The 71340-nt window shown below is 43.2% G+C and overlaps 2 protein-coding genes across 5 annotated transcripts in view; both read left to right on the forward strand.

The window, feature by feature from the left end:
* The first annotated feature begins 10681 nt into the window (after positions 1-10681).
* On the forward strand, positions 10682-53580 carry PELI1 (pellino E3 ubiquitin protein ligase 1). Of its 4 annotated transcripts, none has more exons than XM_066546348.1 (7): positions 10682-10945; positions 45604-45745; positions 45988-46117; positions 47627-47728; positions 49710-49907; positions 50024-50212; positions 51165-53580. In XM_066546348.1, the coding sequence occupies exons 2-7, from the start codon at positions 45675-45677 to the stop codon at positions 51729-51731; spliced, it is 1257 nt and encodes a 418-aa protein (XP_066402445.1). In that variant the 5' UTR covers positions 10682-10945; positions 45604-45674; the 3' UTR covers positions 51732-53580. The 4 variants fall into 4 exon arrangements, with proteins under 4 accessions (XP_066402445.1, XP_066402449.1, XP_066402444.1 ...); XM_066546352.1 differs by having other exon boundaries at positions 10724-10799; XM_066546347.1 differs by lacking the exon at positions 10682-10945 and adding an exon at positions 23096-23192.
* Positions 53581-67262: 13682 nt separating this feature from the next.
* Positions 67263-71340, forward strand: part of VPS54 (VPS54 subunit of GARP complex) — a 48417-nt gene continuing 44339 nt past the window's right edge. Inside the window, exons 1-2 of the mRNA XM_066546353.1 lie at positions 67263-67352; positions 67698-67781. The gene's annotated coding sequence lies outside the window, so the exon portion shown is untranslated. The remainder of the gene's footprint in view (positions 67353-67697; positions 67782-71340) is intronic.

Genomic DNA, 71340 nt, shown 5'->3' on the forward strand with positions numbered 1-71340 from the left:
AATCCAGCATCCCGGCAATGGTTTCAGGAGGGATGCAGGCACAGAGAGCATTACTCCTGTCTCTTATCTCAAACAGCTCTACTCATACTAAAACGATGCTGCTTTTACAACATAAGAGTTTTATGCATTTTATTTTTTCTGAATTACAAACAGGTGCCTTCCTGTGTTTTGGACACGTTGCATGCTGCAGCAGTTAATGAGTGGCGGGTCCCTGCTAATAAAATCTGCACAAGTGGATTTATTGTGGGTATTAGTTTGCAAAATTATACCTTCATAAAGAAACATTGCAGGGTCAGTATTGGGGAAATTGCTTGCTAGCAGGTTGAAATCATCATCCTGTTCAGTTTTTTGGGGCTGATAATTGAGATCTCTCAGATAAAAGTGACAAATGGCATTTAGCATGGCTGCAGCATCTTTAACTACAAAGCAATAGTATCTCACCTCTCTCTCTGTTTTTGTTCTGCAGAGCTCAAATTCCTCTGTTTTGACAAATGGCATCACTGAAAGTTCTGTCTGTGTTCCCTGAGCAATGTTCCTAGTAAAATGATAATCACAGGCTGGAAACAGCACAACAAACCATAAGGAAGGAAAACCGAAGCAGCTGCATCACAACACCTAATTGTCTTTGTGATCTGCCTGGGACTTTGTGATTTTCCTACATTTCCTCTGGTTTAAGGCAAGCAAAGAACACAGCTAGCAAGGGCAGCGTGCCCACAACAAGGGCCTCAGAGCTGTGGGACAGGATCCAGCTGCTCTCTGGCTGTGCAGCCCTGTGCTTTGAACGATGGCTGTGGCACCACATGTCCTCCTGCCTTTTGCTTTGTCCTTCCAGCTGTCCTGTCCCCTGCCTTTAGGATATGACTACCCTCAGTGTGACCAGAACTGCTGTTTGTTTGGGGACAATGGGCACTGGGGCAAAAAACCCCTTGGGCTGAAGCCTGGCTATGGCATGAGCTATTTGTTTATGCAACAGAAGGTGTAGCGCTGACACCATTCCCAAGGCAACTGGGAAGATGGTGCCACGGTCTGGACCTCTTGACTTCACTTAGTCTTTCCTTGCACATCACCCCCACTCTCCCCTTCCACTCTGCCATTGCTCTCAGTGCCAAAGAGGAAAGGTCTCCCCAACCCAAGTTATCAAGAGAAGGATCATGCCTATGCTCAGCCAGAGTTAAACTGCAGTTTTGGTTTCAGTCTTGCATTCCCAACCACCTCCATGTAAGCTATGCCAGAGGAGAGCCCAGACACACTGTCTCCCAGCTGATTTTACTCATGGGTTATTTAAAGCAGACATTGATAGCTCTGAAGTCGCAGCAGCTGAGCGTGGCTGCCAGTGGCTAATGAAGGTGAATGTCAGGAGTCATCATCAAAGTGATTAGTATAATTAAACTGAGCTGTGAAATGCCAGTGCCAGCAGCAGAGAAGTCCCTCTGAGGTTTACTTCACTGGATTGAAAACTTGGTGCTTCCTTTGCATCCCCTGATGCACTATCTGGTTTTCCTTTGGTTTTCCTTTGCATCAGCTCTCCTGTTCTGAGGCAGTTGCTGAGCACTACTCTCATGTTGGCAGCTGCTTGTGCTGTGACTACAGACAAAATGCTGCTTTTTTTTTTCTTGTGGTCTCACTTCTCAAGCTGTAAAGCACAGGTGAAAATATTTAGCTGCCTACCTGACAAGGCTGATGTGCAGATTAATTAGTATTTCTCAAGTGCCCTGAAATTTGCCAAGTATTATTGCTACATAACAACTGTTGCTAAGTAGTGAAAATTGCTGCCACCAGAACCAGGCGTGGACACCGCACCTACATTTCCTGGCCTCACAGGGGTCAAAGCCCAGCATTGCTATGAGTCTGTATCCAAAAAAAAATCCTTCTTTTCACCTCCCTGATGCTTCGCTCATGTTGCTTCTGCAGTTTTTGTCATTCCCTTTGGTTTGTTGGACAGTACAGGACAACACCAGCGGGTGCCTCTGGGTGCCCCATCCCGGAGCAGCACAAGGGATGGGATGTACCAAGGCCAGGGGTGGGCAGCAGCTGGTCCTGGCATGGCTGGGCTGCTGTACCCAGGAGCAGTGTCAACACCCAGCCCTGAGAAACTGCTTGGCTGCAGCCATGGAGGCAGCAAGGCAAGGGTGGATCTGTCAAGCTCTGTGATACCACACCTTAGTGTCTGAGTGACTCACGAGGCATTCCATGACTGCTCCATTTCTCTTCCCCTTTTGCTCAACTGGGGGATGAGGTTTTAAAAAAACAACATGTTTGCCCTTCCACTTTCTAGTTTTCCTCCTGGGAAAGCCTTGTTTCCAATGGCTATGAACCTTGGCTTGGTGAGCATCACATTGGTCACTCCTCCCGAGGAGCATCAGTGTTGCCAGCACTGAGGAGGAGCATGAGCTTGGGTTACACCAGTGGCTTTTGGGCCATCATCAAGCCCCAAAGACAACAAATATAATAAATAATAAAAAATCATAATAATAAATCAAGTGTGTTGTGCGTGGCTTCTCAGTCCTGAGTCCAGCTGGCAATGTCTTGCTGCTGTCAAAGCTGCTGCAGCCCCAGACGAGGTAACCCCATCCAAAGTGCTGCCTCTGAGTGGTCTCCAGCTCACACCACTTCCTACCCATGTCTGGTCAGTACCTGAGGTCACCAGCCTGCTCAAAGTGGTGCTGAGGCACTGGAATGGGTTATTTCATTGTCATAGACACAGCCAATATGAATTAGGGGCCATTCATCACTAAGCCATTAGAGGCCATTTGGTCGTGGTGGGGTTCTGGCAAAGACCACCAGGAGTGGGTTGAATGCTGTTGCATCTTCCTCAGGATGATGCTGGACACAGTGGAGCCCCCAGAGTCGTGGCTGGTGGGTAGGCAGAGCTGAGCACTTGCTAGGAAGGTGGGATGCTGGCTCCTGCTAGCGAGCCTGTGCTTTCACAGCTCTGATTCATTCTGGGTTGCAGCAGGCTGCCATACCCCAAGCCTGCAGGCATCTTCAGAACAGGGCTTTTTCCTCTACAGCACCCCAGTGATTTCCTTCAGGAGAGCCCAAGTAAAACTGAGGGGCTGAAGGGGGGAAGCTTTCCCAGCTGAAAGGACAAGATCATGCCAAATGAAGTTCAGTGACTGTAAATACAAATTAAAGAGCATTGCCAGGAAATGTTTTGATCCTTCTGCTGAGAGCAAAGGGTTTTGATATCAGTCATGTTAGTCCAGGAAACATGGCTACGAATGGCCAAATACCAACTCTAAATTCCAGCAGTATCCTTAAAAGCAAAGAGAAACCCCAAACCATTTGGTAGGATCCAGATGCAGGCCCCAGAGGAGGAGCAAACACAGTGGACACTGGCAGGTCTAGAGAAGAAACATCAAGAGCTGCTTGTAGCCCTGTCCCATAGGACCCCCAGTTAAATGGGGAACATGAGAGATTTGAAATGCTCAGAATACAACACTGGAAGCTCATTGCCCAGCACCTCTGTAGTTGGTAGGAGCCTTTCAGTTCCTCCCCCAAAAATGTTACCCATGTCCCCAGTGGTGTCCAAGCCTCCCTTTGGGTGCTGCTGGAGCTGCCCAGGAAAGACCAGGTGAGCCCAGCCACAGCCAGGCCACTGTGGGACTTGCTGTAGGCATCTCACAACCCTCAAAAAGAAGGGTTGAAGGTGGCTGTGCCAGCCTGGCCTCAGGGGGACTTTCAATCAGGTCCTGGCTGCGAATCTCCCTGTAGCAATCATTAAACAAGCCTTGTTTTGACAGAGCCCATGGTGGCCTCCTTCCCTTTGACTTTTTCCTTGGATTGACAGACTTAAGCCATCCAGAAAGCACTGTGTTAATCATATTGTTTGAGTGAGAAAGCCGAAGGAAAAGTATTACTCTGTTACCACGCAGCCAGCTCATGTGGCTTAAATCATAGCTACAACAAGCAGGCCTTCTGGCAGATGAGTTCTCAGGCAGAAAGCAGAGGATTTTTCCCATGACATGCAGAGGGGGAGAAAAAAAAGACAAAAAAAAAAGAAAAAAGAAAAAAAGATAGCATTGGCTGGGTAAACTGGATGCAAGCAAAAACTTATATACATCTGTGGTTTTGTGAACTTTCAAGGACTCGAAATGTGTTTTGTTTCTTCAACCAGCCTATAAACTGGACACATCCTGTGGGTGCTGGGAGCACTCACATGCTGATTATGTACTGATTTTCTTACTACTTCACCCCCCAGACTGATACAGCAGCTGTAGCGAGCGACGCGTGGTGTTTTCATTTCGCCTCATTAAAGGCATTTCAATGTGCCTTGCTCAAGTAACACCTGCCTCCTATATTTTTCAGGCTGTGCTGTGGGTTGGGTGAGGGGGAGATGCTGCCATGTCCCCCTCCCTGGGAAAATGCATGTGTCCTTCCACACGACAGCTTCAGAGATCGTGTTTTAGAGAACAACAAAAGAAAAAGAAGGTGGGGGGAAAGACTTTAATTTTGAGACTGGCTATCTGGAAAAGCTGGGATGTGTGTTCACATGATCCATGGGAGGATAGCTGTGATGCTGAGCAGCAGCCAAGCACCTTCTCTCACCTGAGCAACCCAAGAGATGCACCTGGGAGCTGCTGGTGGAGGTCTTGCTTACTGCACCAAGTAGGGCACAGCTGGTGGAGAAATCACTGCCAATGCTGAACAAACTTTCCCTCTAGATCCACATTCAAGGACAAGCAATGAAATATATCCCAGAGCCCATGGGGTGCAATCCTGTCCTCAGTAAAGGGACAGCAGGAGGCTTCATGTTCTGCTTAAGCCTCCTCTTTTGCAGTTGTATTCAAAGGGAGGTCCTCTGAAAGGTCTACAATTTTTGTTCCACATAATTAATTCATTCACTTATGTCAGGGAGATTGACACATATATCCATCCAGGTGGCCGACTCCTGTGACATTCCAGCAGCATCCTGACTAAACACTGTGCTGGTACCACAGCTCCTTCCATCCCTCCCTCCCTCCTCGCTGCCGTTGTGAAGTGCCCCTTGATTTTACAGCTCTGTAAATACACTTTGAGAGGGTAGATGTTTGCTTATTAACTTAAGGCAAATTGCATTTCTAAGAACTGGTGGAAGAACATAATTTAATTGGTGCGCACGATCGGCCTGATTGATTGTGGATGATTGCACAGCCCCCCTTACTCTGCCTGAGTGCAGTGCAGGTGCCAGTGCCCACCTCTGGGCATGGAAAAGGAAGAATCACCTGGAGGCTCAGGGTGCTTCAATTTTTCTACAACAGCTTGATGATTAACCCCTAATGAATCCAAGGCTGAGTTTGTGACAAGGAATTAGCACGCTCCTTTGGAAAAGCCCAGCACCTGATGATCAGGTCTGCGCTCGGGGTGACAGCATAATGTCTTGTGTTTGACAAGCTCTGATCTCGTGTCCACCAGAGCTAAATATTAATTTCCTCAACCCTTCCAAGAAGGAATTCAGCATCAACTTGTAATCTCAAATATTTTCACGCAACTGACTAATGACTTAATCACAGCTCGTGGCACTGAGCCGCGCTGATTACCCACGCAGGCAGGAATTGCAGCATGTTGTGGCACCAGCAGCTGCCCAGCACCCTGTCATCATGCTCAGTCCCAGCAGCATCAGTCCCCAATGAAATTTGCTTGGGTTTGAATCCCTTGGAATCCCTTGGAATGCTACAGGCTGGATGAGCTTCACTTTGGTAACCCAGGGAGGCAGCTGGTTTAGAAGTGGAAGGACACCCCTTGGAGACACCCATTCTCCCCCAGGAATGAGGGGCCTCTCCAAGGTTTTGGAGAGTGCTTGGTGAAGTATCCTGGCCAGTTGAACTTGGCAGCCCATGTCTGGAAAACGATCTGGGCATGGCCAGGAGATGCACTGAAGAGTCGTGGCCTGGTCATGGTGCTTTAGCTCATGGATACAGCGTTTAGCAGCATGGCCCTGAGCCCAGCCCAGCCACTCTGGCTGGGGATCATTTTATTTAATGATATAGACGGGGCAGTGAGGTGTGAATGAACTGTTGCTGTTGGGGCCATATGCAGTTAAGAGCAGCACAGAAACCTGGGCAAGAGCCTTCGCTGTTTCCTCTCTGCTGCAGTGAGATCACAGGACGAGACGTGCTCTGATGGGAACATTAGAGGGGACCATGTGTCACTCTATTTTGCATCTGACTCAGAGAGCCTGTTCACACGAACACTGGAACAGTGTGTGGCTGTCAGAAAACAGAAAATAGCTGTTTAAATATCAAAGATTATTTCAGAGCTCCAATTGTCTGAGTCGCAGCTCCAAGTTTCAGTGCTGGGAGGGGAAAACCGGTGTGAAATGAGATGGGACAGCAAAGGTGATGCTCTACCTACCTACCATTCCTTCTCCAATGAATTATCCATGGTACTGGGTCACCTCAGTCCAGCTTGACTTCTCCAAAATATTGAGTATTTTATGTTTCAGTTTCCTGCTGTCTCTCCATGTAGTGGTACAAGCTTATGGTACAAGGGTACATGGCAAGATCAGAGGAAAAAGCAGCCCCCAGGCTTCCTGCCAGCAAGGAGCTGAGTTCTGAAGCCCAGTTTTTAGCACCAGCTTCTCCAGAGGAGAACTTTAAGCCATCAGTGGTGATTGCCCTTTTTCCATAACAAGGAACATGTGTTAAATATAAGGAAATACCAAAAAGAGTCGCCAAACTCAGCTGTTTCCTTTTTAGGTTTTTTTATAGTAAGGAGAGAAAAGCTTTCTGAAATTTTTTCTCCTACAAGAGGAATGCTTTGTAATGCTGATTTGTCTCTTAAGCTTCCTCTGAAATGTCTTTGAGAAAGAAATGAACCCTGAGGCAGGATCGACATGAAAAGGGAACCGGGAGCAGTGCTGAGCCAGGGGGTTGTGCAAAGGATAAATGCTTGCATGGATATTAGAAGAGATTGGGCCAATTCATGAAACAGAAATCCATCATGGAGGTGCTAATTTAGAGTTAAATAAAAGATGGTCCCTCAGCAATGGGACACAAGCCCTGGTCCGGCTGCAGGTGCTCTCCCAAGACAGGGCCAGGCTCAACACTGGCATTGCTGGCACCCGGGACTCATCCTGGAGGCAGCTGGGACAAGGCTGCAGCAGGGATCCTGGGATGCTGGAAATCTCTCACTGTTATTTCATCTTCTGCAGAGGGGTGGTATGGCCAGGCAAAATCAGGAAAAAGCCTCCCAAGGGGCAAAGTGATAAACAGATGCTACAGAAGAGCACAGCATGTGACAGCAACCTGGAGCAGCTCTTGGGAGCTGAAGGGGACCCCATTCAATACAGCAAGAGGGATTATTTATTGTGGCAGGACACAAATGCTAGGGGCAAGGCTCTATACTGTGAATACCAAGCTCATCCTGTCCCCCCAGGCTTTCCTCAGCATATTCCATGTCTGCTTCTGCCATCTGCACCTAATTCCTATACAGCTTAGTAAAGTGAGCATGGGATGGCAGCGTGAGGCCCTCTGTAATCTGGTCTCAGTACGCCCCAGGCATAATATTCACCTCTCCACACCCCAGTTTTCCCATTAAATTGGATGATGATGAGATCTGTTGCCACTGCCGTGTTACATCACACGTGTGGCGAGTGATTCATTGCACACAGAGCTCCGAGCGCGTCGGGCAGCAACGCAGGGCCCCGGCAGCAGCCGCTCATTCCAGCACCATGCCTGGCCATGACTGCAGCCTTTCTCCACCTATCCCTCGCCTTCTTCCCCATCCCATTTCCTTCAGCTTTTGCCCACCATCTCTGGAAAGGAAGCACCTAGTCCCTGGCCCCTTGAGACCGTGACTTCCTGGCAGGCGGGACTCCAGGCAGGATTTCCATGTCAGAGTTGGAGCCTGGAGCTTCTCCGCCCATGCCTCTGCACTGCTGTCACCTGCCACCCATCTGCCACATGCCTGCATGTGTGTTCCGTTCTCCCTGTGCCTGAGTCCCGTGGGAACCTCCAGCAGCTATGGGGAGATGCAGGACACGCTCCTGCTCAGGGGTGAGGGTCTGACTCGCTCCATAGCGAAGGATGCTGGGATCCAGGAACTCAGCAAAGAGGGACTAAAGTGCACCCCGATCAGAGGGCTGGAAATACCTGGGTTGGAAATATGGCAGGGAATAACGAGCTGCTGAGCACGGAGCACAGAGTTACAGCAAATCCAAAGGCAAACCAATAAATGCTCTGAGGAGAGCTCAGTTTTAACACTGGGCTTTGTTTACAGCAGCCACCAAAAGCCGGGGTGTGGTGAATTTACCATCAGGACTATTTTGATCTCAGGTGTTTTAAAAGAATACTGCCTTTGAGGAAAAAGCTGTTTCTGGGATGTGCAGGGTTACACCAGAGATCATGAGGGATGATCATCCAGGCGCCTTTTGTTCTTATAATCTAGGAGCTTCAAGTTACATCTCTTAATCTCTTAGAAACCCCAGGGCCAGTGAAACTCAGGTTAATGACTGGTAGACTTTACACACCCTGGCACCACAAATATTTCTGACTCTGGATAATTCTTCAGCAGCTCATGATGGAATGACTATGAAAGCATCTCCATTGATTTTGTGTGTTGTGCCAGGGCAGGACCATGTTGTTTTCTGAATGATGTGGTGGTAAAAATTCCCATTTCCCTTAAAAATCTGTTTCTCACCATGTATTAGAAAAAAATTGAAGACCACATCAAGGATGTGGTTTCTCGTAAGCTATGGAAAATGTAGAGCAAAATCAATTAGTACAGTCTTTATGTGGCTAGAAGGGTCTTTCAGTTGAAATATATATATATACGCATATATATATATGGGCATATATACATACATACGTTTTTCTATAACCGTATGTTGTATACATACACACATGTGCACACATGGAATTGTAGAATTGAAGAATGGTAAAGATTTGGAAAGGACCTAGAAGATCATCTAGTTCCAACACCCTGCCCTGGGCAGGGACACCTTCCATTAGACCAGGTGGCTCAAGGTCTTGTCCAGCCTGTCTTTGGACACTGCCAAGGTTGGGGCATCCATAACCTCCCTGGGCAGCCTGTTCCAGTGTCTCACCACTCTCACACTAAAAAAATTCTTCCTAATATCCAACCTAAACTTCCTCTCTTTCAGTTTGTACCCATTACTCTTTGTCCTGTTGCTACTCTCTGGCTCCTCTGAAGGTTCCCCTTCAGGTACTGGAAGGTTGCTGTGAGCTCTCCACACAATCTTCTCTGGGCTGAACAGCCCCAACTTTCTCAGCCTGTCTTCATGTGAGAGGCACTCCAGTTCTCTTATCAGCTTCACAGACCTTCCCTCGGCTTGGTCTGACAGTTCCATGTCCTTCTTATGCTGGGGACACCAGAGCCATAGGCAGTATTCCAGGTGGGGTCACACAAGAGCAGAATAGCTGGAGGGAGCCTGCTGGCAACACTCCTTTAGAGGCAGCCAGGGACTCTGTGGGCCTTCAGTGCTGAGCAGCGCACAAAGAGCAGGAAAGTGGACACACACCTGCACACACACACACACACACACACACACACACACACACACACCTGCACACACACAAACACACACACAGACACACACACCTACACACACACACACAACTGCACACACACACACACCTGCACACACACACACACACCCCTACATACACACACACCTGCACACACACACACACACCTGCACACACACAAACACACAAACACACACACGGACACACACACCTACACACCTGCACACACAAACACACACACCTGCACGCACAGACACAGACACACACACCTACACACACACACACCTGCACACACACACACACACACACACACCTGCACACCTACACACACACACCTGCACACACACACACAGACACACAAACACACAAACTGCACACACACACACACCTGCGCACACACACACAAACACACACACACACCTGCACACACACACACACACACCTACATACACACACACCTGCACACACACACACACACAGACACACACACCTACACACACACACACCTGCACACACACAAACACACAAACACACACACGGACACACACACCTACACACCTGCACACACAAACACACACACCTGCACACACAGACACAGACACACACACCTACACACACACACACCTGCACACACACACCTGCACACACTCAAACACACACACACAGACACACACACCTACCCACCTGCACGCGCACACACACACCTGCACACACACACACACCTGCACACACACACAAACACACACACACCTGCACACACACAAACACACACACAGACAAACACACCTACACACACACACACAACTGCACACACACACACACCTGCATACACACACACACACCTGCACACACACACACCTGCACACACACACAAACACACACACACACCTGCACACACACAAACACACACAGACACACACACCTACACACACACACACAACTGCACACACACACACACACACACACACCTGCATACACACACACACACACCTGCGCACACACACACCTGCACACACACACACCTGCATACACACACACACACCTGCACACACACCCCTGCACACAGGTGAGCGGGCACGCAGGGACGGGACTACAACTCCCGCCATGCCCCGCGGCGGGTAGGGGGCGTGGCCCGGCTCGGCCCCGCCTCGCCAGTGTGGCGCGCGGTGAGGCGGGGCGGGGGGCGGCGCGCGGCAGTCGGTGTGAGGGCGGCGGAGCCGGCGGCGTCCATCAGCATCGCCTGCAGCTCCGCGGCCGCTTCTCGGCAGCTGCTCCCGCTGCTCCCCGCCTGTGGCTCGCAGCACCGACCCGCCGGAGCCCTGCCGGTCGGAGGTGAGCGCTCTGAGGCTTCTCCCCTTGTCGCCCAGTGGGAACTATCGCCCTCCGCGCGGCCGTGAGGAGGCTGAGGCTGCCCCTTCCCCCCGCTCCCGGCCTGCCGGCGTGGGGTGCCTCTTCTGCGCGTTTCCTTCCTCCCCGCGGTGAGTATCGCGCCTGTCGCGACACAGCCCTATCCGCGCGCCGCTGCCGAAGGGGTGGGGGGCCTGCCCGGGGCCTGCCCCTTCCCTTTCCCTGCCTCCCCTCCCGCCGCCCTGCGCGCTTTGTACTGCGCCTCGCAGGGCTCCCTTGTTGTGGTTGGTCCTAAAATAATTCTCCGTTCATTTCTTTTTTTTTTTTTTCCCCCACCGGGGTTTGGGAAGTTTTTGTCTTCTTTTGTTTTATTTTGCCTTTTTTTTTTTTTGGTCTTTTTTTGTTTAATTTTTTTTTTTTGCTTCCCACCCACCCGGAGTTCGCCCCGCTCTGGGGCTGAATGTGCTGGGGAAGCTCTTTGTCATGAGCGGCTGCCGAGCCGTCTGCCCTCGGGAAAAACATCACTTAAAAAAATAGGAAAAAAAAAGTCGCTCCATACTTGAACACGAGGGTTCTGTTGAATTCGGGGGTGGATGGGGTTTTTTTTGGCGGGGGCGGTGGTATGTGTGTATTTTTTGGGGGTAAGAATGAGTTCTCCCCCCGCCTCCCCCGCCAAGTCCATTGATCGCAGGCTCCCGTGCCGGAGCGCGGAATGGGAGCAGCACGCAGGCGGGTGACAACAAAACAAAGGGGGATTTTGTTTGGCTGCTGTTAACCTGAAAGATCTTTCTGGGAAAGCCTGCTTCTTTTTCTTTGGATTTTTTTTTTTTTTAATCCCTAGCTCTTCCAAATTTGATGATGTTTTACTCTGGAAAAATCTAGCTGGGCGGTGGGTAAGTTATGTCTTTAATTTTAAGATTCTTGGGGGAATTGCAGGGTTTCTCTCCCATCTCTTCAGCCTTGGCTCTTTTGTGAGCAGCCCGCCGTCCAGCGCAACTTGTGTCCGGTTTTTCTTTTCACTCTTGTTTTCACCTAGTTAAATAATATGTTTTCACGATCTAGTACGAGGGGGACATTTCTGCCTGCAACAGCTATAGAGAAGATATTCAAAAGGAAGGGAGAGAAGGAACAGTTGTGTTTTTAGCTGAATAATTTTCCTCTGATAAAGGGTATATTTTAAAGCAGTTACGTTTTTATACCGGAAGCATTTTTCTTACCCCCACCCCTCTTGTTTTTGTTTTAAATGCCACCTCGAAAACTGCAGCTACTTCACCTCTGCAAAATGCAGCTTCTGGAATACATGCGAGCAAAAAGCAGTCTGGCTGTAATGCTGGTGTTTCTGGCCTTACAGGCCACCCCTTTTTGGTATTTTTTTCTGGGACTCCTCTGTCTTGAAAACACTCTACTTAGTAAGGAAAATTACAAAGCCTTTCAGCTAGCTAGAAGCTGGCGCTTCTACATCTGAAGGACGATAGGTTTTTTTTGGTTTTTTTTTTTCATTTTGAACGCATATGGGAGGCGGGGGGGAGACCCGGGAAAAAAAAAGGCCGTTTCCGGTTTCTGTTCAGCAGCGTTTCGAATTTTTTTTTCCCACAAAGAAGCAGCCAGATGACCTGTTGATGACACATCTTCAGTTGCTTTTTGTTCGAGAAGGCGCCTGTAGGTTAGTGGAGATGGACAGGCTGCCCACATCTTCGTTTGCATGTGTTGTTGTGTGGTCTGTGCGGCTTTGTAATGTTTTAGGCCGACAATTTTGGAGTGAGTAATGTGGAGCCAAAGTTTAGACGTCTGCCCAGGACATTTCCCCCTTTCCTCTCCAGCACAGTCCTTTCCCCCATGAAAAAGCATGGCTTGCTGAAAATTGAGCATTGGTAGTTGGAAAATTAGGCGCTCTTGGTGCTGTGCAAGAGAAGTGTCCTAACTCTTTGAAGTCGTGTGAATGGCCTGGCAGAAAGCTTTAGGAATGCATTTTGGTTGTATGTAGGTTGCTACTGGGTACCTTAAGCTTCAACATCTCCTATTTCAAATGAATTAAACATGTAGGAGCACCTACTGTTACGCGCTGAGTAAAGTGCTGAGTAAAGTCGTGTGTGTGCCTCATGAATGTTTCCATTCTTACTAAACACTGGAATGTATTTCTCAACACAGCAGGTCACCGTGCTAGTGTTCATCTTAGAAATTAACATTTTGAGTAACTACTAGGGTAATTCCAGTTAAAGAAAAATTTAATATACTACCTTTGCTACAACCGTTTTGTATTTTGGAGGCAATATTGGTTTCTTAATAAAAACCAGGCGTGGAAAACAGGATCCTTTCACTTCAGCATTTACAGCTAGTGGCTGAGTTTGTAGTTACAAAATAGAGGATCATGTGCTTGGAGCCAGTGGTATTTTAAACTCTTATTCATTTGAAAGGAGCTAATTACAAGTATTTTTTGATATAAAATGTCTTTTCAGACAGGAACTCTGGAATACAGGAAAGTGGAAAACCCAAAGCTGTTTGTAGATGCTAATCCATGCCCTGAGCAAAAAAAGGGAGAATGAGGGTATTTCATAAGAAATCAGTCACCTTTAAGTGCATACTTGTAAGTGAAATTACACAGCTGATTAGCAATTCCTGCTGGATGGCAGTAATTGGAGGTACTTGTTGCTGGCTGGTCACCGTGCTCCTTGCTGGTTAGATTGTAAAAGTTTTGACTGAACATCAGGATGAAAAAGTCCAGCTCCTTTGCCTCCCAGACATTCATTCCTTAATCTCCAGATTCGCAAGCGTGCTGACAAACTGTCAGAGGAAGTGACAGCAAAGACATGGGATAGGAAGTAGGTCGAGCACTGCTGAACGCTGCTGAGTTTCAGTGGAAAAAAAGTGAGCATGTTTCCATCTGATCTTGTTTCTGTTTCCTTTCAATCTACCGGTTAGCAGGATGCACCAAGAAGTGTCACTCTGCTATTGTGGTTCCCCAGTCCTACTGAAATTAATATTGCACCTCCAGTCAGGCCCAGTTAGTCTACCTGGGTGAAAAGATTCATGGGGAACAAAGTCAAATAGCAATTTAGTTATGAAAAATCGTGTCAGGCAAAACTGTAGTGGCTCTGTGCTCCTCAGGAGGTGGTGGGCAGGTTGTGGGATGCATTTCCCTGTCCCTGTGCTGCTGTAGGCTCTCCAGTGGTTGCTCGGGGTGGGCTGGGGCAGTAGGGTAGCATCATGGCACATTTGTTGTGGCCTTAACATTTTGTAATGGCAATTAGTAGTTACAAGTGATTGTGATTCTTCTTTAAAATGTTTGAATGTATGTATTAAAAAGCCTGCCTTTCAATTTAAAAAAGATGGAAGCTTTTTCCTGCTAGAATTCCTCCTGAAACTTAAAAAAAAAAGAAAGCACTACTTGTTTCTGCCTTCTGCTAAAAGCAGTAAAAACTCTTTGACAATAACTTGATTTGCAGAAAAATGAGTCTTGCACGCTATGAGTATGTTGTCTCACATCTCACAAGTATCCTGTATTTTTATTGGTTTGAAAATAAGCTTTTTCTTCAGGTAGGCAGAGGTTCTTGAGTGCTTTGCACGAGTGAGTGCACAGCTTTTGGCTGCCTAGGTGAGCCCTGTGGCATGGCCTTCTTTTGCCGACCCATGTGACGTGATTTGGAGCACCAAATGTTCCTAGCTGCTCAAAGTGACCTTTCTGGAATAACCCGGTAGTGATGAGGGATTGTGAAATAGTTGACTGGAAACTACAGGGTTTGCAGGAGAAAGCTGTTGTCCCCTGCTGGCACCCTGTGCTGTAGGTAGGTGCTCATGAGTACCAGTCCTGCTCCAGCGATGTCTCCTGGCTGGCGTGTGAGGTGGCATTTGGGGACGTGGGCTCAAGTGTGAACGAGTCAGCAGCTTGTTTGGTTGAGGCTGAATGCAGTGCCTGGGTGGGAGTGTTTGGTTAAGGATTGATGGTATCCTCTGGAGCCTGCCATGCAGGAGCACGGCTCAGTACAGGAACAGGTAATAAAAGTTAATCTGCTGACCTTGGTTTTAATCCATGCTGCTGGATTTAATCACAGTGACTTGAATGCCACCCATGGTACTTATGTAAATGCTGAATTTTGGGCTTGAATCTCATACTCGAGAGCAGAGTGGACTAAACCTTGCAGTGAGTTTCTGGCTGTGGTTTCAGGAGTGGGAGTACCCTATAATTTTACTCTTCTAATTAAAGCTATATTGCAGTTTTTAGATTAGATGCGGTCAAAACCTCTTTCTCTGGTCCAGTAATTATATTCCTGTCAGGAAGAGGATTTGTTCAATTCACACTCACTTTCCTTGTTCACCTGTATATGTTGTAAAAGACTTGGGATATGTGTCAATGCTGGCTCAAAATGCTCTTGGTCTACCTTGATGTTGGCTAGACAGCCATGCCAACCAGATGGTTTTCTGTGCCAACCTTGTTTGTAGAAGTTAATTGCATAAATGTGTTTTTAAAAGGGAGAAAAGCATTCCTTGTGAGAAGTTATTTTTAATAATACAGAGATATTTGGGGCAGGGAGATGCTGGTCTGGCTACATCAGGGTGTGTGCATATGTGTGAACAGCAAGGAGGGTATTGAAAGACTGTGGTTAAAAAGGCCCAAACCTGGAATTTTTTTTTGTTATTATTAAGGGTGGTTGATAATATGAATAGCTACTAGATAATATTTTGTGGATTTATTGAGGTTTTGTGTGACTGGGATATATGAATGTGTAGGTACTTGCAGGTTATGGGTTTGGAGTAAGTTAGTAAAGTAGGATTCTGTAGGGGATAGTTTGTTGGAGCTAGGACTTGAAGATACAAAACCAGAAAAATACCCCAAAGCAACCAAAACCCAGAAAAGTAATAAAGCACAAATCCCTGCCTAGCCAAAATTTTCTTTTAAGTAGACCACCATCAATGGGCTTTTTCCTTCCATTGCCAATTGATTCATCTGTCTGGATGTACTTAGCTGCTTGTATTTCAAGTTTGTAATGTTTCTGTAACTATACAAGCCTTTGTGTTTTCTACAAATGCTTAAAAATGCTCTTTTCTGAGCTGGGGTACCTCTGTTCCTTGCTTTACAGACAAGGTAGGGAATAGAATGTGAATTTGAGGGCACTGATTTAGTTTTTGTTGAGAAGACTTGAGATTTGACATTGGTGGAGCTCAAGGCCTGCAAGAATTTGTGAAGGCATAGTAAGAAGAAACTTGGTGATGTGATTTGTACATCTCACACTGTCCTGCTTGTCTCTTCAGTGTTTCTGCTTAATTATCTGATCCATGCAGTGAACAACTGCAAAGTTGCAGCTGTTGGGTTAGTTTGTCCCTTCCAGCTTATCCCCATGGACAGTAACCCCTTGATCTGGGCCAAAACCACGAATGGCTTCATTGTTCTTTGGGTCAGGGCAGTCAAACTGGCATCTCTGGGTTAGGTCTAGCTGAAAACATTTCACTCAGCTGGTCATCTTTGCCCAGGAATTCATCAGTGATGTCTGGAACAGCTTGCAAGGCACCTGGGTAGAACTGTGGGCTTTAGGAAAGGCAGCTCCTGTGCCTGTGCAGCCTGCACATAGCCTTAAACATCACATCCTTTGGGACACTGTAAGGCAAGGTTTAACTAGTCTCAAAGTTAGGCTTAGGCTTCCATATGTTTGTAGTTCCTTTCCTTGTGTTGAGATCTTGCCTTTCTGAAATGCCCACTCTCTCTGTTCCCACATCCTTCTGCTTTTAATAGTCTAGCAGTATTAAACAGTAAGGACTTGATTTGTAAAATCATACAAGCTTGGGTACTGCATCTGTATTTTCTTTGTCCTAAGACAAATTGTTCTTGTTAAATGATAAAGGTGGCCCCTGAAGAATTTCTGCTAAGAAATCTCAAGGCTCCTCTTCTCTTTAAGTGTTAATAGGTATACTTAGATTTTTGTCTTACGCTACCTTAATATCCTTTCCACTTATCTAAAGCAGTTGTAGTTCCATGCAATATTTTTACAAGAATAATTATTGTCTTAGTCATGATTTAACACAAGTTTCAACAGGGAAAATAAGGAATGATCCTTATGTCAGATCATGGAGCTGAACTGTTTATTTGGTATGAGCTTAGAGGTAAAAATGCACAATTCATCATATATGGAGGCTTACTATAAGTAATTTACTTTTAAAGAACTTGTTGCTCATTTTGCTTTTTTAATGCACCTCTTGGGATAAACTGCTATATTCTAAAAATGTCAGCTCTGTCATTTCCCACTAGTTTTTTTTCCTTTGTTTGGTTTGATTTACTTTTTTCCTGAGCCACTTCCAATACTCTGAGGAGTGCTCAATGTGGAAGAAAGTAAATGCAGGTAGATATTTGAGTTGCTTTGTTTAGATTACTGCTGTACTTTAAGGTTAGCAGAAGATGACTTTAAACTTCTGTGCTGCAGCACAAGAGAGTAAAGTGGCTTTGGCCCTTACTAATATTGGAGGTAGGGTATGTGCTCCCTCTTGGATTTGGATCTGACTCCTTTTTGCTGGACAACTGCCATCTTTTGAATTTAGGAACATGCTACAAAATCTTCTGATAGAAGCTGGGAGAGTTCCTCCTTGTGTCAGAAACTAGAGTAGTTGACTTAATATTTGAGAAGTCAGAGTTATGGACTGTTCAACCGATACTGCTATTTTAATCTTCATGATCAAGCTTTTGTGGTAATTAGGTTTCAGATTTAGGATGCTACTTTCAGTAGTCCACAAAAAACTGTATCATGCCCACAAGAGGCATGAGCACACTGTGTGTGCAGTTGAATAGTTACAAGGGGAGAAGATAATACTCTAGTTGTAAATCAAGCCATTGTGGTAATACCTAATTTCAGCACCCACTAATTGTTGGGGTATTTATTTAATGTACTTTCAATAAAGAGCTGGGAGACAACCAGCTTGAATGGCCTGAAACTTAGAGACAGTCAGTTAAAAAACTGCTTTTTAACAGGCAAAGGTGTGACAGTTCTGCAGTAGGTAATGCAGAGAACCAGAAGGCCCAAGAACAGACACTTAATGTTTCATTTGTTCTTTTTCTCATGTGATAATGTTGAGGCAGATTTGTGATGGTAGTGCTGACACTTCAGATAAACACTGCTTCCTGCTCCAGTCTGCTGTCCTTGTGTCTCTTAAAGTTCAAAGATTGTGTTTTAATACGTACATATATATATACACACACATATCATATCATATTTTTTATAACTGCACTTCATACCCTGGGATTAGCAGACCAAGCCTTAGACAAATTACATTGTAATGCATATTAGTCTGAAGACAGGTGATCACCCCTTTGTGCTTAGATGACTTTCATGGTCAAGTCATCATCTCTTGATTCCTGTGGTAGGTGGATCCATCATACTGGGTTTTTGGTTTTGTTTTTGTTTTTTCTTTAATAATAAGGTAATTGCTATGCTGCTGGTAGCCCACATCAGTTGTTTTAGTACTTATTAGGTGCTGCATTTGGTGGATGTGAAATATCATTCCAGTTGAGCTTTCCCTTTTGGTGCAGCGTGAGCTGTTGCCTATTGGGTGAGGTTTCTGTAAGCTGCTCAAGGTTGTTCCTGAGGGCTGGAGTGTACCATGGTGAGAGAAACAGCTTTGTGGGGGTTTTTCTCTTGTCTATTTTGAAAGAAGTGATGTATTAATGTATTAAGGCTGTCAGCCACCTGCTGAAGTTGAGGAACTGAACTTGATCATGCAGGCAAATAACTGCAGAAATAGCTTTTATTTTTATTCTTTTTTTTCCTTGCACGTGTGCATATTTATGCAGTCAGTATTGTGGCCAGTATTTTAGCTTTGTTAGAGAGTTTCTGAGCAGCAGATGTGAACATAGGGTAGGTTCTTGTACCTCTCACTGCTGGCTGAGAAAGGTCAGGGTGCTCTAGTAGAAAGTGTGGGCTTACAAAGCATTTGTGACTTAGATACAGCCACTACTTTTGAATTCCTGTGCCAATATATATATGGGCTATTTAATTTTTTCCTCACTGAAATAAGTATTCATATATCACTCTTCTGAGATGTGCATAGACAGCAGGAGGAACCTCTGCCTCGAGAGGAGAAGCATTACAAAAAGTTTTGTTGCCCTTCTCTTACTCCCCCAACTTTGGGGAGGGACTCATTCAAGTTGCCAAGTATAAACAGGAGCAGAGAGAGGAGCCTGATCCAAAAGGTGAGGGAAGAGTTAATGCTTAGGTTAAAGCCAAGAGAGATCAGGCATGGGGAGGAGTGAATATATCATGTAAATAATCATGTGTCCGATGTCTTTCAGTCTCTTGAGTCTTACAGTCTCCACAATAGCAAGTATTGTAGAAATTCTGCTATTATTTTACAGCTGTTAATGAGGAGGAGTAAAAGTCACATTTATCTGGCTGCTTTATATAGTTCATAACCTCAATCACCAAGAAATAACAGCTTTAAAGATTCAGATAGCGCTTGGCTAACATGTAGAGTGAGATGGCATGAGTTTCTTGCCTCACTTTGGGCTGGTGTCAAGTGTAGCATTGCCTATTTCTTCTTCTCTTGCTGCTCCAGTTTCCCAAGGCAGGGCTGTGGCTGAGCCATAACAAAGCTGGAATTGTGCTCCACTCTCCTGTTCAGTTAGCAAAGAACACAGGACATGGGAGATGGCAGGGAGAGGAACCTGTGTGCTGAGATGTTGCAGGATGTCTCCAGAGCCCCAGATGGATGTCAGGCTTGTCTCTTTTTTGTCCTTATTTTAAGAAAGGTAAGGAACTCACAGGTGTGTTGATTCTTAATTTGTTAATGTTTGGAGTCTGCTACAGAAATGCAAGTAACTCTTCAGCTACTAAAGCTACAAACCTTGCTCTGCTTTGAGGCATGTAAACTAATGAAGTACCAACAAATGGGAAGGTGGGTGAAAAAATGATAGTGCAGCCTGAGTTCCCTCAGTTCAGACTTCCCGTTTTTCTTCTGCTTTCACTGTGTCACATGTTCAGAAGTGTCACCATGACTGAGGACCAGGCTGAAAGCTTACGTGAGGCACAAACCTGATGCTGAGCAGGAAAGCACAGTGTTTTGGAATGTGGGGAGGTCTAACATCTGTTGGTAACCTTTTGTCACAAGTGGAAGGGATTATAGAATGACAAATAGTGATTCTTTGCCAATGGGCATGAGTTCCATTCAGCATTGCACAAAGCATGCCAATTAGATTTAATGCAAGTGTTCCCTCAGAAAGATCACCTTGATTTAATTTTTTTTCAGATGCATAAAGTAGAAATGAACTGAGGCTCTCTGTTTGTTCTTTAAAGACTAAGTACTGTATTTCTGGCTCTTGGCAGACATTGTCCACAAGTACTTCATGTTCCATTGGGCTTATGCCAAATTTAATGTACCGTGTGTACTGAAAGCATCAAAACCAGACTTACTTTAATTTTAGATTTTACAGTTACTGTTATTGATTTTTCTTAGAGCTGTTCCATCCAATCTGCTATCATCTTAATTTTTGTCCCTGCAGGACTTTGGGGAAGAACCATGACAGTCATTATTTGTGTGGCTGGAGAGTGTTCATGTCAGTGAGAGCTGTAGATCAGACATCTCTGCAGTGGTCAGACTATTTGTAGAAGCTAAATCAGCACACTGCTTTATTTGTGAGCTCTTTCCTTCAATACTGACTGATATGTTGTGACTGAGGACAGTGTTAAAAGCAGAGTCTGTCAACCGTCTTTCAAGAAACTTGATTTTAATAAAATCCTGAGACAGGAAGCTGAACATGCCAAAAATTGTAAACTTTGGTTTTTCAGCACTTCCATGCTGTATGAATAGAAAGAAGCCTCAGAGAAAGACCTTGAATTCCAAAGAGACAAAAAAGGATGAGGTAGGGGAGAGAAGCAGAGCACAAGTAGGAATTGTGGCAGGTAGACAAAGAAAGGAAGGAAATAACTGAGGGAAAGAATAGAATAAAGTGCAAAACTTCCAACCAGTATGGGCTGGAGCATTTGTAATGCTACAGTCCTTAGGTCTGCCTATCCCTGCCTGACAGCTGTGTCTGCTGGCCGCAAATTTTGGCTCTTCATCTTTTTATTTTCAACCCTCGAGGCCAAGTAGCTATGCATAAGCATGGCTTCTGGCCAGGTGGCTCATAGCACTCAGAGTGGAACAGGATTCCCCTCCATTGTGTTGATGTGGAGCAGCATGGCATTCAGTGAAGCCTGGGTTTTCCCTTTCACTCCTCCTGCTGAGGCTGCTTTTATTAAGTGGCAGTCTGGTTTCTGCTTTGCAACTTTAACAACTCTAGCAGCGGGTAAAAGTTGCTCAGTGCTTCAGAGACCTACATCTGAGTGGGGAGTCTCTCTTGATAGAGACTTAAAATCACAGTGTTCTACATTCCCTGTTAATAATAATCCTTGTAGTTAAAGTATGTGGGAATTCCAAGTTAGTTTGTATTGTAAGCTTAACCATGGCAGTTGGTGGTTTTTCTTAGACCTCACTCTTAGGCTGAAGTACTAAGCATGGGTTTAAGTCAGGTGTCTAGTTCTCAGCCATAGTTAATATTTCAGACTTTACTTCATCTCAGAGATACTGATTAGTCTTTGGGAATGTTACTTAAGCTTTGACAATCTTCAGATATTATCTCACAATCTTCAGAGACTGTATTTTGTGACCTACACCTGTCTTCTCATTCCACTTCCAACAGTGTACTGGAGTCTCTGTTGGGGGCTGTTCAGTTTCTGCAGGTTATCTTTGCCAGGCAGTGTCAGAAGATGCTTTCCCATCACGCAACCAAGTGACCAGTTCAGAAGAATTGTTGGTGGAAGAGTTTTCCAACTGGACCATAACCTGTGTTAATGTTGGTGTATCCCAGGTTTTATTGTAGCAACTGATTATGGAGATACCTTGCATTAATGTGAGCAGACAAAATACTGCCATGGGAAGAAAAAAGTGTACAGGAAATGACTAAGCCTTGATGAAGACAGAACTATAGATTGTTCCAAGTGTGTTTTTGTAGCTGAGACAGAATTTTAATTTTTTTCATTTGTTGCTGTTACCATGCTTGTTTTCAAGCTTAATTTTACAACATCCTTCATAAAAGCTTAGTTTTAACTCTATATGCATGCTAATAAGATTATTGCTGTACTAAGCAGTCTTTTACTGATGAATATAGATTCTGCTACTTAAAAGAACAAAAGTTGAGTAGAAGAATGAGTATACAGAAAACAAAGTTAGCTCTAGTTAAAAATGGGAGTAAACTTTCTTTGTTTTTCAAGATTTAACATAGCTTTTAAGTACTGTTCAGAATAAATTATTTCCTGTTATCTCACTATTAATTAGTCCATGCATTTTAAAATGCACAATTTTACTATTTTTCTGAAAATGAGCACACTTATGTGGAAGGTGGTCCCAACTCTTGGTTCCTGTCATCTGTTGAGGTGCACTCATCAATGAGTAAATCTAGTTGAGAAACAGTCTGAAGGGTGGGTCTGTGGAAATCATGGTTGAGCAGAACCTTGTGCCACGTAGCTGCTGGGCCACAGGCAGGCCTGCTGCTTTTGCAGGCAGCAGTGCTTTGTGCCACCTTAAAATTGTTTAACTGCAGAATGTGTTCCTGCTATACGTTAGCAACTAAGGTCAGGCATTCCTGCAGTCATGGAAATAGGTGATAAATAATAGCTCTGTGATGCAGGTCTTCTGTCTTTGCATGCAAAGCTCATGCCTCTGTGGTAGTGGCCAGGTTTGTCAATGAAGAGAAGAATTTAGAAGGGAACTCTGGAGTTCATCTGGTCCAACTCCCCTTACTCTAAGTAGTTTGAAGTTAAAGCCAGCCCTTTCATCCCTTTATTTTGCATGGTTTTGAATAACATACAGCTGGGGTGTCTGCTGACAGCACTTGTCTAATGCTTACCTGCAACTGGCAGTCGACTGTAAAACTATAACTTACCCAGTATCATTCCAGAACACATTCTTAAATTTCAGTAAATTCTGAGCACGCCAACTGGCAACTGAATTCCCTCAATAATGTTGAAGAACTGAGCATTTGAGTTGCTTGGCACTAGGAGTACTGATGTAGAAGGGTGTACACTGTGTTCAAAGACGTGTTTATTCTGGGAGACACTGAGCCAACCTCTAGCAAATCATTCTTTACAGTGGCTGTGAGTGACAGGTGGATCTCCTACCTGTGCCTCTGCCAGCTGACAGTTCTCAATTGCTGATGTGGATGGGGCTTAACCATATGGTCTCACTCTGGCTTTCTCTCGCAGTGTTGAAAATCGTTGTCCTGTCTGCACTAGCAGCTAGCTGAGCTCAGCTCATTCTGACAGCACCATCAGCAGCAGGTCCCCCTCCCTCTGCGCATCGGGCTTTTGGTTATGTATCGTAAATCCAAGTGGAAGCGCGGGTACAATCTCGAGGGGCTTGGACACGGTGAGTTTGCATCTGCACAATTGTTCTACAAGAATCAGCTTTTTTAATTGCACATGAACTTCTTTTCAAATTTTTCATCTAGAGAATTTGGTAACTACTTCTAGAGTTCCTTTCAAATAGAGCTTTTATTTACCTCTGGGAGATTTTGATTGAGATAAGCTGCTAAAAGTACAAGTGTGGAACAATACAAACTACTTCTATTGTCTTGCTTTAACTATCTGTAAAGGTATTTGTTCTCTAATCACTATATTTTTTAAAAGAAGTGGAAGAGAATGCTTTAATTAGTTCATTGGATAATATCTCTCTACCACAACCATAGCTTTTATAAAATGCAGGTTATTAGTGACATGCCTTCTAAACTGTGCCAAATTTACTTTCTCATCCCCTCATGTTGGATTTCTACCTGAGGTTATTTCCAGAGGCTCTGATACAACATTTAGTGCCTGATGAGAGTGATGCCTTCTCCATCTCATCTCTCTGGACTGTGCACACACGTAGCTCCCCCTCCCCAGATATGAGCTATGCAGTCCTTGGCCTGTCTTTACTCCAGACCTGCTGACCAGAGTTTCTCCATGACCTGAGTTTTCTCACTAACTCAAGAGAAGCAAATTAATTGTGGGAGTTTCCTTAGAGGTTCAGGGAGCTGTGCTTCAAGTTTTGTTATTAGACTGACTGTATATCCTTCTGATGTGGTAGGCTTAAAATTCTTGCATTGCTTTCTGTAGCTTTGCCTGTGAATGTATCTGTGGCTTGTTCTCTTTCCTTGGCCCTCTGGTTTGAGGACAACAGCTGCTGCCTTCTCTCAGTATTGCTTGAACCAAAGTAGTAATGTGTTGTGAGAACATCAACTTTACCTTGCTTAGACCAGTTTGCAAGTGGAGTTGATGTTAGTGAATTTGAGAGTACAAAGGCTGTGATTAATAGTGAGAGGACTTTTGGCATATAACTTTGAAAATGTTTATAGTTTTATTTTACATCTCAGGGGATTGGAGCAAATAGGCATGAGATGCTAATCATAATAATGTTTTTCATGATCAAAGCTATCAGTACTTCAATTGCTGCTATTTCTGTTTCAACTGCCAAAGTCCTGAAACTAGTTATGAGCAGTCAGTATTGGTGGTTAACAGCCTGAAACATTTTAGGTATGGGAAATACCACTTCATTATTCAACATGAATTTGCTGACTTGAATTCATGCTGCATATTTATTTTAGTTTCTGATCAGCCCTGTATTTCACTGTGCCTCTTGATTTTCTGTCAAGTTTCTATCATGAGTGAGTTCTTAGTCCAAAATTCCTTAACTCTGTCAGTATGTTTCAAAGGGAAGCTCAAGAGGTAGTGCAGTATGGTCTAGACCTTTGAAAGTAATGTAGGTGTTACAGCTTTGTTTTATAAACTTGAGAGTCTCATTGGAAAATGCATTAGGAAGAAGTTTCTGCCTAATGAAACATGGTGGTCAGAGAGGACTTGCTGTGTTCAAGTACTTGTACATAGGCCAAAAACACTTGGAAAAACTCTAGGAAGAGCTGTGAAACAGTGTTGAAGCTGGTGGCTTCAGAAGCTGGAGAGTACCTGGCATTTATGTGCTTCATCTCTTCAGAGAAGTGGTACACAACTTAAATACTGTACCTGACAGTGAACATTGTCTCTGACAGCAGTGTAATTATTTTGAAGGTCTGAGGCTTATCCAGAATCAGAGGGGTGAATTAAATTACATGTCCAGCCAAGATTTGCTCTAGTAGAGTCTTGCATAGGTAGGCTGATAGTGATCTTGCTTATGCTGCTGAATTCAGTTGCCTTCAGTGCAGCTGAATCCTTACTTAGCTGCATAATTGGGCCCAAGTATCAGATTTGGTGAAGCGACCTGGTAGATGATGAAAAACAGAATATGGGCTTCAATTTCTTAATTTCTTTTCCTTACTTAGCATGCCTTTTCTAGGGTTTTTTGGGGTTTTTTTTGGAACAGTATACTTAGAAACAAAGTCAGTCAGTACAATTGATCATCTGCTAATTAGATGAGGTACAAATCTCAGTTTTATTTTTGTGAAACATTGGGAAGGTTTAATATAGTAATAAAAAGAGAGAGAGAGAGAACTAAGCCTGTTGCTATGACAGGCAATAATCCTTTCCTTGCTGACCAGTACCTTAGCTGTTCCAGCCATGGCATGATGTAGTTTTATTTTTTTAATAATGGCTTTATTTAGATTATCCTTTTAACTAATGGCTTTGGCACGCTTTAAAAAGACACTAAAGGAAGAGTATCTTATTGCAGAATTCCAATCTGGGCTAAACTTACAGGCTGAAAGTATTTTTACTTTTTAAAATTTAATTAGAGAATCTTCATTTGTGACATGGCAAATCTTTGGAGCATGATGAGTTTGCAGGCAGTTACCTGAAAGGCTGAAATTCTGTCAAAGAATTTGGTCTTCTGTATGCTGGAGCTGGTTTGGATTACTCTGTGCATCTGTGGTCGAACAGAGATTTCATGTTGCTTTCAATTAACAAGAAAGATTTTCTTATGATCTTTAATTTCAGTTGCCTGCTACTTCTCTGGGAGTTGCGACTATAATATTTCAATGCCCCTTTGTATTAGGCCTTCTGTTATCTCTGCTTAACTTTTGTGTTCTGGACCTTTTTTTTTTTGCCAGTAAAGATAAATCTTGCTGCTTCAGTGTATACAATCACAGTGGTATTGTTTTGGGGGTGAATTGCAGCCTTTCTTTTTCTTATACAATTGTTATGGTTTAGGTAGATTTGTATATTAAAAGTTAAGGAATAAGCACCATGCTGTGTCTTTGGGAAACAAAGACATTTATTTAAATGTATTAATAAAATAATTAGTAAGTAACGTGTAAGGATTTTCATATTGCTGAATGAGGGAGAATGACTGGAAGAGACAGGACTAGCTGTGAAAAGAAATCCAGTTATTCCTGTACTCATAACCCCTTCATGTTAGGCTCAGTCCTCTTTTTAAAAAGAAGGACCTAGAACTAGCCCTGTAGCTGGGCTTTGGCAAATCCTAGTACAGCAAATGTGAGGATGCTTAGTTGTAAGTTTTACTAGCAGAAGCAGTAAAATTCAGGTCTCTGACACAAAACTGGGAATGTGCAGCTGTTCCCAAAAGTGGTGCTTTGCTCCATGGGCACCAAGCTCTAACTCACAGTTCTTCTTGGGCAAGTTTAAGGGCTGAAACTTTGTGTCAACAGTTACGTTTCTGCATTTTGTCCATAATATTTACATCACTCTTTTGAGTAAATGAAAAAAGTGTATCTTATTTCTGATATGAGAGAGCTACTTTAACTGTTAGATTTTAAGCTTAGGCCACAAATTGGTTTTAAAGTGAAGACTTTTATAGAAAATAGGGTTTTTGTGCTTACCTGTTTTTATTGGTTTTGGGTTTTTGAACATTTTTCTGCAATTTAAGTGCCTCCCGTCTAACAAGGAAAAAAAAGCCTCAGCTTGGAAGTGATTACTAAAATAAAAATACTTCACCTCAGAAACTAATAAAATTATTGGAGCCGATATACTCCTCATGTTGGTTTTGTAACATCCTATAGTGTTGATAACATGTCAGAGTGGCTGACCTTGCATCTTTTTGTCCTAGCAGTCATGTTTGTACACAAGGAAAACTATTATAAAATTGAGGAGAGCAGGCTTCTGACAGTGCTCTAGTTATTTGTATGGTTCAAGGTTTATTTTGGGGACATTTAATCCACACACTTCCATAAATGAAATGCTAAAAGTGCAGAATGACTTCAGTGTTTTAGGAAGTTGAGGTACAACAGTGGCTGGCTGCTAAGCCAGAAAAACTGTTTTCTTTCCTTTATGTTTAGAGAATATCTGTTCTACAGCTGGAGTTGATGTTGGTGGAGTGAGACTGAGCATGCTTGAAAATTTGTTCTGACACTAAGTTGCATTGAGGCAACCCAGGGTGAGTGCTAAAGGCAGCTCTGATGATCAGCCTGACAAACTTGTAGTTTTCATCAAAACTCACCTGACACTTCATAAAGTCATGCTGGGTGTCTAGGGTTGAATTGGCTCCAATGACTTTGCCATATTTGAATATTTATAGTTTGAAGTTCTTCAGGTTTTATTAGTATTTCTGTTGAATAGTTAATTACATAGATGATATTCCTTAAATGGTTGAGGGTTTTTTTAGTTGTTTTATTTTATTTTGAATTGGCATTGGTCCGGAAGATTGAATGTATCAGACATCATTGACGAATCTGCGTAGTGTCTTCTTAACTTGTTCTAAGGTTGCCCATGGCAGTTCATTACCTCTGAGCCTTCTGCTCTCCAAAGGGATTGCAGGAGGCATCGCTAAGCACAAGAGTAACAGATGACAAACAGCAAATTGAATGTGAGCAGCGTTTCTACAAACCTCTCTGAATAGGTGTGAACGAGGCACCGCCGCTGAGCTGTGAGTTGCTATTAGCAATTTGTAACAATGTTCACAAACAGTATCAGTCCAGATAGGGCCAATCTACCCCGAAAAGCTTGCAAAGATCACTTCTGAAAAGCCGGATTTCTTGGAATGTATCGGTCTGCACGGAATGGCTGAATGAAAAGGGGCAAGTGAAATGGCTCCTCCAGACTAGACTGTTACTGTTAACTTTCTGTGCTAGAAAAACAGGGCCTAAGATTTCTGTGGAAGATACACTGCCTGTGTGGGTATGGGTTAAAGTGGAGGCTTCTCTTAATCTCTTTCCCAAGGTTCAGAAAGGAAGAAATCTGTACTATATTAACCAGTCAATGTGTTTAATAAATAAGTGGTGCTGTAAATCATGTGAAATTTATTTCCAAACTCTTTAAAGTACTGCTGTGTTCTGAATCGTCTGGTACTGTTCAAAAATCACTTGGTTGTGGTGCTGTCAAAACTGCTGGGTTTTGTGGCTGTATGCACTTTTCAGTGTATTTGCCCAACAATGTTTCTTATTTCCTGAATGGAGAAATCCTTCTTTGAGAGAAAACAAGTAATTCTTTGCACAAAGCCTGCCTCTCAAGGCGTACAGGTACAAAGTGCAGAGCAGAGGTCATTACTGGAAGCGAGCTTGCAAGTGTGAGGATACTTCTGCATGTCAGAAAAATGCCTGAAAGAGAAAGAAATGAAGATTTTATTTCATGCTTGCATTAGTTCAAATCTAGCTCCATCTTCAAGTGTTCAACCTTTTTTTTTGTGCTTTGGAGGCTTCTCCAGGTAGCTTTGAAATAAGAGCTGGTAAGTACAGAAAGCCAGAGTCCTGACCAACATAGAGCTTTCAGCATGGGTTTTTGTTTAGTGTTTTGGGGTGGTTTTTTTTTGGTTTTTTTTTTTTTTCAGAATAAATTGTTCGGCTGTTTTGCTTGAACATTTTATGTCAAATAAATAAACTGTCATTAGTTGATGAGAAATATGCTGAACTTGTGTTCTCAAACCTCAATTTTAAGAGTCTTAATTTCTAGGCCAAATTTTGAACGTTCATATTCACACAAAATTCTGCTGTGGAATTCTTTTGGATCAAGGAAGAACATTTTTTGTCTTCAGGAGCACTTTCTTTGGTGGTAGAATGACAGAGTCAAAGTGCTGCCTTGCTGATGTAATTGCATTAGAGTTTGCAATGTGACATAGCATCATTGAAAATGCTGGAGCAGTCCATGAAACTACAGCTGAACTTTCTAACACTGCCTCACAATGGGTGCATCACTTTGGCAGTTGCTGGAAAAATGTTCTGCCACAGTGCCTGTCACTATCCCTGTACTCGACCAATCTAAAATTACTTTTGTCTTCATCTGCTAAATTTTGTCTGACATATGCTGAGTAGACAAGAAGCAATACAGATTTCAAATGCCTGGCTCTTTTGAAAACAAACAAACCACTCTCTTAGTACCAAAATGCCTTTGCTTATCTTTTATGGCCCACACTCTTGGGAAAATTTCTTCTTCCAGTTGTAACTGAAGGCTGTACTAACTTAAAGTTCTCATATTGGGCTAGATACCTTCCATTATGAAAAAGTAACATTTTTCTTTGGACATAAAAAATTGAAAATTTGAAACTAGTGATAACCTTGAAAACCTGCAACTGAAAATCAAATGTGAAACATAATGATTTCCTTAGCTGTTAATTAAAACCTGACCATACAGTCAGACCAAAGTCGTTTGGGTCCCTATAGAAATTGTACATCTCCATGGTTGAGGTATTCTCTCCTGGGCTTTTTTTGCTGGGTATATATTTGGCACATTAATACCAAACATTGCAAGTGACAGGAGCCAAGAGTAGCTACCAGTTCTCCCTCGTACTTCTAAAGAAGTAACTGTATTTCTGTCTCAGCCAAGGAGTAGAATTTAGGGATGGCATCTCTAGCACTGAACTGCTACTATTTGGGAATGACCTTTTTTTTTTTTTTGTTAGGTGTTAGTGCCTGCATAGAGGTAAAGTGCAACTGCCTGTTTATTTTTATAAGCAATAAACCTCTTAACCAAATTGGATTAGAAGTGTAGGAAGTATTGTGCCTGTATATGCTAAATCATGCATTGCCTATGAGATTAAAAAGGAAAGAAAAAGACCTGATCAACTGGCATGGGATTTTTTTTTCATTGAGCAGTAACAAACTGTGAAAAGGCAGGAGGTCCAATACCAGAATGTATTGGAACTGTATGGTTGAATTCCTGGTTGTAGGAGGTGATGCACATGAGAACTAAAGTGTGCAAAAAGTTAGTTTTGTGTTTATGTCTAAATGCAAGTTGTATTAGCATTTCACCTTAGTTTTTAAGGGACAGCTTTTAATGTATCAGGACATATTTCATTATTTCTCTATTAGAAACCTGTTGCATGTGACAAGTAATCAATTCTTGTTCTCTTGGGTTACTGCCTAAAGTAACATTTGTTCTGTGTCTGAGCTCATAAAACGGTATTTAATGTATTCCTGAAAAGATGTCCTTGACAGTCAGAAGTACAGGAAGCAGAGGTGCTGACCCCCGTGTGTTGGTACAGGGCTCTGACAGCTCCAGCAGGCCTCTGTGCAAAGCTGACCCTCGGCTTGCAGGGAGGAGGCAGCCCTCCCACAGCTCTCAGAGGAATAGAGGTCATATGCTTTCATGTGCAAATGCTGGAGGTGATATGTTTAGAAAGGACCAAGTTTTGTACCTTGTGTAAGGACTGTCTAAAGTTTGAAGTGAGGGGGAAGAATATAGTAAGATGGCTGTTTAATAGCAGTGATTTGCAGAATATTCAGGTATGAATTACAGACTTGAGACGCTGTTGTAAGGAAGTGAGAGGAGCTGTTTTGAAGTTATCCAGCCCTTTTTTTACCAGAACTGCAGAGGGACTACAGTCAAAATGGTGAGTGTCAAGACTTTAGTAAGTGTGGTTAGGAATTTAGGATAAAGCAGAGGGCTGTTGGATAGCTTTGACTTTTTTCTTCATGATCTCTTTGAGGGTAAATATATTTGCCTTCTTGTAAGATATCCATTTGTGTAATGTGGAAGTTGATTAGAAACTGTACTGAATAGTTTTTAAACTTTGTCCCTCTTAATAATTTTTCTCTAGAATGTGAGTGTGGGGAGATAGCCAGTTATAGCTGAATTTCTATAATTGAATACTTTTCCTATCTTTTTTTTGCTAATCTGAATCTAAGGTGAAATATTTTTCATCACTGAGATAAATATATTTTTCAGAACTGAAAGTGTTACTACTTCTAGCAACTATCTTAGAATTCTCTGTACAAATCCATGGTCAAATGATCTGGCTTTGTGGGAATGAAAAATTTCAGGTAATGCAGGTTCAGCTAGTTCTGCTATAACCTTAAAGGCTTTGCAAGTACAAAAATCATGTCTTGGAAATGAATTCAAATTGGGCCTCCCTTTTTGTATTTAGGGGAAACCATAATACCTGAAGCTCAGTGAATCTGTGTTCTGATGCTGAAAGTTTGCTGAACAACATCTAAAAAGTTCTTTAAGGAAGTGCTTGTGCATAGCTAAGATTAATTGAACCAGAAATGATCCTAGAGAACTTAAAAAGAAATCTTTTACAGTAGCTTTTTCCAGGTACCTCGGAAATTAAAGTTTACTGTCTTGGAAAGAAGCCTGGTGCAGCTACATCTGTATGGCTCTGACTTGGCAGATGACTTGCATCAGTCTGACCTTTCTGGAAACAAATGTGCTTTCTTCAGAATTAGGCTTTGCCTATCATTCTTTCATTCTTGAATTTTTAGGAATTCAGCACATCTGATGCTTCAGGTGGTACTTGAATCCAGGTGAAGAACCATCTGTCCTGGTTTCAGCTGGGATAGAGGTAATTTTAGTAGCAGCTGGTACAGTGCTGTGTTTTGTGTTTAGGATGAGAATAGTTTTAATGCACTGATGTTTTGCTGAATCAAGGACTTTACAGGGTTCCATGTTCTGCCAGCCAGGAGCTGCACAAGAAGCTGGGAGGGAGCATGGCCAAGACAGGTGACCCAAACTGGCCAAAGGGTTTCCCATAGTCCACTATGGGACATCATGCCCAGTATTATAAACTGGGAGAGTTGGCTGGGAGAGGCTGGCTGCTGCTCATGGATGATCTGGGCATCAGTCAGTGGGGTGGTAAGCAACTGTGCATCACTTTCTTGGGTTTCCTTTCTTTCTCCTTTTATATTGTCTCCCTTTTCCTTACTATTACCTTTTTTTCCTCCCTTTTACCTTTTTTTCCCTGACTCTCCTGCCTTTAACACCAACCAGGGGAGGTGTGAGCAAGCTGCATGGTACTTGGTGACTGGCTGGGGCTGATTAAACCACAACATTGTTTAAAGAGCAGCTTAATCCCCAGATGTCTTACTTAGGCAACAGTTGCTGTGTTGAATTGCTCATTTCATTTCTCTTGTGGAGGACTTCCCTGGTGCGGCTGAGGAACAGGCTCACAGAGATGTAAGGGTGGAACAGGACTTCATAAGAAATGCTCATGAGGTTTGTCTGATGGCAAAGTGTGACTCCTGTGATGAAATGCCTCTGTGCAGTGTGATGACTTGTTGCCACTCTATAACTAGGCTACTTCCGTCACAAATTGCTCCACAGCTGCTTAAGGATCACCATGGCTGGATGAGCAACATTTTAGAGCTGGCAAATGTATTTGAAGGAGACTTTGTGCCTTAAGAATTCAAGATTCTATTTAGATCTTTTACTCAGCTGTCCTGCAATTTTAATTAATCTCTCCTACCCCTTCCAGAAGTGGTCAGTGTAGAAGAGTTCATAAAGTACTATCTACCCTTCATGTCACAGAAACTTGAGATGCAGAAAAGGGTTCTTATCTGGAAGCTGTAGCTATAACAATGGACCTTTGTTTTCTTGGCCCTTGTAAGAACTTTCTTAATTCTTGCCATAAGCCACCACACAGTAGTGCAGAGGATTAGGTCATTTCCTTCCCTTCTCTTCCTGCAGATTATTTGATTAGCATTTCTATTGTATACTCTAAATAGCATGTTCTTGGCTTTAGGCTGGTCCCCCCCCTCTATAATCTCTTTAAAACACTGTAGTATGACTTTTTATTAGCAGTGTGACATGGGAACTCCTTGCACAGAGATTACTTGTGACGTAACACAATAAAAGATTAATGAGGCTGGTAAGTCAGTAATCTTCCCTTCTTTCTTCTTCCCTCATGCACCTGAGATTAGGCTTCTGGGAACCCCCTAACAGTGCTGATGCCTTAGAATACATGAAATATTTTTCTTATTTGGGTATCATTAGCTTTGATCAGAGTTCAGCCCCTGACTTCATGGGAAACTGAGTTCAGGTTGTGTATAGTGTATGTTCAACATTCGGCATTGAGTGTACAAATATACCTCCCCCGTGGGATCATTACATGGTCTTCCACCAGGTGTTTTGCTCCCTTTTCTCAGTGTTTCCTTTCCTTCAGTCTCTGTTTTAATGTAGCCTATGTGCAGTAATTTCAAGCTCTTATGCTGCATGGGGTTTTTAGTCCACTCCTTGCCTGTTTCATTGAATAAAATTATCAACAGGTTGTTTAGAATGTCAGTGTTGAAAGGCAGTAATATACTGATAAGGCTACCTCCAGCATGAAGAGTTTACCATTCAGGCTTCTTGCCAGTCTGGACACTAGAGGCCATAGTGTTGCCCGTTGCCCCTGTCTGTAAGGCTGTTAAGCTCTTTTTAGCTGGAACAGCTAGAAATACATTCTCTTCAGAGCTCATGGTGAATGTCATGTGAAATCACGTAATTGTATCAGACTGTACAGCATCTGTTTGTGAGTCAGATAGAAGAACATGACGATAGAACCCTTTATTTCTTTAAACTTCAAAGAAAGAACCTCCCCTGCAGTTCAGCATCACTTTGTAAAATTAGCAGTGATATCTTGGGCTACAGATTGCATTGTTTTAGTCTGGCATGGTATCTGTACTTCAGGAGAAATCAGCTAGTTCGCCTACCGACTGCATGCTGGAGGCATTTCATTCCAGTCCTCAAGGCATGATGTAGTTCTTGTGATTCTGTGAAAATCATTAAACCTCCTCATCATAAAAGTGAGGGGCAGTGCTGACACAAGAAAAGCTGAGTAGAGCATGGCTGTGAGTAAACACAGGCAGGGAGACAAAGTGGTTCAAACTTTGTTGGGTGAGATACAGAGGCAGCCACATAGAAGTGTTCCTAGGGGCAAAATAAATCCTCAAAAAACCTGGATTAAGATGGGGCATGATTGGCTATAAAAAGGACATTGTGTGGTGTTGCTTGATTGCTCCAGAGGGTCACTAATATGAAGGCTAGTAAGGATTGTTACCTGCAGGAGGCTGGTTGGGTGGTAGAAAGCAAATCCACCTGCAGCTTCTTCTTAGGTGGCTGCAGCATAAAGTAATCTACAAGCTTATTAACCTGAATGCTGAACAGCTCTGCATCTGAAAAATAAAGAATGTCTGGGAATAAAGGAGTTCTAGAAGCAAATTAGTCTACAAGTTCTGCTTTTCAGGATGTTCTGAAGCGGTACAACTCCAGTTTTACAACTTGTGTGAGAAAAGTAACGCAGCTTAGAAGTGGTTATACAAATGTAAGTAATCACTGTGGTTAAATACCTGAATACAGAGCACCTTTTGTACTCTTGGTGCCATATCTGTGTGTTAAGTGATACTAATGCAGTCCTGATGTGGTTTTCTTTTTTTTTTTTTTTTTTTTTAAAACAAAATCACAAAAGCAACCCTTAGCCCCGATTAAAACAGCATTCAAGCTGCCAACTTTGTATAGGCTGGGACAAAAAGAAAATACTTGAAAATTATGGGGGAGGTGGGGTGGTGTGACTCCTCCACCCCAGTAAAAATTGCCATTTTAAGGATCTACATGTTACCAGTGAAAAAGCTGGGATTGTATGCCAGTGTCATGAGGCTGTTGATTTTTGGCAGGAAAGAGGATTCCCTTAGAACCTAAATAACAAGATCAGGCTTGATGAGTCTCTGGTGTTGCTGTTGAGATGGATGCAGAAGGTCCCTATCTCTTCATTTGCATTGGTGTAATGGGATTACAGAATAAACGCACAAACAGATAAGCAAAATTATTTGGGTTGAAATAGTTGAAGATTTGTGTGTGGTTTTGGTTTTTCCCTTAGCCCCTTGCTAGTTAGTCATCTGGTAGCTGTGATAATGACCATAGCATTTCAGAGCAGTCCTGTGGTTTTTTTGTCAGCCAGAAGGGTGGAAACAAGGGAACACCTGTACCTCAGTGTTTCTCCAGGCACTTTCCAGTGTTCAGCAGCTGTGGCTCAAGCACTTCTGTGGAGCAAGTTGGTATCTTTGTACTTAGTAATCTATGGTAGGAGGGGAAAAAAGTATCTTTGAGCCTATGTATAGTTTTATTATCCAGAATAAGCTCTATGACAAGGTATTCTGCAGCTAAATTTTCAGGTAGGTGACAAGATCCTGTAACAGGACAGCTGTATTGTATTACTTAGGGGAAAGTTTGCTGTAGAGTACAGGTTGAGAAGAGAGGAAACACAGATGCATTCACCTTGTTCTCAGCCATGGAGCTGCAACTTGTGTTATGGCATTATGAACAGAAAAGCTGTTTTGACAGTTCTTAGGTTTGAGTGTTACCCAGTGGTTATACTGTAAGGTGAACTGGAGAACAGTTCTGTTAAAAAAATAACAGAGCAGATAAACCAACTTTGAAACATTGACAGATCAGTCCATAAAATTGTGTTTAAAAGATTGAGGTCGCAAGCCAAGGAGGGAGCAGCAGAAACAGGAGCGGCAAAAGTCACATGTACAACATGGAGATGTGAAATGTCAGGCTCTATCTACATTGCTTGAGCCAGGGTAACCATCTACCCCCTTCTTCACCCACTGCAGCTGTGATGTACAACTTGATGTAAAGGTTAAGCTGCTGTGTCATATCGTGATTGCAGCAGCCTCACAGCATTTGCATGATCAATTCCACGAGGTAACTTGGAAGCTGTGGTAACTTGATCACCACTTTATGGCTCAGACATTTAAATTATCCCACCCACTGGCTTGATGCAGTGATTTTGGTGTTGGTGGAATGAGAAATGAGCTCATAACCTGGTCTGGCACATGCAGATTTGCCTTTCTAAATGTGCGTCCTACAGGATTGAGCTGTTTTAGAATCATTGGCTGTGACAGTCCAGTACACACAGGTGGCATCTGCAGATGTGTCATGTGTCCAGTCCTACAGTATTAGTGAAAATAGAGATAGCAATGCCTGAACAGTTTCTGCTGGTATAATTCTCAGTGTATTAAGAAAGTACTCTTTGTGTGGGAGGTGAGGAAAGCTAGCTGGGCTAATAAATTATGGTTAAAAAAAAAGAAAAGGTATAGCATGCATGGGTACAGTTATGTAAGAGAAGGAAATAAATCAGTGTTTCTCTGAGAACCTCATCTGCAGAGCTGCCAGGCAATTGGGCTGCAGTATTGTTCTCAACACACCCTCTGCTTCCTTTTTTCCTTTTTGGGGCCAGGGATGGATGAATTGATGGAGCAGGAGCAGGATGCTGGTTCTGCCTCCAGCCAATGCTGTGTGGTGCCGCGGTGTTTACCCAGCTTACGCAAGGCGGAGCCAGCCCCTCTTGAGGCAGGAGGTGCTTCCCACGGCTGAAGTAAAAGCACACAGAGCAGTCACTCAGTCTGGCAGTTGCCGGGGGTTTAAAGGAGTTGGTGGATTTCAGCTGATTTTAAACAAGATCGGAGGGTTGGGTTTTTTCTTCTCCACTGTGTAAGAATACTGCAAGGACACAAATACCCTGGTAAGTGCTCTGCATGCTGTCACTTTTCCCTTCTAATGTGGTATTGTTTCAATCTCTCTTCTAAAAATCTCCTCAGTTGCAGTGGTTTTCAGTGATGCAGTGGAAAGGAAATCTGAGAGCAGGCAGTGTGTCTGCAGACTTCCCTTCCACCTCAAAGAGGCAGAGACATTCAAAGTGCACAGCATAGTAAGTGCTGTTTGATCATAAGAAGTGTCAGTCACTTCTCGTTTTTAGGGTGTAGAGCAAGGTGCCTTAAAACTGCCATTACCTAACAGAATTATACCAAGGACAATTCCTCATGGAGCTCTTGAATATTTCTGTTGTCTAAACCGAGAAAAAGGCTTTAAATGTAACTGTAGCTCCTATTTTTGTAAGATGATATAGATGCTATTTGAAAAGGCTTTAGTGTAATACAAACAGCTACTTAGCAGATAGTTTGGTATATGAGCTGCCTTATCAAGAAGTCAGAGGCTCATAAAAAGCAAAACTGTAATGTTTGGGCATGTCGAACAAGAAGTCATTGTGGTTTTCTGCAAGCCCAGGCTCCTCAGCCATATATTCCAGTACAGGTGCATCAGACAGTAGATTTTCCTGGACTTGAAAAGCTCTATTGCTTTGTGTAAGAATAAGATGCCCTGCTTTGGTCTAAACTTTTAGGAAGTTTTACTCTTGTGGCTGACTCTAAGTGAAAGTTAGGACTGCTTTTTTTTTTTTCTAAAGGTAATACTGTGTAATTAGTCTGAAGCAGTGAAGGATAATGTTAAAGGTTTCCAACTGTAGAGTTCTCTGCAGCAGAACTATGCTTCTGTACTAGTATTGTACGAAGTTTTTTTTCTTTTCTGTTTGTATTTTTGCAAGGCACTCTCTGAAGATACAAATAGGTATGCTGTGGCTAATGAGCACCTGATGTTCTCCCAGCATGCCTCTATGTAGTATTATTTTATGGCTTTTTCGTATGGGTTACAAATTACAAATAAATTTCATTTGATAATCTGAGTGAAATTAAAATCAAAACTATTTTTTTCAGCGTAGTTTGTACTAACAGGCAAAGTGCAAGTGTAGCCAGAACTTCAGGGAGAAAGCTGCAAATGAATGTTGTGAAGCAGCTTGTGTGAGTAACTCCAGCAGGTAGTTGAGCTGATGGAGCAGGGACAAGCTGTGGTTGGCCCTCGCGCCAGAGGCACCGAGCCCTGTGCGAGGCTCCGCGCGTTGTCACCGCTGCACCCGAAAGGGGCAAGGGAGGTCAGGCTGCGTGTAGATGGAGCAGGTTAACTGGTGAAGAACTTTCTCAGCTAATTAAGGATACAGATAATGTTGCAGTGACAGCTTTAAAATAGACACCTTGTGCTAAAAGACAAATGTTTTTGGCTTCCCACACGCAGTCTGAATTACATCATTTATAACCCGTAGGAGGTTATCGTGGTTTCCTCAGGGGAGGATCAGCTGTTACTTTTCATAACTGAAAAAAATTTGGGACTATTTCTTTTTCCAAGGGAATATTTTCAGAATTGATTTTTGTCATTCTGTTGGAGTTGATCATTATTGATTACATAAAGCTTCGAGTTTTAATAGACCCAACCACATTCTCATGTCATCAATGGTAGTTCAGAATAAGGGAACTGAAGTTAGCAGAGGTCTGACTGAAATCAGAACCCTGTGCTTAGGTGGGTTTTTTCAGTCTTCTGAAGAGGAATGCTATTTTTGAGTACTATCATAAAGTACAGATTTTCATATAGGTGCCTATAATAGAAGTCCTATTCTAAAACACTTCCCTTGTTTATTGAGCAAGGTTGCTTGTCCTCAAGGCGCTGTTCCTGTCTTTCCTGAAATTGCTGAGAGCTTGTCAGACCTGCTTCTGAGGCTGGAACAGAACTTGAAGCAGAATGCTAGACAGCAATTCAACCAAAACTGCTGTTTCTTAGACTGGACAAAATTAGCTGTGGCCTTAGAGCAAAACAGTAGATTTTCTCTTGTCTATCAAGTTAATGCCCCTTTCAGAGTGTCCACAGACAATGGATTTTTGTGTGCGTATATGCTCTGACTCAAATGACTGATTTCCAGGATGACCAGCCCACTAATGGGAGGTGTTCATGGTAAAAAGATGCTTTCATTCTGTTTGTGACAACAAAAAACTCCTCTATTGAGATTTTACAGATGTTCTCAAGACATAGTAGTAGATAGCTGTTGCATTGGTTTGTGCATGATGTCCTGTGCAGGATCAGCTGCTTGCTCATTTCAACTTGACCTCATTGTCTTGTTTTTGATTTCTTGTTTTTGTCTTGCTTTCATATCATAAGACACTTGTGTGTCTATAGTGGATGACTAAGCTTATTCTGAGTTACAAAGGAAAAGGTGTACAGTATAGACTAAGGAAATAATAAGCCATACTAAAGCAAAAGGCTGGACTGATTCTCCATGCTCCCAAGGCTTATTCTTGGGGATTTTGACGCTGAAAAACTCCCTTTTCTAGAAATAAGAAAATTAAATTTCCTTTCTAAAAAAGGTAGTGTTTGGCTATTGATCTAAAGTGATAGGCATTTAAATTGTACTAACAGATGCATCACTATAACTTTCCTGTGCATCTGTAGTGAAGGATGCAAGCTGTATACAGAATGTGGCAAATCTCAAAAGTGGAGTCTAAAACCTAATGGTGGTAAAATTGCAGGTGTGTGTGGGAAGGAAACGTGAGCTTGTTTTAACTGAAAACTGGGAGGAGTGTTAAAACTGGTAGATAAACACATGTTCTCTTTACCCAGTGATAACTTCAGTAAAAACTATTTTAATACAAGCTTGCAAAACTATTTATAGGAAAAACAGTTAAAGGAGAATAACTTTCCAGTGGTGAACATTTCTTCACCCATCACGTAGAAGTGATTTCTCAACCTTTGTCTCAGCTTTCAGAAACAGTGATGCAAGGACCTGATTCCTTGTTGCTTGTACCAGTGCAGATCAGTAACATTATTGATATTGTTTGTGAAACCTGGCAAGCTGGGCTTGGTGGGAACACATACTCAAACAAGCAGTCGGTCTGCTGGGAGTTACTGTGGGGTTTTGGGTTTGGGTGGGTTTTTTTTTTGTGTGTGGGGGTTTTTTTGGGTTTTTGGGTTTTGGTACTTTTCTGTTGGTGGTGCTTTTGCTTGTTTCTTTTTTTTTTTTTTTTTTCCTTCTCTCTGATTACCTATTGCCTCCTCTTTCCATGCTTGCAGATACCTTCATCTTGAGACTAGAATTCTGTACAGCTTGTTTGTGTCTCTCAGTGACTTAACTTTAGTATTCTGGTTGTTTAAGTCTGGAAATCAAGATTTTTTTCCTTTGAAGTGGTGAGATGTAACCATAGAAGAGAATATGCAGTGCTGAAATACTGTATGTGTATTCAGAGGATTTTGGTTTCTGATCTTGCAGTCACAGGAGACTTGCCTAGTGGAAACTGGAGTGATAAAGAGCTTAAATGTGTAAGTGAATATTGGCAAACTTAGGTTCTACTTGTGTATTATCAGGTATTGTCACACTATTCAATGTGAATTGTTTGTTTGCAGTAGGGGGTTTTAAATCCAAATAAAGCTGTAGACACTACCATGTAAATCTTGAGGGGTAAGGACAAAATCTTGTTTCATTGGTAATGGAGTTACTTATAGTTTATGTCTAGCTGGTCAAAAGTGCGCTTCAAGTGCGTATTCCAGTTGCTTGATAGAATTGTGTGGACTTCTTAAAATTAATTGTATTCCTGGAATAATTTAGGTTGGAAGGTTGTCTGATTCAGTCCCTGGACTCAAAATGGGACTGGACTGCCTTTGATCCAGCTCTTCAGAGCCACATGCAGCTGATCTCCAAGGATGGAGATTGCATAGGCTTTGTGGACTGAGGGTTTTTCCCCTCCATGATAGCTAATCAGGATTTTCTGTGTTGTAGCTTGTTTGTTGCCTCTTGTTTTGCCACTGCACACCTGTCAAAAGGACTAGATTCCATTTTGTCCCCATTCCTTCTGCTTTAGCACAGAATTGCTCAGGGAAGAGCTGTATGTGAGAACTTCAAGGGTAGTCAGTGCAGAACTGCAAATAGTAAAAAAAAATAAAACCATCAATAGATTAAATGTCTTGTGCTTTATTTCTAAAAGAAAAAAAAAATCCAAACCTTAAAATATATAGATATAGAATATAAATATAATATTATAAAAAGGGAGGGGGAAGTTCCCATTTTTTGCATCTGAATCAGCATATTTTTATTTTAATATATTTGTTGACAGAGGACTTCTTTCTATACTATGTAAGTGGTTTTCTGTGCAGTATTTTAGAAAAGGGCTAGTCTGGCACTAGCTACAGTTGCTAGCAGCCTATAATGCTGGCTCTGTGTTTAGAAAATGACGGTAATTTATTACAAAGAGACTTTTATTCTAGTATTTTTAGCTTTCAGCCGAGTGTTTAATGAATCTCTGCCTGGGCTCATTGAATTTATGTTCTCCCCTCCTCCACCCCATTTTAACCATTAAGATGCTGCTGTTCTTGCTAAAATTCCAGAAGCTGTACTTGGTCTACAAAATAGCAAACTTAATTCACAAGGTGCTGTGCCTTACTGCAAACAAAATCTGAAGACTTGCTGAAGCAACTAAAGACTGGTTGCAAGTGAGTCTCATGGCCAGGAGAGGCAGCTGAATGGTTGCAAATGGCTGGTTAAGCTAGAGCTGATAGTTCAAAACCAACCAAAATTCATCTGTCTCTGTCCCCCATGGAAAATGATGTGCTCAAGGAAATGGAGCTCTTAACCTCACCTACTCTGAAGTATTGTTTGGGAGGTCTTCCTGGATGCAGGGACCAGTGTTTGCATCAGACAGGAGAGACTACAATGACTTTTCCTTCTAATGGAATGGAGTCAGAAGTGTGTGGCTTGCTTTCTCAGCTGTAGCAGTCTTTGCCTTCTGTGGCTTTAGTGAGTAATAGAGAGCAGGAAGGCTTGTCAGAAACCAGACTTACATTACTCAAACAAATTTTAAATGCTTCTCTCAGTTCAGTTCTTGTCACTTTCCAGTCCTTCAAAACAGTTGCATGTGATAATATTGAGTGTTGAACTTTCTGTTGCTCCCAGAGGAACCAGTGTTGAGAATAAAAATATTACCTGTGCATGAGTTCTTCCTGTTCCAGTTTCCTATTTTTGACACTGAAGAATTTTACCTGGCACCCATTGTGATTTGGGGCTAACTGCAAACAGTTGTGCTTGCCTTTAGCCATGCAAGTTGCTTTGCTCTCAGTCTTTTCAAATCCATAGTGCAGGACTATGCAAAGATAAGCATTTTCAGGCTTTGGTCTCTTCTCTTTAGCAGAAGCAGAGATCTTGACATGAAATGTTTGCTGCTGCCAGTTCTATCATTTTTGGAAGAACATTGGGTGAGATGGAATCTTGTAATTGACATCTTATTCCTTATCAGTGTTGAATGTTCTTGGATGAGTTTAGAAGAGTCTGTTGTTCAGAGCTTTCTCCGATGAAGTCTGTTCCACTGATGTCTGGAAATGCTGCTGCAAGAAGCAGGAAAAATGTAATTTGTGTGTATTTTGCTCAAACAGTTGGTTCCTTAGCTATATATACTGGCCCTTCAGAGCCAATTTGTCTTTTTAATTAGCCGTTCCTAACTTTTTGAAGAAAAGTAGTACTCTAGAAATAAAAACTGGTTAGGTTACACTACAAGAGAAGGCCCATTATATATTTTGGTGGATCCTTTTCTTCTACTCAACGGTTTTCCTTCAAGTAAGTTCTTCACTCAGCTTTAAATGATTCATAAGCCTGCACTATTTCAGGAGTGGAGATGTTATCCCATGGCAGATTAGACTCATCTCCAGTGGGACAGCACTTGAGTTTATTCACAGACATGAAATTTCCCTTGGACTGATCTTCAGGACCTCACTGGAAAGATATAATTGGTCTTTGTTATTTCTGGGGACAAAAATATTTTCCCTTTGGGTACAGTGCACCAGGCCAATCACACTGGATGAGAAGTAGTGTGTATGTTGGACTGATTATTTTTGTAGGAATACTGAATCTTGTATGTACTTGAGTTGAAGTAATCTGGGGGTGTAGTAGTTGTGAAATTTGTGTGAAGCTCATAAAGTTTCTGAGATGTATTTGAAAAAAAATGAAGTTCAAACATTTCAGCCAGACTTTTGAAAGGGGATGAGCAGGCTGTGTTATTAATGATGGCTCTAGATTTCTAACACTCAAACCTTCCTTAAGTTTAGTAAGAAGTGGATTTCCATCACATGCTAAGTAAACTTGAGTGGATTTCTTTAAATGTAAAGCAAAAGAAAATGTTTTAAGGAGGAACTGAGCAATAGATGTTGGACATCTTTCCTTGTACTGAGAATTTCTGTATAATTCCTTGTATTGTTGAAGTCTGTCCCTGGGAACTGCTGACCCCTTTTATTTTTTCTGCACAGTTCTCTGGTCACTTGTGCAGGTACCACATTAGAGTCTCCTTTAACTGTTCACATGTTTGAAGTTTACTTTGAAGGCTTTGAAGTTTACTCAGACATGTATTTTTTTTAGTTTTCCGTTAAAATTGTTCCCTTGGATGAACAGAAAAAGGGGAGAAGCTGTACCAAACCTGTTCTTATACTAATGGCTAAAGTTATTTTAAATGTTTGCCTTCCCACTTTCTCTAAGTGAAAGAATTAGCTCTTTAATACTGTAATATGGGGTTATACTATTTAAATCTTTGGTTATTGTGGCATGATGTTTCTTAGTTCTATGCTGTTTCCTTACAGGCAGTGCTGTAGTTTCATGGCAGTATTTCTTGTGAGATTTTAAATGTGAAGGCAGAGGACAACTGTTGGCCAAGATGAAATTAGTTGTATGTGAAGAAGACTGAATTGCAGGGGGGAGGCAGTTCAGGAGATCAATATTCAAGTAGTAAATAGGTTAATCATGTGGGGAGGAGATGAGAAGATGAGATCTCTCAGAAGACACCTGTACAAGCAAGTATAATGCAAGAAGATCTTAAAATAAAACAAGAAATGCTGATGTTGATTGTAAAAATACTTCATAGAAAATATGTCTTTATTTTTATATATAGATAAACCATGAAGATTTATACTCATTTCAAAAGTAGAAATACTTCAGAAGGGAAATGTGTCTAAAGAACTGAGCACTATTAAGCACTAGCATCTATGTAGTTCAATATTAATGTCAGAAAAGCAGCCCTGAGGTGTATTCACAGGCACATAGCTTGAGAGTGGTGCTCCAAAGTGGGGTGTGATGCCAGGAGGTAAGGAGGGCCCTGGAAGACATGAAAAATGTGAAAAGAGTTAATATTGTAGGGCTCTCTTTCTCAAATGGGGCAGTCTCCGCTTCACTGTGTTGTGACTACTGACATCATTTAAGGTTACATTTTCATGGGATAAGTTTGCTTTAATGTCTTCATTTTAGAATTCTAAAGGCCAAACCTACAACAGTGAGTAACCTCACAATCCCAGGGGAGTTACTGCTGCACTTGGGTCAGCAATCCAGAAGGGCTTTGAGCAAACTATATTCCTTGACTCTCTCAGTCAACAGTGAACAGCGCCAGTGCCACTGTTCCTGTGGGACAGAGGGAGACTGCTGGAGCAGTAAAATGCACTTTCAGCACCAGCTGAGCGATGGGTACCCTAAGGCGTGAGCCAGGGCAGCTGCTGAGTGAAAGTGCTCACTGCTTCCCAGGCAGCAGAAAGAGCTTGGTGTCACTCTTCTGGAGATGGGACACAGACAACTTCACAACAGTGTTGAGCAAATCAGGTTTGTTGCAATGCATTCATCTCTCAGGGAGTCAGGGTACTGTTGTGATTATATTGTGTGTGCTAACCACAAAGACAGGCTGCAGTTAACCTGTTTCAAGCACTATGAAATCTCCAACACTGAGCAGATTGCCGATGGCAATCAACGTATGCATGCTGAATAGGAACTTGGAGATTTGAGAAAACATGTTGAAAGCCAAGCTTCTCTGTGAAGGAGCAAAGACTGGGAGAGATAAGGTCAGTAAAGGGATCTTTGCATGAACTCCTGAACAAATGTGAACAGGCTGTCAAGCACTGCCACATCTTTTTCTCTGTTCTTACAACATAACATGGGGATAGATTATATCTGCATGATGACATCTTTTCTGCTAATAACCATGGTCTAGTCAAGGTAGAAGAAAGTGGAGATACAGCACTGTAGTTGTGATCAAAGTTGATGACAGGATTCAAAAAGTGCTGTGTGGGTCAAAAAGTGCATTTGCACAGAAGGCAGAATGTTAACCATCAGTACTAAAAAAGATTAGCAGCTCTTTGAGTTGGTATGAAAATTCACCTGGAAGGACCAAGGGAATTTTCCTATTTCTGTCAAAGAAAGCCTACCCAGCAGAGCACTTGCTTGCTAAAGAATAAAGCTGATGAGAGCCTGTTTGAGGCTTTCTCTAGAGGAAGGTCAGAGATCAGCTGCATAGGTCAAAAGTGTCTGGAAATGCTGCTAATGAGAAGCTGTAAAAATACAATATGAACTGTTCCTCAAAGCAGAAGTCTGAGTAAAAAATGTGCTTCAGGACTGTTTTCATTAGGAGTTACATGGAACTCCCTCAGGAAACCTCCTTCAAACAGATGTTTATATCACCTCTCTGGCTAAACATGAACAATCACATGTTTATATCACAATCACAGATGTTTATATCACCTCTCTGGCTAAACATGAACAATCACAATGAATACCCTAAACTTTTATGGCAGGCTTTTTATCAAATTGTCATACAACTTCCTTCCATCTGCAAATGCAGAAACTTCTTAGAAAGCTCTGAATTAGACACTTCACATGAAAACTTTTGCTAATTGGTTGGTCTTGCTTTGTGGGTTTGTATTTTTTTTCTTTAAATTTAATCCCTCTCTGGCTCTATTTCTCAACAGCTGAATGAAAAATAATAAATGAAGCTATGTATCATTTATTCTAAAAACTAACGTGGAGCAAAACAAGTGTGAATGTTTTAAGGCTGTAGTGCAATTTTATAAATGCATTTTTTTGGTGGTCTCGCACTTCTTCAAAGCAATTCAACCTTAATTCATGTGGCTTTATATATGTGTTTTTAAAAATTATTTCAGGCAAAATCAAAACATGGAAAACAAAATATTGTACCTGCCGTATCTAGTTGGTGTGCAAGTTTGTGTCATTGGAGTAGAATATTTTCTCTTACACTTTAATTTTGGTTTTATTTTTACAGGAAATAATGAAAAAAGTGTGCCACAACTCTTGATTAGTGACCTGAAGTTTGAGAAGTCATTAGCTAAGCTCATGTTTTCTCCTGATCAAGAAAATCATCCATCCAAAGCACCAGTCAAATATGGTGAATTGATTGTATTGGGGTAAGTGTTAGTGTGTAAGATTCTGAGGGTTTTCTATGCTGTAATCCTGTGGACATGTTTCAGTACTGTGTTAATCAATTCTTGGATTTAAATGTGATTAATTGAAAATCTGTAATTAGTAACACTCTGCTAATTGAGAATACTTGATGCTTAGAATGAAAGTTCTTGTGGGTCTGTATCTCATGAGAAACTAAGTAATACAGGAATGATGGACTTGATTCTTTTTCTGTGCTTTTTGACAGGTACAATGGGTCTCTCCCAAATGGAGATAGAGGGAGAAGGAAAAGTAGGTTTGCTTTGTTTAAAAGGCCCAAGGCAAATGGGGTGAAACCTAGCACTGTGCACATTGCCTGTACCCCTCAAGCAGCAAAGGTAAGCTCCATTTCTCCCTTCAAGTCTTTCTGATTTTTCCTTGTGCCATATAAAGAGCTGTTAGGAAATGGTTTAAACAGCATAACTATCTGGCTGTGAAAAGAATGCTTTGTGTTTATCCAAAGTTTTTTAGTACCTGTCAGGGTTAGCAGGAAACAATTCAGCAAAGAAGATTCAGTGCCTAGTCCTTGCTATAGCCAGGAAAAAAAGATTAGTTTTGAAACATGAATGTTCTGGGCACAGGCTAGTCAGCTGTTCTAGACTTTGTGGGTTTGTACTCACTGCTTTTAGGACTAATTTTGCTTCATGTGCAGCTGACTTTTAAATGATCCTTGCCAAAGTTGCACGTGCACTTGGTGCTCCATCCAGTGGGTAGGAGTTCCCTAGGGATCAGGACAGGTGGGTTTTGCAGGGTATGTTTCATAGGGCTTGTAATCAGAGTTCCCATTAAGAAGCAGAAAAGGAAGGGCTTAGGCCCTGAAGTTGAACTGTGTTTCAACAGTGTATGCCAAAACTAATACATCATCACTAAGGTATTACCATGAAATATTGTGGCTATTCAAGTGCGTGTGCAATTGTGTTCAATAACTAATGGAACATTTCTACTAAACGATGGAATTTGAGGATGCTTAGTGCTTGTTTAGAAACTGTCAGTGACAAGATCAGGCCTTTAAACAAATATGGTAGTGTTAAGTGCTTGACTCCCAGAATACCTAGACACTTAAGGGCCTTGACCTTAAATTCAGGGAATGGTATAAAGTATTCTGAAATTAGAAGCATTTTTCTACCAAAATTCTTGTAGTAAAGCTATATTCGTAGTAGATCTATGAAAAGAACATTTATTTTTGCAAATTCTTTATGGTCTGGTAAATGCTGTTTAGCAGCACTTTTAGAAGTGTTGGTTAGTTCCCTAGTAGGTAATTGCAGAAAGAACATCTAGACTAACCAACTGAAACCTTTGCTACAACTTCTGCAACCTATGTTGAGTTTCTCCATTTTACCCTATTTACCACCACTTTTTTATCTATGTATCTTAAATCGGTCATTACTGATCTTAGTATTAATTCAAATCCTGGTTTTAGAATGAAGTCTCTAAGTTTTTGTCCTCACTTTGCTGTTGGCCAAGTTCACTCTGAGATGGCCATGAAGGTGTTACATTAAGTTTTAGCCATTGCATTTGGTTGTTTTGTGCTTTTGTGTTCAGACCAGTGTTGCTTTAGTACAAAACATGACTAATAATATGCCCTGGTTATGTTTGTTTAGTTGCAGCATGTGGTGAAGAGACCAGTTTGGTCTGTTGCTGAATCAATCCTGCAGCTTTTTTTTAGTGGCCAGGACTGGATTTTGTGAAGTTTAACTGTAGGTGTGTCATTAACAACCATCTGCCCTAATGCCTTAATTAGCAGAAGAGGCTGATGTTTTATATATATATATGTATTGTCTGCTTTGCTGCTGTATTCTGTAGAATTATTGTGCACTGGTTCAATAACATTTGGCATTTTTCCATAGGCAATAAGTAATAAGGACCAACACAGCATATCTTACACTTTGTCTCGGGCCCAGACTGTAGTAGTTGAATATACTCATGACAGCAACACAGATATGTTCCAGGTACGTGAAGTAAATGTGTGTGTTCTCATTTTTGGTAGTTTCAAACAAGGCATCCTCTCAGCAGCCTTTTTCTCTCAGACTCAAAAGTTTGTGTGTCAGTTTCTGCACTCACCATTCAGAGCCATTTAATTCAGTTCATTCCCAGGGCCATCCTGTGAACAGGGCTGTGTGTCTGTACATCTCTTTTAAAAGACTTGGGCAAAGGTGAAAGCTGGGGGGTTTTGTGACTAATGCACAATATTATGGTTTTGCCTTTGCTGCCCTGCAAGTCACATAATCTGTCTATAGTCCCTCCTTGCAAAATGAAGAATAAAGGGCACCTTTCTCTTCAAGAACTTAGAACTTTGCTTCTGGCGTTTACAAAGGGATTTGGGATCAGCCAGTTGGAGACAGGGTAGAAGAAATACAGTGTGGAAACATAGGAAAGCTTTTGGCACAACTAATATGAAAAATACTCTGAACTTTTTTAAGCAAACCCAGAAATGTCCAAAGCACTGGGGGATGTGAGGAGAGGAGCCTTCAGTGCTGATGCTGGCAGTTCAAAACAACTTTGTTGCAGTTCCTGTGTGTATGAGAAGGGACCACAAACACATCTGCAGCTGTGGTGTGCCCTCATATCTTTTAATTGTTTCCTGTTTTTCTCAAAAGGAAGGGGTTTGTTTTGGGGTTCTTTTTAATGTGGGCTTTGTTCTTTCTGATTCCCAGACTGTGATCTTCTGTAGTTTTTTTTTTCCCCCCCTCATTGTTGCCACTAGTTTATAACAAGGAGTTTTGCTGTCACAGCATTTAGCTGTGACGCCACTGCAGGATCTAAGGAGGTGGGAGGTGTTGGGAAGTGGTGGAGGAAGCTGCTTTGCAACTGCAAATACAACAAGAGCAAAAGGACTGTAATGAAATCACTGCAGCATAAGCTATTGTTTGTGTGAGTGTTCTCTCTTCAGGCATGCTCTGGCATGTGTGCTGCTCTGAAATTGCCCCTGGCAGTCCCCGTTTACTCATGGGTTATCCTGCCTAAGAAGCAGTAGAAAAATAGATTCTGACAAAGCAGTTTTAGTCTCATGAAAGCTCTCCAGCCCTCAACAAAAAGCACCTCAAGCTTTTGGGTCTCTTGCTCAACAGTTAATCAGTCTTAATATAATCACCTATTTTCAAAGAGCCTGAGAGCTCTGGAAATAAGTGAGTAGTAGTGTGTAAGGGGGCTTTAAACCCAGCTGTATGGATGTTTGGGAAAGGTTATTACTTTTCCTCTTTGTGACGAAAGATGAGTTGACTGGAAAAGCAGGGACACTTATGCAGTTTCATCAAACTCAGTACAGTTGCGTGGGACTGCAAGACTCACAGTTCCCTGCAGCCAGAAAAGGAGGTGCAGCTAGCAGCAAAACCTGATTGTAGTCAGATGTTCCATTCTTGTGTTCTGAGTGTGTAAATGTAGCCCCTCTCTGCCACGGCCACCTGGTCCCTGGTCTTTGACAAAAGGTTTGCTGCTTCTTGGTGCCCACCAGAGCTGAAGAGACAGCTCACATAATCTGATTTTCATACATACCTTGACTTAGTCTGGCACTGTTCAGAGTGTTCTGGACATACAAGTGACTGCATGTCACTGTTCTTCCCTCTAACTGCTGCTCCCTGGCTCTTTTGGTGCTCCTGCAGCTGGTCTGCCTGACCTGAGTGTAACCTCTCTGATGAAAAGGCCTTCAATGGGAAATCATCTCAGAACTGACTTAATTGCATCATTTTATTTCTCCTTCCTTCATTTGGCTGTACCCAGCTTTCAGAATAAGTTTGATCATTTGGAGGCAGAAAAATTCATCAATTCAGATGAGGCTTTAGAAACCTAAATTGATAGACTGGTGGACAGGAATGCTTTAAACTGTAATGTCATGATTTTTGTATCATTGCTTTTACTTACTTTGAATTTAAATAGTCCTAGACCCAAAGACAAACTTCTGATCAGTTTTTTTTTTTTTCAATGCTTTTCCAGATTGGTCGGTCAACAGAGAGTCCTATAGACTTTGTAGTAACAGATACAGTTCCTGGGAGTCAGAGTAATTCAGATACACAGTCTGTGCAGAGCACAATATCAAGGTTTGCCTGCAGAATCATATGTGAACGTAACCCTCCCTTTACAGCAAGAATATATGCTGCAGGATTTGACTCCTCAAAAAACATTTTTCTTGGGGTAAGGGAATTCTCTTTCTTTTTTCCACTATAAGTTCATTGCACGCTTTTTTTTTTTTTTTAATAATTCATAACTCCAGCCAAATCAAAGGTGCTCATTGATATGATTTCTTTTAGGAGAAAGCTGCAAAGTGGAAGACATCAGATGGGCAAATGGATGGACTAACAACAAATGGAGTTCTTGTTATGCATCCTCGTAATGGATTCACAGAAGACTCCAAGCCAGGGGTGTGGAGAGAGATTTCTGTGTGTGGGAATGTGTTCAGCCTCCGTGAAACCAGATCAGCTCAACAGAGGGGGAAAATGGTGAGAGGAGTGACCAGTGTTTTATGCAACCTGTTTAAAATGGTGCAGCCATTAGGGGTATAGTTTGGGCATAGAGCTGGAATCTGCTGGAATTCCACGTAGTTGTCACCCTTGCAATTAGTTACACTGCCTCTTATGTGTTTGTCTGGGTGCACAAAGGTGTCTTGATCAACATGAATGACTGAGTCTATCTGCAAACTAGTACTTAATTGCACATCTGGCTGCTCTCCTAAACTGAGTTTCCAGTCTACTCTGTATTTCTGCAAGCTCTCCTGCACATTCTACTAGTATTTTCCCAATTCTCCCTTGTTAGTTTATGCTTTTCCCACTTTGGCTTTTTTATAGAATAATGAAAAATAGATATAATTTTAATGGATATTCATTTCCATGTTGGCATTCTGAGTTTTCCCTCTTCCTTTTGTTTGCAAAGCATCGGTGACCTTTCCAGGAGATATTTGGGTTCAGTATGACTTGGGATGTTTCAGCAAAAAGAAATGCTACATTGAACATTTTATGCAGCATATTTAGCTAGGAGTGCTAATGGGAGAAGGGGAAAGCCACGTGTTAAGGGGTACTTTAAGAAAAGTCTAAAATATGATGGAGGACTAAAACAGTCTTGTGGTACTCCTTGAGGCATTTCAAGTAACATAGTTGAGAGTGCTATAGGGATGGAATAGAGAGTTGTTAAGATGGGAGAGGAGCTTTTCTTGACTCAGTGTGGTCTATTTTAATGCACACTTTAATCTCTTAAAATGCTGGGGTGGGGTTTTTCCAAAAAAAGGAGGGCAGAGAGAAGCTGATACTGGGCTCTCTATGGGTGTCTTGTGGACACAGTCAGAAGCTGCTTGAAACTTTGATGGGTCTTCCAGGCAGATTAGTATTGTGGAAGTGCACGTTGTTACTCTTCAGAGCCCCTTAGGTGACGGCTCTCGGTGTCTGTGTCCATGTCAAGGTTGAGAACGAGACGAACCAGCTGCAGGACGGCTCCCTGATCGACCTGTGCGGGGCGACGCTGCTGTGGCGCACGGCCGAGGGGCTGGCGCGCACGCCCACCGTCAAGCACCTGGAGGCTCTGAGGCAGGAGATCAATGCAGCCAGGCCCCAGTGCCCCGTGGGCTTCAACACCCTGGCCTTCCCCAGCATGAAGAGAAAAGATGTTGTAGACGAAAAGCAGCCGTGGGTGTACCTGAACTGCGGCCACGTGCATGGCTACCACAACTGGGGGAACAAAGAGGAGAGGGACGGCAAGGACCGCGAGTGCCCCATGTGCCGCTCTGTCGGCCCCTACGTGCCTCTGTGGCTCGGGTGTGAAGCGGGATTTTATGTGGATGCCGGACCTCCAACTCATGCATTCAGCCCCTGTGGACACGTGTGCTCAGAAAAGACAACTGCATATTGGTCCCAAATTCCTCTTCCTCATGGTACTCACACTTTTCATGCAGCCTGTCCCTTCTGTGCGCATCAGCTGGCTGGTGAGCAGGGTTACATAAGGCTCATTTTCCAAGGGCCTCTTGACTAACACAGGTGTTCCCAAGGACTGCAGTAAACTGATAAGCTAAGCGATTCTCATTTTTAAACCAACTGTTTTTCATATTCTCTGGGCTTTGCTGCTTTGCATTAAGATGAAGAATCTTTTGGTTTTTTTGTTACAACAACTAAATCCCTCTTTATTGAGAAAGTCTGGAAATAGAAGAAATGGGGGGAGAAGGGGGAGACCTCCTGCTTTTTTTGGTTAATAACTACTTCTGAAGAGGTGAAGGAAGTGTTGTAGAGTGAACTTCAATGCCTTCAGTTTAATGGTTTTTGAATCACATGCCCACAGTGTTTGAAAGGTGTTTCATTCTTTTTGTATATGGAGGGTAAATAGTTCAAAGAACATTAGTTTACAGCTTGGATGCAAACATTGTAAAATATAACATGTATATTAACTCTTTTCTATTTATCTTTATTATTGAAAATATTTAGAATGTTTAGAGAGTAGCATGGTCATAGTGTGTTACATCCAGCAATTGGATGTGTAGCGTAGTTCTGGATGGAGAAGAACGTGGGATGAAAATGGTAGAAAAATCTTTTAATCTAAATTACTGAGTTCTTAGAATAGTTAAAATGCTTTTTAAACAAAGCTAATGCAAATTATGATGGCATAAAGTTGTGCTTTAACCATGTTGAAAGGTAGCTAAGAAGGACTCCTTAAATTGTCTTTTTGGTAGGACTGTACTTAAGATCTGGTTTCGAGAAGAATATTTACCAGACTCTTCGAATATGCAACTTAGTCTAGATTAAGGATTTTTTTCTCCCTTCACGCTAACAATTCTCTTTATTTAGCATTAGTGACATTTGTGAGGGTTTTTCCAATGTTAAACATGAACAGATCAGAAAGATGAGGCTTGTTCTGTTCCTTGCTGTTTGGGGGTGGGGGGCTGGGACAGGGGAGAGGTGGATGTACCTGGGCATGTATGTGGGGAGCAGTTTGTGACCTGGTCACAGTCCCAGCCTGAGAGGGGTTTGTCAGCTGGATGCTCAACAGCCTTCCAGCTGCTGACTGATGGGGGGGCCTCAGGCCTGGCCTTTGTCCCTCTGCCAGGTGCTCATCTGGGCCACACAAGGAACAGGTGGAGCCTGGTAGCCAGGAGATGTGTCCCTGCATCCTCGGGCAGCTGGGCACAGCTGACAGTCTGTTGGGAGAGCTGGGGCTGGGCTGGGCTCAGACCCTCACTGTGAGATGCTGCTGTGGGCTCTGTCTGCTCTCCTCTTCCTCCCCCTCCTTCCCCTCTGTATCCACCAGAAAAGACCAGTGTACTACATGCAACTCTGCTGCCAGCCCACTGTGTTTCATGGCAACCTGACCTTTTTAGCATTGATTTGAGCTTTTTTGGCCAGCTTTGTACATTTTTTTAAAATATGTACTGTATAATTGACAGTAAGAAAATTTCTGTACTTTATAGCAAAGCTTTAGCTTTCGTTTTTCTTTGAAGCTGTTCTAAAATTTTCTTTGTTTAAAGAGACCTTTGTTGCTTAGATGTCATGAATTACTTACTTTGACTGTCAATTATTTCTCCATTTTTAAAAAGAAATGGTATATATTGTTTGGTTCACTCAGGAAATGCATGTGTCAGGAAACCTGTACTGTAAGTTCAGTTAGCTGTCATGTACAAGTAACTGCTGTTACTCCCTTTCCATAGAAATATAACTGATTTTGACATTTTCCAGATTATATGCATTAAGTAATGAAACTTATGCAGCAAGAAATCCCTGTATTGTAGTTGTTCTAATCATCTTATTCAAACTATAGTATACTGTAGTTTTAATTTTTATTTGCAAATTAATTTATTTAAACTACGTGAGTAAACACTTTTCAAAAACAGAAATTCTGGGATTGTGGCTTTGTTTCCAGGAGATGGGAAAGGGCTGGAGATGGCCCTTCTGTTGTCACCTCAGGTGTCACCTCTGTTCTGCACATATGGATTAAGAACACAGAGAAGCAGCAGCTGTAAAGACTTTGGACGTTTTCCCTGGTAATGGCTTTGAACGGCTCCTTTCAGATGTGTCCTCTCAATGTGTTTTATATTTAACTCTGTGTTAAAGGTGAGATTGCTGTTTAAATGACACAGTTAAATGAGTAAGTTACAAATACTGAAGTGTAAGCAAAAACTGAACTAAATTTTAAAATTACAAAGAGCTCTTGATTCTGTCTTCCACAAAATCGAATTGACATTTCTCTGGTCCTGATCTTGTTGACTACAGGAACATGAAAAACCAGAAAAGAACACGATGAAAGCTACAAAGCAGTATGAGTAACACAGAGCTGAACTGTGAGCACAGATGGAGCATGGGATGGTAGGAGGAATATGGGAAGTGCTGTTGGAGGCCCAGCTGGAGGCTGATGCAGAGCCAGGGGTGCAATTGGGTACAGGCACACCCAACTGCAGAGGGGAAGAAGAGAGGTTCATGCCCAATGTGCAGCCCTTATTAAAGCCCTACCCCATTTAGGATGGTACATTATGCTTAGACTGTACTTCTCTACCCCACTCCTCACCCCCTCAAAAAAAAGACATCCAAGACAAAGGTATCTGAACAGAACTGGCTTTGTCTCTGGGGAGTGTTAGGCTAAGGTCACTCTTCAGTCTGCCCCACATTGCCCCACCAGGCAAATTCTGCCTGGTTTGTACTTTTCTTCACCCAATTTGGGCTTGTTTAATCCCATTTTTAGAAGGGTGGAACATGGGCATTCAAACACTTGAGACAGGGAAGTCCCCCCGTCAAAGGCAGAATAGCAATGTTTGAGTAGTTTGAGGAGCAAGTTCCATCATCAACAACAGCATCTCTAGCTCTGGTACCCTGTTTGAGTACCCCCAGGCTTCTGTTCTTTGATAAATGATTGCAATAGTCCTCTGTAAATGGTAAAGTGAATTTAAAAGTACTCAAAAGTACTCAAACAGATGGCTGAAGCACTCTGAACTTTAAGGCCAATCCTTTTGAACAAATTTTGTGCTGCAAGAGGTGGCACCTTGCTGGTTTTAAGACAATCACAGCTCCACTTGTGACAGCCTAAAGCAGCCCCTTGCAGCTGCAAAGACCAGCTCCAGGTGAGATCTGTAGCCTTCACCTGCTTTTAAAGGTTTGCTGGACTGGCAAGAAGCAATGGTGATGCAAGCAGCAGATGGGACAGGACTGTTCCCTGGGATACCACTGCAGGTATAAGGGATTCAATGGGAAAATCACATTAAGTGTGGGTACTTTTCTAGCCTTAAAGTTCAGTGAAGCTCTGCAGAAGTGCCTTTGGATATGAGCAGCCGGTTTTCTGGTTTGTGTGTGGCTGCCCTGATCTGGGCAGTGCAATGTGTAAAGCAGGTGATTTAATGAACTAATTTGCCTTTCAGCTGTAGGAAATTGCATGGATTTAACACTGCCAGAAAGCAGCAGCTGGCTAATAAAGCCCTTTTTTTTTGTTTTTGTGTTTTTTTCCCCAAGCAGAAGTGGGGCAGCACAGGGTGCTGGCAGGAGGGCAGGAGCATAGACAGGGAGGTTGCTGTGGTTCTCCTGGGGAGAACTGTGGTTCCTTTGCTGACTTGGCCACTGGGTTGGAGCAGCCCCAGGAGTGCCTGGTGTGGCCCTGAGCAGTGTGGTGCAGGCTGGGGATGAGGCCTTCTCATCCCAGCTGTGCAGGGCTTGTTACACCTGCAGGAATGAGCCTGGTCTCCTGGACAGTTTAACATGAAGTCACCTCAGGAGACTCCTGTGTTGGAAGGTGCTCTGCAAATCCCATAGTGATCCTGCCATGACATGCTTGATCTCCTCCTGAAGTGACACTTTCTAGGCTCAATTCTAAAAATACATTTCCAGGTTTGCAATATAAATCTACCCTCATGCCTACAGCTACTTGCATGCTGTCTTTCAGCCTGGATTAGGCCTGGTTGCTGTTGAATTAGACCAGATTTCGTGGTCCTTGTCTTGGCTCATCCCTTTCTGTAAAAACACTGGTAGAGCTCATCTATTTTTAATTGTAGCACTTGGCTTTAACATAAGGGCTGTGATCATCCTAGAAATGCAGTTTCTAAGGCTCTTTTGTGACTGTGGCAGATCACTTTTACCTGCAGTGTTGTGCATACTGTAAAGAAGATCTAGGAAAGCATCTCTGCAGGAGCTGTGATGGTTCCTGTGACTTGGACCAGGAATCCTTGGCAAGTGTCGCCTCTGCAGGGCCAGCAGCAGTCCTGCCCCTCCCCAGGTGCTGCTTTCAGGCCAGCAGGAGGAGCTCAGTCTCCCATTTCCTCCTGGAGAACAGCTTTACATCACTGTGCTGTTGGGAGGCAGTATCATCCTCCTCCTATATTCCAGTGGGGAAACACCAATGGGTGCTACTGCAGCAAGAGCAGCCAGCACCTTCAGCTCTGGTTCTCGGTCCAGTTCCATATCTGAAAGCAAAAGGGGGCAGATTTAAAGAGCAGAAAAAATGGGCTTTTATTCCCTCAAGCCTTAGGTGCCTCTGTGAGAGCAGCCATGCCAAACCCAGCCTCTGGGAACCACAGCAGGACCTGTGGCCTCGGATGCACATGAGGCTGGGATCAGTGCAGCCTTAGGGAATGGCATTAGCTGTAAACCCCAGTGCCTGAATCTTTATGTTTCTGCCTTGGACCCTCCTGAGATGCTGCTGCCTATCCTCCCTGTGCCTCCCAGCCCTGGCAATACAGCCCATTCCTCAGTCACAGTGATCAGGTGCCTGCAGAAGCAGGTCCTGTTTGCCTTGCCCAGCACAAGCCCTTGTGGGATCAGGAATGCATCGCCTGGGGCTGCATTCCTCGAGGCTAAGCTTCAGGGAAGATGAGTAACCAGAGGCAAAGTGCCAGCTCTGGCAGGCAGGAGCTCGCTGCCCACTCGCTGCCACTCTTGGGTTTGTTGCTATTGTGCCCAGCTCCCAGTCCTTGTCCTACTGTCCGTCTTGCAGGGCTGGCAGGAGGGGATAGGAACCAGCACCAGCATCACTGTTTACTGGCTGTGGTGTTTGCCTGGCTCTGCTGGTGAGGATATGTTTGTGATAGCAGCGAAGCACCAGCAAATCCTGGGTTCTGCCAGTCCTGCAGAGAGCCCATTGCTCCCGTGCAGGGGGCTGAGATATTTCATGGGAGTACAAATGACCTCAAGATAACTCCAAGAAGGACTTTCCTGGTGCAAAGAAAACTTCTCTGCAATTTGGCAATACCTGCAATATTGTAATGTTTTTATTTTGATTTTGGACCACTAAACAGCTCTGAGGCAGGAGTAAATAATTAATCTGCTCTGACTTCCTTCCTCTGCCTTGTCTACATCTGTAGTACCAGCTCTGTGCTGAGATTGCCATTGGAGATCTGCTGCCTTCCATAAAAACAATGAGAGTGGAGTTCTTTGGAGTTTAAACACATGCCAGGCTGGTCTATTTTTCCTTTTTGTAGTGGAAAGGTCTCCTGAAAAGCCTTCCCCTTTTCCAGCTCTGGCATGGCACATGGACTCCTGAGGATACCCTGTGAGTGCTGCACGGAGCGTGAGCAGCACAGAGAGAGGAAGGAGGACATGATAGTTCATGTTGTCAGTCAGATTTAAGTGTGGTTAAATATAGTTAAACCAGTGGGAAAAACTCCTTTATGTCTGTTTTCTTTGCTACTCACTCCCAAAATTACCTGTCTGCTTATTTATACAATTGTCTTGACCCTTATATTTGTTTCTGTTTCAACACCCCCTGAAGAAAAAAATTAATTTCACTTTTCTCTGCAAATATTTATCTGAAAGTTTCTAAGTCGTGTTCCTTGTGATTATGCCTTTTCTTAAGTGATTCTATTAAAATATGTGAATTTTAATGCATTGGACTATGTTGGTTGGACCCAGGACCTGAAAAATGTATTTTGAGAGTGTTTTTGGTCACCTAGTTTTCAGCCTAGATAGGGTTTCCCTTCAGTCTGTCCTGGAAAACGCTGGAAAACAAGCTGGTCAAGGATGAGAGAAGAACAATGGCTTTCCTGGGCTCTTGGGAAACACTCTGGGCTGAAGGGATCCACTTCTTTCCCTGGATCATGCTCAGATTCCAAGTGCCTCCCACTTCCCAGCTCTCTGTAAAATAACTTTTTAATAAAACCATCTTACACTTGGGATCTACCCATCATTCCCTTTGGTTGGCTGCAGTTTCAGAGCTGGATGAACATGTAGCCTTCAGTGCTTCCATATCTACATCTCTCCAAAATAATATTTTTAGCTGATCCCAGAAGATCTGAAACAAAACAAATGCATGCAGCAATATTCTAAACTTGCCTGGATGCAAAGCTAAAAACTGCAGCTTGCTGTCATGCGCTTGATGAAAGGAATTGAGTCAACTCATCCTTTCCAAAAATCCCATGCTTGCTTTTTTTTTTTTTTTTTGCTGTTGTGTGGGAGGAGGAGAGAATTAGTTATTCAGTGGAATGAGGACAATTAAAAGCAAATGCAGCTTCCAGTGATGCCATCATCTGTTCAGTGTGCCCTGAGCAACACAGAGGTAGCCTGGCTTCTTAACTGGCCCCTTTCCCTTCTGTCCTGTGCTTCCCATTGGCACAAGGGTGGCAGTTTCCAAAGTCTCCATAGGACTGTACTGCAGGTGTGCCCATTCTAGCTTTGCCTGGACAATCCCCTGAGTTGTAACCTCAGAGGGGCTGGAAGGCCCTAAACTGCCATAGATTCAGAGGTCATGATTGAGGCAGCTCTCCTGCCCAGCCTGCCTTTCCCTGGAGTGTTGCTCTGTAGTGGGGACATGTCCATGGATCCCAGCCTAGGATGAAGCTGTGGTGTCACCTTTGACCATTGCTGGAGGATGAATGTTGCCTGAGATGGGTCACAGGGATTTGGGCCTCCCCACAGCCTGTGGACACAGTGACCACCTGGACACAGCTGGGCCCAGGCTCTGCACAGCAAAGCTGTTGAAGTAGCTTGCTTCACTTTTGAAGGGGAGCTAAAGCAATCAGCAGGCCTTTAAATGCCACCTAACTACCCAGGGCATGGATGTTTAATACTTTTTCACTTTTAATACATTAAAAGTGGATCCAGAGCAGCTTTCCTGAGGAGGCAGGATCAGCAGTGCCAATGACCTCAGCTTCACCATCGCTCCAGGGGCTTTCAGTGTTACTCAGCAATTTTTGCCAGCGTCACTCGTTATCACTTGGAAATCTCACTCCACCTGTTCTGGAGCAGGAGCAGCAGAAGGTGTGTTCAGGCACCTTTGGGCAATGATGAATCATGCTCATGGCAAAGTCCTTGGCAGTTCCTGGCTGCTGACTGCCAGGGAAAGCTGTCACCAAAGCAGGCTAAATGACTACACAAAAGTGGGGTTTGCCTGGAGCCTGTGCCAGCTCTAAAACCCCCAGACAACAACCCATCCCCTTGGGCCCTACACCAATATTGCCAAATACACATTATTCATACAGCGGAGAGTTTTTCATACTATAGAGGCCTGGGATTAGTGTTCCTCACAACAACATAAATATATTTATAGCCCATGCGTGTCTGCATTTTGTTATACTTTCAACTTTGTAGGCTAATGGTTAATAAAGCCAGGCTCTATTTATGCTTCTGCAGCAAAGAATACGTTGAATAGCATCATGCAAAAAGTTTAGGATCTGCTGACTCCAAACAATCTTTCAGACTGTAATTTAGGGGCTCATTCACAGAATAGAAGGTATAAAAGTGGTAGTCTGAGGTTGGCTTCCCCAGGACACATCCAAGAAAGAGAAGAGCAGCTATAGGAGTCCCCAGGATGGGTCATACTTAATCCACCTTTGCTCTTGATACTCAAAAAAATCAGGGTGTCTGGAGTTCCTGTACTATTTAAAAGGGAAAAAAAAAAACCCAAACAAACAACAACTACCAATAAGAGTTCCCAGGTTACATCAAACAAGTTTTTTGCAAGTTTGAGATGCAAGTTTCTTTGCACCAGCTGGTTTAAAAATATGTTGTTCATCGTGTAACTACAGATCCATGCAATGTCCTCTCCTTCATTTGTCTGCCCTGTGGCAGGGTGGTTCTACCCAAATACTTCTTCCAAGTGTTTAACATCCTTACTCTTTCAAAATCTGCAGTAATGACTCCACCATGTCTCCAGGCAGCCTGGTCCATGGCTCAGTTATAGAACTCATAAACTCAGATCTACTCTAAAACTGTAGAACTCATAAACTTGTATCTACTAAAGTAAACTGAAGAGCAAGTTGGGACCAAATATCTACCTACTGTTTAGGGTTTGCTTTCCTAAAGAAAAAGAAACAACTCAAAGCAAAAGCTTTCATATTCCAGGCACTTCTGCAGAGTTTGGAAATAAAGCAAAAAAGCAACTTCCTGCAAAACGTATCGATTGGCACCTTCCCCTGTGTGACATTGAATAAATTTGTCCAACAAATAGACCTGGAAGGAAAAAAAAAAGGAGGAAAGGTGCCTACAAAGTTGTAAACCCCTGATATTCATTTTATTAAAATTTAATGAGGCTTTATTAATAATGAATGCAGCCAGGAAGATGGGAGAAGAGCAGTGGAATGGCCTTGAGATTCCTCGTTAGCCAGATTTCTCTACAGAACTGGGAAAGAAGAGGGCAGCTGGAAGCAGCAGTCTGCAGCAGGCTTTGTGGACTGCCTAAATTGGTGGAAGAGTATTTTAAGTGGTTTTTTCATTAAAAGCTGAACTGAGGGTGAGTTGTACGCATGTCCTGTAAGGAAAAGATGCTCCTGAACTCCGATGCCTTGAGTATAGCGTGGGGAATTGGGGTCATTTCCTCACTGATGGTGATTTCCTGTGTGAAGTTAACTCTGTCTCCTTGGGTCTCCTATCCCACATGGTATCATCTGCACAGAAATCCAGCTCCTAGCTCTTCAGGAGCTGATCAACCACCGTGGCAGTGGCTGATGTGGCACACAGAGCTGGGGACATGATGGATGTTACACCTTGAGCACAAACAACTGCCCTACCTGTTCAGCTCACAGTAACACGGTCTGCACCCTTTCCTTGGGTGGCTGCGTTACCCTGCACGATTCATGGGGAGATGCAGCACATCCGTGACTTCCCTTTCCCAGTTGCCAGGCCAGCTGCCTTATCAAAGAGAGGAATGGAGCTGATTAGACATGGCCTGTTTTTTTTTCTAAGCCCCTAGCAGTTGCTTTAAGGCTTATGTGGGTCTTTAAGATTAATTAAAGCTGTATTTGGATGTCCCCCTAACTATTGCTAATAGATTCTCTGTCTTGTGGGACTTCTTCTGTTCCCTGGAGTTTGTAGTATCGTTCAACTGACCACAATTTGATCTGCTTCTTGAAGGTTCCAGAGTAAATTTGACTTGACCCTGCTGAGTCTGGATTTCTCTCATCTCTCTTAACTGTTGTTTAAGCTCTTCTCTTCCTCATCTGGCCTGTATTTCCTGTCTCTGGTTCTTACTATGAAGCATGTTAATAAGCATCTGGATGCCATTAACATGTTTTGTGAGAACAGAAGCAGGATAAAAAGTAGAAATTGAAAGCAGAGCCTATGTAGAAGTAAATCTGTGTTCTTTTGTGTTTCCATCAGGAGCAACCTCCCAGAAGAAGATATCTTTGCATCTTTCTCATGCTTGTGAAACAGACCCCTAGGCCTGACTAATCCCAGTCAGGTAGGTATAAAAACACAGTTTGGACAAGTTTGGTTTTTTTTTGTTTTTTTTTTGACAGGAGTTGCTATGTGGCAATAAGAAATGCTTCCAAGGATCCAGGAGGTATTAGAAAGAGCTTGGCTATGGTCATCTCAAACACCCCTGTCCCAGTAAGCATTCCTCTTCTGGAACAAAAAGGGGCAGGACAGAAGAGTGCTGATCACTTTTCCCCCTTACTTTTCAGGGCTGGGTGAATCCACAGAGCATATCTGAGTCTCTTTTGAAAAGTCACCAGCAGATGAAGTAATTTGAGGCCTCACCCACACCACAGTTTATTCAGCCAGCTGCGTAGGTCTCTTAACAGAGGTGCTTTTTAATACAGCATGTCAAGTGCTGAGAAATATCACTTTGATTTTGACATACTCCCCACCAAGGATGATGTGTTTTCTGTTATGTGTTGTTGTCAAGGTGAAGAAATGAATTAGCATGGATTTTTAATTGCTTCAATGTTGAACTCTGATATAAGCTGAAAGGGAAACATCATCCTAGATGAATAAAGATGTGGTGCAAGAGCTGATCACCCTCTGGTGAGAAGCCAAGCTCTCCAAATGCAAGGAGGAGATTTCAGTGTTGATTCTATCTCTAGCTGCATTCAATCAGTTGCTGGCTCCTACAGATGCTTCTGCTGCCGCTAGCAGACACCAGGGAACAAGAAAAGACACGACTGTCTGAAATACAGGTACTCCTCATTTCTGGAAGTCTGGGGAAAGGCTGCCATCTGCTGTAATGCAGAGCGGTTGCTGGAAATACATTTGACTTAAATCAAACCCCAGCAGTAGCTCTGAAGCTGAGATGAGCTCAGGGTATGAGCAAACTGTGCCCTCAAAGACCTGATGATGCTTTTCACACAGATCCCTCTCCTAATAATGGCTGTTACCTAGCATGCCCTTAGAGGAAAAAAAATCTTCCCTGTGGACCTGCTTTAATCCCTGGGATTTCCAGTCAAGGTCAAAGACAGAACTGAGGCACAATTCAGAAAGCTGCTGGCTGGGCCAGCCTGCAGTGAAGGTGCTGCTTCCTCAGTTTAATCTGGCACCCTCATCATTCCACAGCCTCTCAGTTGCAGAGTTTTAAAATGCAGAAAGGTGTGTGGTTTTCCTCTCAGCAGTATGTGTGTGACACCTACACTAGCTACGAGTGAACTTGGCTGTACCCTCTACCCACAGGTCTTGCAACCTAGACAAGAGCAAAGTCTAAAAACATCTACAACTCAGGGCCTTTATCTCTGATCTTTAAAATGAAACTGAGCCCTGTGGTACCTAGAATCAAATTCTTCTCTTTAAAAGTCACTAAGATGCCAGCTCTACTCCCTCAGTACCAACATGGTCCATTTTTTCTGCACTTTTTTCTTTTTTTTTTTCCCAACCATCACTTGCTTTGAAACTACACATTTTGACTCACACGTATTCTCAGAAACAAGAGCTTTTTGCTTGCCTGAGGTGCTGCTTGGACCAGACTGTTTTCCATGACACTTTCCTGAAAGCACCTCACTAGAAATCCTCCTTTTGTAATGTTGGAGTGGCCATTTCTGGATTGAAAGGGAGCAGTGCATATAACAAGCTAGCCTGGAAAGCTGACATAAAGAAAGCCAGAGCTCCTGATGACTCAGGTATTGATGTACTCCATCAGAATAAACAGCTATCTGATAAAATGGACTCACTCCAGATACAGAAGAAAGAGCTTTTAATTTTATGCAGCCTCTTTACTGGAGACCAAGAGAAACCAAGAACTGTATGAAATGCAGCCACATCTGCAACATGTCTAAGGTGCTGAGGAATGACCTGGAGCCAGGAGGAGCTCTGCTACCTGTGCAGACATGGAGGAATACATGCCAGGGCATTCAGGAGCACCAGGAGAGACTTGGCATCCCAGTTTTATGGGTTGTCCTTATGTTATGACAGTGTCTTGATGGCATCTTCTAAGAAACTATCCTGGAAAGAGCCATGTGGGAAGGGGTAGCCCTTGAGGTGGGCCAGTCAGAGGTCTGAACCTGAGTTCCACCAGTTAGCATTTGGTTGACATGATAAAAATAATCTTCAAAATTGTAATCTGTGTTAATTTTGAGAGCCAGTTGCCCTATAAAACTGGCATCCCATTCTGCATGTTCCTAAGCTCCTGTCAAAAGGTTTCTTGTGGCACTGAGCCCCACACTCCACTTAAACAAGGTCTGGAAATATGTTCCCTGCTACTGGCATGAAATATTCAGTCTTAATATCCCTTCACATCACTTGAGACAAGAAGAGCAGAAGCTCTCCATCTGCCTTCTCTGCAGTGTTCATTATTTTACGTATTTCTTTTATATCCCTTGCTTCCTCCAAGTAGAGCTTTTCCTCGAAGGTTGGTTGTTCCTATCATTGCTTAATGCTGCCCTTTTAGAGACAAGATTACCCATACACTCAGGGTTCCTGGGGGACCTGCCCCTCTAATTACATTTAATCACTATTTTCCCTCACATTCCCTATGGATTGCAGTACCTTCTTCAGTTTTTAGCAAGCTGAGCAAAGGTTTTCTATGGAAAAATGAAAGCTAGTGGTACCAAGATCCTGTAAGCAAAGACCTTCTGAAACACTATGACATCTCAAGGAAGGAGGTCAGGTATTCCTAGAGATGACCCAGCTTTTACAACAGTTGGCTGCACGTTATGCCATTGAGCAGTAATAAACATTTCCTTATTTTTTTAATGTCTCTTGTATCTGAGAAAACATTGAGCTACTTTGTTCTTTTTACTGTTTATTTTCTACAGCACAAAACTCACTGTTTCCCATTTCTTTTCCAGGAAGACTCTGCCGAAGACTCCTGAGCTGGCGTGAGTGTAGGAAAAAACCCTGTCATATTTCTGTTGTTTTATAAGAATGCCAGTTTAACTCACATAGATGAAAAAGCAGCAGTAGAAAGATTTTCCTGGCTAAAGCTACTTGGGGTTGGAGTTTTTCCCTGGAAGAGCCTTTGTGGAACTATGTCCTGTGTGCCCAGGGTAAGGGTGTTTGTTGGGCTGCCCTGCAGAGCTGACGTGGCCCTAAGCAATCAGTAGGAAGCACAGATAACTGAAATGCTCTCATAAAAGCAGACTTTGTGGACATAAGCTGTACGTGAGGAGGTAGACTGACAACAGAACAAGTGAACTATGCTTGACTGACTCACAATTTCCTCACCTCACCAGCTCTGCTGGCTGTTCTTACCCACAGAGCGATCCAGACTGCAAACACCACAGTTCACAAGCCCAGCCACACCACGTGCCTTGGGGAGCTTTGTTATACTTTAAAGCAGCCTTTCTTCTCAAAGTCTCCAGAAATCACCCACTGAGTCTCCTACAGTCTGGAGGAGAGGAGGTTTCTCAGGCTGGACTGGTGTTGTCACTGCCACCACGAGGTTTAACAGAAAGGTGACAGTCAGAAAAGGAAGCAGCAGGAGGCAAACTCATGGCTGTCATCCTTTCCTTCTGATCCACAAAGATGATGCAGCTCTAGTTTATTTTTCCCAAGGGGAACAGAGGGCTTTGCTGTTAATACCAAATGCAGCAGAACAGTAACAACATTTAGCTCAGAGATAATGTCAATAAGGTAGAAAATCAAACAGTTTGTTACTTTCCCTGCATGAGCAGATAACATGACTCTTATCAATGCAACTGGAAAACATTAAAGTCATGGGAGGGTGCATAGCTCAAATGTCACTTTGACGTTATGGCTTTCCCCTGCATCTCTGACACAATTAATTACTGGCTTTGAAAGTACCTCTCTGGTGCAAGAGAAACACAGACCCAAGGTTTTCTGGGCTTCCTTGGGCAAATGTCAACTGAGGGGTAAGCCAGGTCTACATAAAGGTCATTTCATGCTAAGCAACTGATGCAAAATTTCTTCTTAAAGCTGCTCTGACCAGTTCACTGAGATGAACCCAGTGGGATAGCTCCCTGACTCAGTGAAGATGCTGCAAGAACAGTGTTGTGAACCTCAACAGCTGAGCACTGAGGTCAGTCCTGCACAGCTGGACTTGGCTCTGGCTCAGTTGCTGACCAGGACTGGACACATTTCAGCAGTGAGTGGATCAACCCATGATTCATAAAAGGGAGGCATGGAAAATTGTATCCATGCTGCAGGACTCACCTTCAGCCTCAGGCTGACTCATAGGACTAAAGAGGGGAAAATTGGTTTACCACTAAGCTTGTAGGAAGGGCTTTCCCCTCAAAACCAGTGTCTGTAGTTAATAATCACATACAGCTGCTTCTCTGCTGGGGATTCCCTTTCCTTTTTCCTTCCACTCTCTTCCCATCCCCTCCCATCTGTTTATTTGCTAGTGGAAAGAGGTTATATAGATACTCTCAGGTCCAATTCCAGAAGGTCAGACTACTTAAAGCAAACTGTGAACTCTGGGCAAATCCAAACTTTCCAACTCAATTGTGAGTGGTTGCAGGAGCCATGGAGACACTCCCAGCCAGCTGGCAGCAATGCTGAGGCAGGAATGTCATCCTCAACCCACACAGCCGAGGATTTTTTTCTGGCTCAAGAGGAAGTAACATAAAGCAGAACCCTGGGGAAGACAGGGCTAACACCACCTCCCTCCTACAGCCTCTACAATTTCCTTACCTTTATCCACGGGACTAAATTCTGCAAACTCAGTCCTTCTGCCGTCTGGATCAATACACAGCAATCAGTTTTACATTATGTTCATGATCTCTTTGCTCACTTTATTGCTGCTGTGTCATATTTTAGAGATTAGGAGTCAGGCAGACTCCAACTAATGTGACCCCCAAGGGGAAAAAAACCCAGAAAAAGCCCAACCCACCATGTTTTGCCCAAGAGGAGTGTCTGAGAACACTGGAGGCTGTAAGGCACAAAGAGATTTCTTTGCTGCGTAGGGGAAAATATGCTATGAAAATATTGTGAGTGACATTTACAGGTTGCTGGAGGGAAATCCCCACTGGCTTCCTAACAAGCATTTAATATTTAACATAGTTGTGTTTTTTGACTGCTTTTGCTGTTCTAGCTTCCTATGAAGTCTTTTTGAGCTGTGCTAATATTAACTCCAGAAAGCCAAGGATGGAATTCTGAAGCATGAGAAGATACATCTTTATTTTCTAAAGCATGTCTATGAAAGGTATAATGGATGGTCACTGACACTGAAGCCCACGGTTATGAAGTAATAATAATATTAAACTAGTCTTTCTTTCTGGTAGTGTCACATTTTTTGCTCTTTAAACTCAGCTTTATAAAGGGTGAGCACTGGTCAGGTCATACACATCTCTCAAGGAAGTCATCAAGGAGTTCCTGATCCTGGTGATACTCATTTGGGATTTACTGGCTGAGTCTGCAGAACAAGTTGTACCGAACCAAACTCTGCCAACCTTGACCACCAAGGAGAGAACAACATCTTCAGCCCAGTCTGTCTGGGGCCAGCACCAGACACAAACACGAGTTATTGAGCTGCAAGCCCAGGCGTGAACCCGTGTAACCCATGGATTTCCACACTCGTGCCCATAGCCACACGCTTATGTTATTAAGTACAGCCGGAATCGCTGTTGTTAATCAATCAGAGGTTCCCTGTGTTTTGTTGACTGGCACAGCGCTACGGCCGAGAATTTAAGCCTGTTTAAGGCACGACCAGGCACGAGGCTGCTACTGCTTCAGTGCCACCTAACGCACCCCTCTATTCCAGCAGCCTCTGAGGCCTGAGGGAGAACTGCAGCCTAAAATATAAATCTGAGTCAAACCGGCTGCGGAGCACCCGCGGAGGAGTTCGGTGACGAGGGTTCCCAAATGCCGGCACCGCAAGCGCCCACGGGACCGACACCACTACCCCACCGCGGGTGGCAGCGCGGCCCTTTCCGCCGGCCTCGGCCGCGGCTCCTCCCCCGGGCGGTGGCAGAGGCGGGGCCTGGTTCCTCCCGCCGCCGCCCGGGCCCTTCCTGCGCCGCCCTGCGCGGGGGCACCGACGTGTCGCCGCGGAGGAGCCGCGCTAGGCCGCGCATCCCGCCCGGCGCCTCAGGTACAGCGCGGGGGGCCCGCCCGCCGCCAGCCCCGCCGCCTCCCGCCCCCGCCCGCCGCCGGGGTTCCCCCGGGGAGCGGCCGGGAAAGTTTAATTTCCCCGGGTGCCCTTTGTGTGGGCGGCCCAGGCGGCCTGGGCCGGGCGGCGGAGCGGAGGGACGCGAGGGGAGGTGGGAAGGGGGGAGGCTGCCCGCGGCCCGCTTTCCCTCCTTCCCTGCAATTCCCCGTTCCGAATTTCCATGGTAACCCCCGGTGGGCAGCGGGCGGTGCCCGGCGGGAGGCGCGGGGAGGGCGCGGAGGTGTCGGCGTGAGGCTGGGCCTCCCTCATGCGGTCACTGTCCCGCAGGTCCCCGGCAGCATTCCCGACGATGCCACGGGGAGAGATATGACGACGGTCTCCGGGAGATACTCCTGGCGTGTTCTCCATAAGGTATGGCCGGCTGGGGGCTAACGTCTAGAGCAAGTATTTAGTGTTTTCCTCCGGCGCATGGCAGCCAGGATAGACTGGGATGTGGAGCGCTAAAAGGGCTTGTTGGTTCCATAAGCCGTGTAGGAATGCGATGGTTCCTGGGTTTGTAGATGATCCTAAAATTGTGTGATGGGGAGATTAATTTCTTGCATTTCTTTACTGTAATTTTTCAAAGACGGTATGTGATGTTGAGAGAAATACACATATGGGGGTATAAAATACCAACCTTCTGCAATCCCAGCAGAAACTTTCCCCTTCTGACTGTCCAGTTTAGGCCTTAGTATGTTGCTAAGTCCCTTTTTCTTCTCCATTATTCTTATAATGTCTAAATACTTAGGATTTCTGTTACAGAACACAGAGTTATCACAATCCAGCATAAAAAAATATAGAATGCCTATTTTAAAGTTCATCAAAGTAATTACTGGGCTACAGATTTGCTTTTTTGTTGTTTTGTTTTGGGTTTTTTTTTTTTTTTCGTTTCTAGCATAGGTGGTGTATTGACTTTCCTGTCTTACCTGTACTGATGAAGTCCTGAATAAGAAGTCCTATGGACTTGTACAGCTGTTGCTGTGCAACCCTGCAAGAAATTGCTCTCTTACTCAAAAAACCCAACTGCAGTATGTTAATTGTTGTAGTGGCTGCAGTAATTACTGTTGTGACATGAGAGTCAGTGTGACTCTTTGACAGACTGTAGTGCAGACAAAAGGTCTTGAAATGCTTTGGGCATTAGGTTGGTGTATCTGTTGGGTAGGAGAACAGTGCCTAAAATGGGTGATAGATAGGAGATCCACGGCTGTTCATGCAAAAGTCACTGGGCAGCCTCACCAGTGAGGCCGGAAGGTTGCACGATGAGAAGCATCTCTACCTCTCCTATCCCATTTGCCAGTAACAAGATCTGTCCCAAGTGTCCCTCTGTCTTCAGCACCATCTTTCTCTGTAGTGGGAGTCTGGCGTGTGTGCAGGAATCTTGCCTTGTTGACGAGCACAAACTTCATGGGAGGAGAAGGAGATGCACATTTCCAGTGTTGAACAGAGATATTGTTTGCCTGGAAAATGTCAGGCGCCGCTAGAAATGAGTGGAGAAAGCAGACTGCAGGCTTCTCTTTGGCAGTTTGAGCAGGAAGAGATTGGGAAATGGAATCATGATCATGTAGGTGTTGTTTCTTCTTTTGGGGCAGCAGCTCTGTGAAGAAGCCACTTCTGCTTTCCTTCTCCAGAGTTTGGGGAACATGAGGAGCTGAGGAAAAGAGAAGGCCCATGAACATCATATTGTCCTTCCAGTTGAGAGGCTCACAGTTTCTCTTCGGTTTCCTTTTTTTTTTCCCCCTTCACACTTTGTTTATTCTTGTCTTGTTTTATGAATGGAGCAGAAAGAGTGAGCAGGTGAGCATGAGTGTGGATGTTCTACGTACATTTTTCTGGCACCTCATATGAGTAAGTCCAAATCATATTTACCAGCAAATCTAGGATTTGTCTTAATATTTCTAGCTTTTTGTACCCACCTCACATAGGTGCTAGATTAAAAAAAAAAAAAAAAAACCAACAAAACTGAATATTCTCAGCAGAAGGTAAAGAATTGTTAACGTGGCTCCTTCATACTCAAAACTGACAGGTCCATGTACTGATCAGGTGTTCCAAGGTACTCATACCTGATAGCTTAAATATCCCAGCTTTTTCTCTATCAATCTGGTTCTTAAATTTAAAAAAAAAAAGGGCTCTTTTGGATGTGTGTGAGTATGTGTTAGGGCTAGATTATTAGAATTGGGGTAGCATGTCTGGCACTTTGCAATATGTTAGAGAGTTTCCATCATTTTTATACAGTGACTGCAAGACTGTATACAGCAGTATGGACTTTATACAGCAGTGTAAGACCTTCCTTTTGGTTTTTGGCATTCTAGGTGTAGCATGACCATACTGGGTTTTATGCCATGGAATTTTTTATTCTTTTTGTCAACGGAAGCTGTTTAAGGGATAAAAAGGGAGCAGTGTGAATAGAGGTGATCAGTTTTGTTTGATCTTCTGTTGGGCAGGTATTAATACCACGAGGACTGTCAGCAAACATGGATGGCATGCTCCGTTGCTCACCAGGTTAAAGTTTGGATGTTCTTGTTTGCAGAGTACCTGCCCTGTAGAGTGACAGTGGACTGGCATCCTGTGTCAGGACTTAATGTGAGGTGCACTGGGCCTGCTTTTTGATAGTCTGGTTGCAGCTTTATGCACAATGTCAAACTGTGAAATAATTTTAATTGGCTCCCTCATAGCCACTTCCGGTTCAGGACTTGGATAAGGCTTTGGAACACATGATTCCCATGAAAATTCATATTTTTAGGAAGTTGTTTTCTGATGAACAAGAGCCTGGTCCTGCTGAAGATGGCAAGTGGAGGGGCTGTACAGGGAATCGTGCTGTCGACACAAATTGCCATGAGCATCTGTTGGACTCCTTTTGTCACGTCAGGACCTCGGTGTTGGGATTTTTGCTGGGGCTGGTGCAGTTCTTCTGCCTTTTCTCCACATGTCACTGCTCTGCAGTGTCTACCTTTAACAGACTTGTAGCAGGAATGCCTGCTGGGGCTCCTTGGTCTTTGTTCAGCTCTGTGGACCTCTCTGGAGCTCTGTAAGATGCTCGTATTTCACTGTTTTCCAAGGGGAGAATGCACACTGTAATGGTGATGCCTGGAAAAAAGGGTACAAAGAGACTTCATTCTCATCTTGTGTGATAGTGTGGGCAACTAACCACAGGGCCTTTTCTGACACATATTTTTACTGCTTTGATGATTGTTTCTGAACGATTCTGTCATATCTGGTGTGGAAGAACTGGGTGCATAACAACCTAAATAGCTGTAGGTAGGTCTGTTTCTCCAGCACAGAGTCTGCCTTCTGATTTCAGATTAGTGTTCAGCATTGGGAGGTTGGGTTTCCAGGTGAGAGGAAGTACATTTGCTACAGTGGGTACACCACAAGTGTTTAGTATAATTGTTTATTTGGTACCTGAATGAAAGTGAAATATTACTTTCCAGATAGTTTGTCTAAAAGGAGATAAATAGCTTTCCAGTTTTTGACAAAATGTTTACACTTGTGGATTTTATTAAATAACAAGATTTTGTTCAGTGATGGGACATTTTGGGATAATTCTTTTCAGAGGATTTTATTCCTGTATTTAAAGAAATGAAGCTCAGCTAAAGCTTTTTTTTAAATTTTTTTTTCTTAAATCTGCTGTTCATGTGGCTACAGCTGGGAAGGGCAAAAGAAACCGTTACAAAATGTGATAATATGAAAGTCAGATGTTGTTTTATCCTGGCCTTGTAGGCTACCCATGGTGCTTTGCAGTGGAGATGCAGCTGTTCTGTTCTTTCTTTGGAGTCACTACTGTTGTTTCTTGCCTCTTTCCCTGTTTGAGGAGAGTGTTTTGAGATGTTCTTATGAAAGAGACAATTCAAGGGGAGGGTGGTGGCATTACTCTTTGGGCTATTCAAGAGCTTTTGCTTTTCCACAGCCCCTGTTCTGCAGTTTGGTGGGAAAG

Source organism: Molothrus aeneus, chromosome 3, assembly GCF_037042795.1.
Source record: "Molothrus aeneus isolate 106 chromosome 3, BPBGC_Maene_1.0, whole genome shotgun sequence".
Taxonomy (NCBI): Eukaryota; Metazoa; Chordata; class Aves; order Passeriformes; family Icteridae; genus Molothrus; species Molothrus aeneus.

Excerpts from the sequence above, each read along its gene's own strand:
- PELI1 (XM_066546347.1), top strand. The coding sequence starts at position 23,138 with ATGTATCGTAAATCCAAGTGGAAGCGCGGGTACAATCTCGAGGGGCTT. Across the intron at positions 45,746-45,987 it reads GGTGAATTGATTGTATTGGG|GTACAATGGGTCTCTCCCAA; the intron begins GTAAGTGTTAGT and ends GCTTTTTGACAG. Across the intron at positions 50,213-51,164 it reads CTCAACAGAGGGGGAAAATG|GTTGAGAACGAGACGAACCA; the intron begins GTGAGAGGAGTG and ends GTCCATGTCAAG.